Source organism: Diadema setosum, chromosome 22, assembly GCF_964275005.1.
Source record: "Diadema setosum chromosome 22, eeDiaSeto1, whole genome shotgun sequence".
In the NCBI taxonomy this organism is placed as follows: Eukaryota; Metazoa; Echinodermata; class Echinoidea; order Diadematoida; family Diadematidae; genus Diadema; species Diadema setosum.
In genome coordinates, this window is record NC_092706.1 from 19,999,115 (window position 1) to 20,071,203 (window position 72,089).

Here is a 72,089-nt window from a genome sequence, read left to right on the forward strand (position 1 = left end):
CATATTTAACAATACTTAACATTGATTTTCCTGATTCAAATTTTTATATTGCTTGTTTCAATCCCAAACTAATATTTTATAACTATTTCAAAGCACTAATGGTGGATTTTCTGTTTCATCTGCAAATGGTATGAAAAATAATGTCTTTAAACACAGATGATATATCTGTTCGGTCGGTACGATTGATACGGGGTAATTCTAAAGAGAAGGTCAGTACAATCATTATTCTCTCCAGTCGATTTCCTTTATAATCTTATAAGGACAGTAATGATTTATGATCCATTGCAGATCATAGTAAATGATTCTCAAAAATCTTCTCACAGGTAAACGGCGTTTGATGGATTGTTCACTTGCAACAAGAAGGTGTTATTTGAAACAGGCTGTCAGACTGAAATGTAAAGGTAAGATAAAGCGTGAACAGTAACAGGTTTCGCAATATCTACTGGAGATCAAATACACTGTACGTGAATTAAAATTACTCCAACAGTACAACGGGTACTGTTCTCATGTAATGCTTATAACCCACATAAAAAGACTCCACAGAAGACAATAACCAGAAATAGGCCCTATATTGCCATTAGTTTAATTGCAGTCAAGATTTACGGATATTACATATTCACACAGGCAATGTCGCGTAATAATACCATACTATATAGAAACAAACATTTCCACAAGTCTCACGGAACTGAAAATGCAGACAATCAAAAATGCAATTTTCTATTTTTTTTTCCAACTGATGGGGGACTGACAAAGGCACTTTTTAGTATAATTTTTTGTTACTGACACAAAATGTGTAATAATCGATCGAAAGAAAAACGAGGAAGGGCCTATTTTCTGAAGATTTTTTTGTTTCGTTGTCTATAGCATATTTGTGAAACTCTGATGTATGGACATTGCTCATCTTCGTGCGATCCCATAGAAAACAACCAGAGAAAAATGAAAGTGTAAATTTCTACATGATTCCCGAAATCTTTTTCCCCCGATTTCATTCTATAGGTCCACTCAGGTCTTGTGATGATCCTGGTCAAGTGTATCATGGCTACTGGGACTCCAGTATAACGGAATTTGGGTCCAGATTAACTCTCACCTGTACAAAAGGTTACGTAATCTATGGCAGCGCGACATTACAGTGTGTGGGACTACCTGGCTGGTCAACTTACTTCCCGGTTTGGAATGCTTCAGTCCCGTCCTGCTCCAGAATGGGTATGTTGTAGAGAGGCATCTCTCACCCCATGTCATATATGGATAGATGAATAAGGCTCCTGTTACGCTTACAGTGCACGATGGAATGATCGCACTTTCGTATGTCTTTCAGGTACTTTATTCTCATACCCCAGCTAAAGTAAATTTGGGTTTAAATATTCGATAGCGTTAGGAAACATGGGTGATTCGATTGAATCCATGTTCATTTACTTGCCACCTCGGTACATTCGATGGCCACAAATAGCGCCTGTCAGCCGAGTACCAGCGGATTTGTTCATCAGAGCGGACGCACATCGGTAATGGTCGATTTCAACCGAGATTCTTTGGATGTGCACGTACCTTAATACATAAAGATCAGTGATATAACTGTACACAATTCGCTACGGGGATCCTCGAATATATCCCAAACCGGCCCAGCCTTTCCACTCCATGGTATCCCCACCTTTACCTGGAATTTCACTTCATTATCACAACAGTAGACACGTCGAGATTACCCTCATTGGCTAGCCTTAATTTTTTTTTTATTATTTCTCTCTTTATGTCAGAAGTCTCATGAGAACGTAGCGAAATCCAGTGCACTGAATGTTTTATGACAAACAACTAGTTTCGATCTGATCAATAATTACGACTAATGTCTGAGTTTGCTTTTCTTAAAGTCAGGAAAGTCTCTAAAATAAAGATCCTGATATTTCTTTTCTCATGCAATATGAAACTGGAAATATCGTACATCGTAGTACTATGACTAAGGTATCAAAACGATGGCTGAGTGACACCACAGATCTATCAGACTATAAGAAAGTGTCATAATTAGAAAAAAAAAAAACCCACAAGGGTATAAATAATTTTGAAAACATCTGTAGGGTGTGAATGACATCTTTCATCCCCTGACGGTTTGAATTTTGTGAAGAATACTACAAATGTGGCCGTGCACCTCAAAACGAACATAAAGTCGCACACACTGATTTTGCGTGAGGACTGAAAATAGGTGAAATGGGTCAACCTAGCCGAACTTGACTTTTTCATATTTTCTGAAAGAGCGGGTCTTTTTTTACATTATGCTAAAATTTGGTATCATAAAACGGGCAGGAAAGTGTTTTTTTTTTTTTAAGTAGTTTATCTCGAACATTTTTGGTAGAATAATGTGATAAGGTGTGTCTCTAGAATCCCTTTTCATTTCTGAAAAAAATTGTCCACACTCTTCACTTTCAACTCTAATAACTTTTGAAAAGATATTGCTACTGCTTTGAAAGTTGGCATTAATTATGGACAGAATGTGTTAATGAGGCATGCTTAATTTCAGTTTCATCTGATAATCCCTTCATTGTTGTTACTCTGGTGGTTTACTTCCTGTATTTTTGTCCCATTCATCGCACAGCCAGCACGGTTTGGTAAAGATTAAGCGCTTGAATAGACACTGTATTTCAGAGCCTCTTTTCTCAGTTCACACTTTTCCTGAGTTTGTGCTTTCTTTCCAATATTTAGATAGGTTAGGAGAGTCCATTTGATTTGAGTTATACATCATTTTAAAGCTTAAAGTCTTAACTAAAAATTCATGTCTGGCGACTTTTTGTTTGTTTTGAGGTGAAGGGTCACAAATAGAAGGCATGTAGCACTTCCTGTACTGTGAATCACGTGTGTTGCTCGTATGGAAATGAAGTTAGATAATTTTTGTATAGCTTGATTGTGATATTACCTCTCATGATACGTGAAATGTTCTTTCTAAAAGGCTTTGCAAAATCCAGCAGACATTACCTGAGCAGTTATCTTACAGTGTTTGGCTCTTATGTAGCAAAGTAAACGGCTGTGCTTCATGGTTCCTGAGAAATATGTCAAACATCCTGAAGTCAACATTTAATTCACTACTGACGTTATGAGCCTAATGCCTTCCATCTGCTCCAAATCATGCATGAATGTGTTCATATCTTTATAGCACGTGTGGCAAAACGTTTGCAGCGTTGATAACATTGAAAATGGTATGGCAATTTAAGCCTCTGCGCATTGAAGCTGAAGATACAAAATGAGGACAGACGGATGTATAGACTGCACGAAGCAAAGAGTCACCGTTGTAGCAGCACTTGAAACATTAGCTTCCACAAGTGCAGAGAACTGTTAAGCTGTCCTGTAATAACTGTTTAGTCAGTTGTTTCGTGATTTACTCTCGAAGATTAGGCCTACGTGTGACTTTTTCTCTTTCAGGTCTAAATGCTCACCAGACAAAAATTATTGCCCTGGGAACCCTTCTGTGTGTCATTATCGCATCATCAATACTCATTGCTTTGTGCAATCAACTACGCAACAGGTGAGTCAGAAACAACTAAAATAAAAATAATGCACACATAGATCAAACAACAAACACTTTTTCATATTTCGGATAGGAAGGAGGTTCAACCCACCATTAATTAACTAACTAATTCATTCATTCATTCATTCATTCATCCATCCATCCATTTATTTTTTTTCTTTTTTGCTTTCATTTCCAAACAGTAGAAATATCATTAACATCAAAATAAAAGTACATAAGTATTTCGTGTAACTTTTATCGGTTGAAGGTTCCGATATAAATACAGTGATGTGTGTACTGTTAAATATTCGGATGTTATTCCTAGGGCACCTGAGTTCAAATTCTGAGCTCATTGTAAACGGGATGTACATAAAACAGTTTGTTTCTATATATTTGTGTAAGTTTTGTAAAGAGCATTCCAATGAATATTCTCTGCCTCGAATTGCCTCATTCAAATACACGTTACTGTTCATCAGGCAAGGAAGAGAAAAGTACTGAGGAGCTTCACTCCTTTCCAAATAAAAACGACCTTTTACACTGTATGAAAATAATAGAATAAAACTTGTTTTTTCAGTCGATTCTGATATCCATTTTGATTATTTAGTATCAACTTCCCTCATCACCACATCTATGTTCATAGCAGAAGACAAAGGCCTTCACAAGCTTCAAACCAGTCAAATGACGGGCAGCTGCAGCTTACGAGGGAGACTGATCGTGGTGTCTCGCTAAACCCTACCAGTACTCAATCTGGCACAGTGAGTCGCCCTTTACCTGACCGTCCTGGCAACAAACTTTGACCTCTGTCGACTCAGCAGAGGAAGTCATATCACGTGTTATACCATGGCATTGCGGAGGCAGACAAGATGACCTTTCAACATGCTGGAGCACAGACAACTTCTCCTATAACTCATGAATATCTTAGCCTGCATGAAACATCAATAGATCAACATGACTGTTATAGGGAACATGGGTACTCTACCAGGATAATGCAATAGCGTGTACACCGGGGACATAGCATGTCTATGCTGTGAATAGACCGTTGCACATTTTTTTTTTTCTTTGATACAAGAAAACTACACAAGCCATCAAAGAGTGAGGATGTTTGTCATTCAGCTGTCAGAATAACGGTAAATTAAGACTCAGTGTACATCTATATGATTACCAAGAAGCGTAAGAGCAAAGATACAAACAAACAAATACCAAAATAAAGACAGTTCTTGCTTGACGACAGACATACTAATTCGGTAAACTTCGGACTCACACACAAGATGCGAACATTCGCAACGCGCATCTGCAGCAAGGCAGTCTTGCTGATACGTGTACTCTTCAGTGAATATACGCCTGCCAAGTCATGCAATCTTAGCAAATTTGCCTGGAAATTCGAGATACCTGAAGAGAGAGTGAGGACAAACACGTCAATTAAGAATCTGAAGATGGCAGACCACAAAGAGACATCTCTCTGACATCTACTGGTCGGGCTTCTCAGAGTAAGGTTTCATCTGAAAGAAAACGCACTGTACCCTGTCTTTTTCTTGACAGTTCTACAACAGCAATTTCTTGAGATGAGGTTTCTCATTTTCAAGTAGATCTTGATAATTAGACAAATACCTGCAAACACAAATATATGATGTATATACGAAGGTTGATGAAACGAGGAAAGTGTAATAATTATATTATTACATTATGCTAGAGATACTAACAAAACTTGAAGAAACAAACTTGAACAAACATATATATATATATATATATATATATAATGTATTATATTAGAAAGAAAGAAACGTTTATGTTCAGTCATTCAACTTATTTTGTTCCATTTCCAACAAAAGTATAGAGTACAGTATAACACTTACTTTCTTCTAAGGGAAAACACACTATAAGGGATTACAATCATAATAAGCTAACTGCGACCTTATTGTATCAATGCATTTATCGACTAAGTTCCACTTGCCGATATTTAGGATGATTCAATGCAGTTTGAACAATCCACTTATGCTTTTCCTCAGCAAATTCAACACTAGACTTTTGGTAATGGATTATTTCTGAAGTTTTGTGGAGAGTAGATAAAAGGTATTGAGCCTACATGTTGGTAACAATAATCGAAAACTGCACGTTGTAAACTAATTCAAATTATATTTGTATTCTTTGTTATCTGTGATTGCATGCAGAGAAGTTGATGCAAAGACGGCGTGTACTTTCCCTGTCCATAAAGGCGATCTTGATTTTTTTTTCTTAAATTCGCAATATTCTTAATGTTAGGTAAATCATATTTGCAATGGAGTAGTCCTTATCCATGGTACCATATTAATCGTCAGTCGAATGAAATGTATTTTACAGATTACAGATATTTCTGTCTGGCACATTCCGTACCAGTAATGTTTGCTTGTGACTATAATCTAAAATAAATTTCTCTGCACAGAACAGTATCAATTGTACAAAGAATGTGATTGGATCGACATTATATGAACTCAGAAAATCTTGACACAGGCCACACGAAATATATTAGTGTGTAAATTATTGTGTGTGTGTTTTAGTGAATTGTTCCTTAATCGCCTATACAAATTTCTATTGTAGATCTGAGAAAAGGCTGAGGACCGAAAGCCTAAAGGAATGGTAAGATCTATGTTGAAGTGAGGATTCAGCTTTTAACTTTTTACAAGATACCTAGAAACCAGTTAATGAAAAGAACATACAATTCTAAGAGGACTTCAAAGTTTATATTGACAAAAATCGGTTTTGAAATGGCTGAGATATGCAAAAAAATAAAGTAAAACAAGTGATCCTATTAAAACGTGGGTCCCACCTTTTATTATGATTGCTTCGCTTTGGATATCTCAGCCATTTCAAAACCAATCTTCATCAAATAAACTTTAGATTCTTCTCAGAATTATACGCTCATTCATATATCATTAGAGGTTTGTCATTTCAAAAAATCATCATTAAAAACAAGTTGAAAACCTGAAGCCCAATCTCAGCCGAAACTGTACAATCCCTTAAAAGGGACTGGTAACATACAGGGACATCCACTGGTGTCATTCTTTTCGTTGTCACTACTTATACTAATTTAAGACTTTTTCTAGGATTTTCTTATGCGCAGACCTTACAGTAGCCCATGAAAACGACAATTAAAAAATTATAACTTCACACAAACTGTACAATACTGACTTCCAGCTCAAACCTGAAAATCGATGATACATTATGAGAAGACGAGATCTATGCGAATTCACATGATCTGTGTGACTGTGTGTCGTGCACGTGTGTCTGTGTGACACGTCCCAACAGGCAGGACAAGAAGATAATTTGCCCCGAGAGCCGTGGGTTCCATAGTAAATCATTCAGATCACATACACATACATACACACACACACACACACACACACGCATTTCATATAACTGCAATACATTGAGTGAAAACTGTAATGACAAATGTCATAGCAAGACCCATCCTTATGAATTATAAAAATAGACAACATTAGCGTATATTATGTGTAATTGATTTGGTCTTTATCCATAATCCAAATCTAAATCCGTTATCTAAAACCTTTGTAAAATATCAATTGTAGAGAATGGAAATATCCTACGGGGGGAATATAAACACGTCAATTGATACAAAGAAAGTAAAAGGGCTTTGCATAGAAGTTAAGAGGAAGTAATCATTTGAAAAGAAAGATAAACACATAAAAGGGCAATCTGGAAAATCAATACATTGGATACAGTTGAATATAGAATAGAAGAGTTGCCGGGTATGGGCATGGTATAATAATTGGCGTTCAAACGTATCTACGATTTCGTAATTGAAACAAGCAAACAAAGTTTTTTTGAGCAGTTCTCTCCCATTACAGGTTTACACTATGTAATCGGTGTGAGGTGCAATAAATGCATTAAATCACATGATTAACACACTATTGAAAAAAAAAACAAATTTAAAATTGATTTAAAATCATGCTTGAATTATAGTGCCTCTAGCAATATGCTGATCGACGAATGCTGACAAACTAAGACATTAACAATACATAACAACACACACAAATACACACTATCTTCAAATGAAAACTGCAGGTGAGAGGATAATCTATTGGTTCCGAGAAGCTTCACACACTCACACTTCATGTTTACAATGTAAGGTGCAAAAGGCTGTTCATGCTTTATATTGTGTGTTATATCTCTGTGGTTGTAATCGCACATCCTAAGTAGTGAAAATCATTTTTCTGTATCTCTTTTTTCAGGTTATAAACAAATCGACTATAAATCAACAAGCGATGTCATCATTCAAACAATCAATCGATCGACAAATTAATTACCAAAACTGAATATCTTTCGGAGACCTATTGCTATATGTGATGATTCAGGTTTTCAAGTAGTAATTATATCCCCGTTTACATATGCTTTGATACGTCTACCTTGGATCAAGACGTAGTGAGGGCCAGTTTCAAATCAATTTTTTTTTTAACTGTTGTTTAATGTTTACATAAATGATTTTTGTAGACCATCAGATGTTCTTTCTTTTATTCTCTTTGCAGATGACTCAAATCTATTTTTTTCCACACAATAATCTTCTTACCCTTGTTAATACAATAAATTCAGAATTAGAAAATGTTGCCCAGTGGATAAACGCAAATAAGCTATCTCTTAATCTTCAAAAAACAAAATATATGCTCTTTAGTAATTCTACTGTGGCATTACCTGTTGATATTGTTTTAGATGGTATTCCACTCGAAAATGTTTCCCATATAAAATTTCTTGGAATAAAAGTTGACAATAAGCTTTCTTGGAAATTTCATATTGACAGTGTATGTAAAATTATTTCACGTAATGTTGGTATAATTAATAAGCTTAAGTTTTGTTTTCCTTTGTCGTCCCTGCTTGTATTATATTCATCCTTAATATTGCCATATTTAAATTACGGTATTCTCGCGAGGGGAAATACATATAAAACATTTTTAGATAGATTACTTTTATTGCCAAAGAAATCACTCCGTGTTATATGTCATACTGTATTTTTGTCCCATACTGACCCACTATTTTATGAGCATAAAATATTGAAAATTAATGATTTGTATTTGTTTAATCTAGGACAATTTACGTATAATTATAATAAAAATAATCTCCCAAATATATTTGAAACAATGTTTCAAAGAAATCAATTCGTTCATAATACACGGCGATCAAATGATTTCCATTTGCCATTTCTGAGAACTTTGCTGGCTCAAAACACAATCCCATTCATCAACGATGGGCCAAAGTATTGGAATTCACTTCCCAACAATATTACAACAGCTCAATCTCTGAATTCCTTCAAGAATAAATTAAAATAATTTTTATTGAAATTTTATAATATCTAACCGAGTTAGTTTCCCTTTATCATCTCAGTAAAGTCATCATTCTTTTTTACATAAGTCCTCCTTCTAATAAAGTCCCTGTCTGTGTTCTAAATATAACGATGTGTTTATTCTCTTTCTCCTGCATTTTTACCAACATAATTACGTATAAAAAATGTTTTGCATTACATTCAATCCAGCTAGTATTTCATCACTTATTTTACATCATGGAGTCTAGATTGCTTGCGTCCACGATGGCACGTGCTGTAGTTTTTTCCCTTTTCTCCCCTTTTTTCCTCTTTTTTCTCTCTTTTTTTTTTCTTTTCTTTCTCTTTCCCTTCCCAATCATCTTGATGTCAGTTGACATCGGTTCGTTTATTTTGTTTATATTGCTGTTTTGTGTATTTTCTGAGGGTCCAATATCGTACAAGCTCTGCTTCTTAGTGGGACCCTCCACTTCCATCGTCATCCTTAGTTGACTTGTATTATACGCTTTATGTATATATTAACCAAGATGTAATCGCATATACTTCTCAATTTCATATTTATGTACCTTGTCAAATTATGTTCTGCAAGTATTACAAATATCCTGTACATATGCAATGTATATAATTTCTTCATTTATTTGATGGAAGTGAAAATAAAGTTGAATTGAATTGAATTGAATTGAAGATCACCGCAGTTTTCGATAGAGACTATGTACACACGACTTGGAAACGCTTCAATTTATCAATAAATATCAGTGGAAAAAATTGCAAAGAAAATGGGATTTCATCGGGATTCGAAACCCGAGACCTCCGGATTACCAGCCCGGTGCTCTACCGAATGAGCTATAAAAAGCCCTAGCTCACTGTTCGTCCCATACCACCGTAAACTATGAATGCTTATCAATAAATATGTTACATATAAAGTCTGTACTCTTAAAATGAGTGCAGTGACTGTCTGCTTTCTGCGCATGGAATGACAAAGCTATTTGTATATACATGGACATGGCCTAAAGTTAATAATCTTAATGGTAAATGTAATGTAAGATTACCCATAATGTAGCAACTGTCATGAGGGCATTCTATTCATCAGTATTTCGAAGGCTCATCTCTACAGCCAAATTTTTCGCAACTATTTGTTAGGTTTATATTTCTATTTCCATGCTGCTCGTGGGTATAAAATGGAAGACCCCCCACCGGAAAAAAAAATGCAATGAACCGCACAGAATATCAAAAAACTCACCATGTGCAGCCTGTTGTGTAAAAGAAGGTCTGATTCAAAACTTAAAAAAAAAACAAATGAAAATGAACAAAAGAGCAAACAGACAACTCATCAGAATTAACCTGAAATTTACTGTTTTGAGAAAAAAATGCCTATAATTCAGCCCCACTTCGAATTCAACTTAAGTGTGTGTGTGTGTGAGTGTTTGTACTTGTGTGGATTGTATTGCGTGTCACATCGAGAAATTTATGCTATCATTTTGAAAAAAAAATCAAAAGGCATTCAAATTTATGCTGCCTTTTTGCAATTGAGTATATGAATATAAGATCGACCCAAGTCTATGGAAGACCATTTCGAATGAACTCAAAAAAACTTCATATCTTTTTTATTTGTCCAATGATATTCTATTTAACTGTGATGGGAAGGCAACATTGTATATACAAATTAGAACATATATTGTTATGACAATTAACATTTACATTAATTGTGGAGAGGCCATTTTGGGTGATGGACTTGGGTCGTTCTTTGATTCATATACATGATATTCTGCTATAGAGATGAGAGAAGGACGAGAGAGGGCGCTATAATATGAATGTAAGAATGACCCAAGTCCTTCATTCTTACATTCATATAAGATTTAACTCATTTATTTTAGGCACTTCCGGGGGTAATTAGGATTTATCATTTATACACAAGATGAGTCCATGCATAAGCTACAATATCCCATGTCAAACTGAATTTAGCCAAAAATTGGACTTGGGTCGTTCTTATATTCAGGTCCTCAATTTCGACCGATTAGCAATGTGTATAATTTACAATTTTGTCAACCGCAATATTCATATCAAAATTTTATCAATCATTTAATTGTAAAAAAAAAATGAACGTTGAACGTTGCTCACATATTTCATTTTTTTTTCTCTTTTTTTTTTGAGGAATACCTTCCGTGAAGCTAGTTGGCGGACCCTCTCCACTGGAAGGCTTAGTGGTCTTCAAACCAAAAAGATATGTCTGCCTCACTGGATTTACCGACAGAACTGCTGAACTGGTCTGCGGAGAACTTGGCTTCCCAGCGGCAGAAGAATATTCGGCTCAGACTTTGTCCAGCACGGCAAAGAGGAACAGTTATCAACGGCTGTCATGCCCAGAAGGTAACCGTGGTATCATGAATATTAATTCAAGAATTAATGCGCCAGTATTACACAAAAAATATCGAAATTTGATATATGAAGTATCAATTGATACTGAAAAGGGATCAGGCGTTTGGTCAAACGTCCTAAACGAGGCGTCGCTGATTTGAGGCACTGAGAGCCTGTCGTCATACGCCTTGTCCATCGGAAGAAACTTTCCTATAAAACCTGCTCTATGAACATAGAAGCATTGAACACCAAACACATCGATGGATAACTCGCTTGACTTGGCACTAAGTAAAAAGACCGTCAATCTAGATAAAGGACTCAGTGAAAATAATATTACAGGGCCTGTTAGATAAACGAACGATTACGACCTTTCGTGGTTTGTCTAATGTGACTATACTTGGAGTCAGTAGAGAGATGGTCTCACCTCACTGGAGTCAGTCAATGAATCGTGGCACTTCGTTTGTGAGAGAAGATGACCTTAAATCTTTGCTTTTGTTCCGAAGCAAGAACATTCGTACAGTATTACGTGAAACACCTCGACCAGAAGTCTGTTGTTTAGTAAACTTAATTACGGTCAAGTGTAGAGGAGATCAAACATTAACATAATGAATTTTTTCATAATGCCTTGCTTTATGAAACCAAACAGCTTTGTAAAATTTGTGAACATCCGAAGACTTTTCCATTCGAAAAGGACGTACAAGCAGTTCGGATATCAAACTTGTTAAATTCGGAGCAGTTTTAAGTTTTATAGTTTTATTGCTATCATCATAAATTTTCAGGGTTTCAGAACTAGTTTTGTTTTTAAGGTTTGTCGGCATTAGCATGTTTCAATGGGGGAAAGGGCACTGTTTCTGTCTTTTATGGTCAACTACACATATTGGAAATCATGTAAAATGCACACCAAGATTTTTCTCTCTGAAATAATCACTAAAAATGAAAACAAAACTCAGAAACACCAATATTAGGCATACTTTCCATAATTTGAAAGTGAAAAAAAATCCAACAACTACATTGATAAAAACATGAAAAGTGCTTCGCTCGTTGGACATTTGCGTGCGATCAATTGTTCAGAGATAACAATATCGATTATATCGATCGTATCGATTAAATGAGCCCCTTCTTAGAAACTAACATGCCCTAAATAGTTAAAACAGGCGTATCGACTTCTTCAGATAAGATGAATGAATTTGTTAATGGTTGTTCATAATTTTGTCATTCAAGTTCACATTCGATGGTTCGATTTCAACCATTGACTGACACCGTCGGGGACAACAATAATTGTAGAGATAAAGTATGAGATTGACCGGTAACACCTATTTAGCTGCTTGAGTAGAATCTCCATTAGGCCTACACAGGAATAAACGGATCTAATAAGAAGACGAGGCAAACCAATTCTAAATCATCGAGACACAAGCCGTACATGTACAAGGAATCGCCTCGTATAGAATTTGTTGTAAAACAAGGAGAATATGTACAATTAATTGCCATAACAATTACATGTTTCACATGTGATCGGTGGTTGAGTTAGAGACTACTGGACAATCGATAACTGTCATGCGTACAACAGACCAATAATTGGTCCCACTTAAATGTATCTGATCGCATATTTACAAGTAGATTTGTCTCCTTATTGTTGCTTCTTTTTCGATCGTCAAATTTTATGAAACCCTGTGTGTGTATTATTTTAATATTACTGACGGCAACGCACTTTTCCACAGAAAACTGCTGAAGCAAACTGCATTATTACCAAGATACCTGTTTTTTCCTTCTATTTTACAGGTCCACTTGGGTCTTGTGATCCTCCCGGTCACGTGCCTTATGTTCAATGGGACTCAAGTGAAACAAACTTTGGGTCCACATTAAAGGGTGTGTACAGTTCTGGTCGAGGTGAGGATATAGCTTTTAACGTTTTGCGAGATATTAAGAAACCACTCTATGACATGTCAAAGAGCATGCAATTCTAAGGGGTATCAAAAGTTTATTTCATGAAAATCGGTTTTGAAATGGCTGAGATATTCAAAAACAAGGTGAAACAAAGAGATCCTCATAAAGTTGTGGCCTGTCGCCTTTTATTATTATCACTTTTTTGGATATCTCAGCCATTTGGAAACCAGTTTTCATCAAATAAACGTTGAATCCTTCTTAAAATTACATGTTCTTTCATATTTCATAAGAGGTTCCTCATTATTTCACTTAAGAATGTTCAAAACGTGAATCCCCACCTCAACCAGTACTGTGCAGTCCCTTTAACTCTGACATGCAGTGCAGGATATGCCATCAATGGCAGCGAGACGCTACAGTGTGTGGGACTACCTGGTTGGTCAACTTATTTCCCGGTTTGGAATGCTTCGGTCCCGTCCTGCTCCAAAATTAGTATGTTGTAAAAAAAAGGCATCTTACGTCATTTCATGGTGTTCAGTGCGCCATGAGCACTGAAAAGTGGACCTGTGCGCTATACAAGTAGCCACTATTATTATTATTATTATTATTATTATTTATTATTATTATTATTATTATTATTATTATTACAGGCTTTAAAGAACAACAACTTTTGAACAACTTCCGCTCAAGAGAATTATGAATAGAAGAATGACAGTTTTGATTTTGTAAGGCTTATTGTAGATACAAGAAAAACAACTTTCCATGTCCATTGTATTATTTGGAACAGGTGATTGATGAAGCACAAAGATATCTTATTCTGATTACCCTTGTGATACGTGAATGCGCCAAGTCAGTGGCATTAAACGTCCGACGATACCCTGCAAGGAGAATGTAAATTACTTTATGGATTGATGTTTTCCACCATCTACTTAAGTTCCTATATGTATTTTGATATCATATCAGCACGAGGGGCAAAACTTTGAAGAGAGTACAAAGTAAGGATAGATGTATAGGCAGCACTGATCTAAGAAAAGACATAATTATATACGTTTTTACGTTTTATACGTTTTATTTATGCGCTTTTATGTGATGCATTATAATTTTGCCTTCGGGCTACTACTATGCATGTTTGTTCTAATAAACCATTAACAATCAATCAATATCGTTTAAAATCATCAACCTGACGTAAATTATCTCTACATCAGCACAGATGCAATACCAACTTACCTCTCCTCTACGCAACAGACGACACACTCCTCCTCAAGCCTCAAACCAGTCAAATGACCGCTCGATTGAAATGCAGTTGCAGTATCGGAGGGAGACTAATCATGTCTCAGCGAGCCCTGCCGGTGATGACTCTGGCACAGTGAGTCGCCCTTTACCTGACCATCCGTGCAACGGAATTGGAAGTCTGTCATTCCATCAGAGAACCTATGTCATGTTTACCATGACACCGAGGAGGCAGACAGGATGGCTTGTCAACATGAAACAACACTAGATCAAAACGACTACCATGGGGGACATGAATACTCTTCTAGGATATATCGCCATTATTAGCAGTCTATTTACAATGAACGTCTACTATGTCACCGGTGTGGTTCCATGTCATTTGCTTCTGCGACAGTTGCTCCCCTGAATGTCTTAAGACTAACAAAAAACCTATCCCACAAACAAAACCTTAATCCTAATCATTACATCAAACTAAACCAAAAACCCTACCCTAACCCTTAATCTAACTTAAAGAAAATAAGACCGCAGCAAATGTCACGGGAACAAAATATTGTGTAACTTTCCGGTGTAAATTTTTTCATTATATTTCTTTGATACTATAACGTTTTACATCCACTTCCAATGTAGGCATCAGCGAGTGATATTTTCTGTCAACAAACTATCAGAGAAATTATTAAATTATGACTTAATGTATGTTTACCAAGCAGAACAGGAGTAAAGAGCCCATGATATATATGTCTCCTATTAAAGATAAGTTTTTTTTTTTTTTTTTTTTTTTTTTTTTTTTTTTACGAGAGACATAACGCTTTGGTAAACATCGGACTCACACACAAGATGCGAACATTTGCAACGCGCTTCTCCAGCGAGGCAGACTTGCTGATTTGTGTACTCTCCAGCAAATGTAGGCCTACCGAGTCATTCAACTTTAGCAAATTTGCCTAAGTTTGAATTATCAGCACAGAGAGTGAAGAGAAACACATCAATCAAGACTGTGAAGATGACAGACCACAAAGAACAATCTCTTTATCATCTGCCGGTCGGGCTTCTCAGCGTATCGCAGAGATTTGCATCTGAAGCAGAAGTTCCTGGTCCTTCTTGCACCGTAGGTTCTTCAACAGAGACTTCCTCAAACAAGGTTTTTAGGTATCAAGAAGAACCTGATAATGAGACTGAAACATGCAGAGCACCGCTGTATGTGAAGGTAGACGAAATGAGAAAAATGTAATGTATTGATAATTTTATTGTGCTTAAGATATATAGAAAAAAACTTATATAAACACAGCAGATACGTAAGATGAATACAGGAAGAATGAAACGTCATGGTCATTCATTTACTTTATTTTGTTTCATTTCCAACGAAAGTTTAAGTACAGTGTAACACTTAAATATACACACGAAATCATTGCAGCTAATTTCTTTTGAGGAAAACATAGTATAATGGAATGTAATCATAGTAGACTGACTGCATTTTATTTTATGCAATGTCGCACTATTAACTATGTGATAATTTAGCCACGTATTACAATTATGCATACATTTATCGTTTTTTTCGAAACTTGTGCATAATACACTGACCTTTCTGTGATATTTAATAGTCAAAAGAATTCGATTTATGTGATAATTGTTGAAAAAATTTAATCAAACAAAGAAATGTACAAGACAAGATGATTATCTCTGTTACCATGAAAGTAACGTATGTTGTATGCCTTTATCAACGATCAACCATAAGTAGGTCTGCCCATTGGCGATTTATCGGATGACTCACATACTGCTCGATCCAGTTATTTCGCTTCCTCTGCAAACCCAACCCTATCGGCTTTTGGTAATTGATTATTTCTAAGGTTATGTGGAGAGGAAATTGAATGTACTGTGTCAAAGTGACAATAACCGAGAACTACATGTTGTTGTCTTCTTTTTAATGATATACCGTGAAATACGAAATGGAATATAGTGATATTTAAACGTAGATATTTGTGTATTTGTATGCTTGGTTATCTTTGATTGCATGCATAGATGTTTGTGTAATTGCGGGGTGCACTCTCTCTATCCAAAAGGCGATCTCGAAATTGAGGCCGTGTTTTCTTTAAAACGTCGTAATGATGCTTAGTGTTAGGAAAATCACATAATCATTATGAAGTAGTCCTTCTGCATTGTATAACACAAACATGTGTAATTTTCAGTAGAATGAAAGAAAATTGACATATAACGGATTTTTCTGTCCAGCATATTCCCAACTACTAGTACAGTCATGTTTGCTTGTGACTATAATCTAAAATCTATTTATCTGCACAGCGCAGCCCAAAATAAACAAAGAATTGATTTTATGGACATTACTTGAACTCAGAAAATCATGATGAACATTACTTGAACGCAGAAAATCATGGTGACTTTCAGATGTATGTGTTTTTCTCACGCAGAATATATGCTAATGTACCTATTTGTCTTTTGTATTTCTCATTTTGTTCTATTGTCTATTGTAATTCTTTTGTGGATCTAAGGAAAGGCTGCGACCCGAAAACTTAAAGTGACTGATAACAAACGGGGACATCCACTGGTGTCATTCTTCTGTTGTCAGTATACACTACGGCCCGAATTCACGAAGGTGGTACAAATGAAACCATGGTTTAAACCATGGACAACTTGAAAACCGTGGCGCGCCAAGTGTTGCATGGGATATCTCGTTACGAAATCACTCATTTCGTCGATGAAATTATCATTTTGTAACGAAATGACAACATTTTGTAAATAAATGAATATTTCGTCCACGAAATGATAATTTCGTTAACGAAACGGTCGTATTGTCGACGAAATGACCAATTTCGTAACGAAATATTCCGTGCGACACTTTTTGTCCATGGTTTAAAGCATGGTTTCATTTGTACCACCTTCGTGAATTCGGGCCTAAATGTGTGAGACCTTATGACTGATACGTAATTTTTCAATGATATTCTCATCTCTACTTTATAGTAAGCCTATGGGCAGTAAATAACACGAACAAAAATCACCACAAGAACTTACAAACAGTATGCATACTGACTCCTAGTTACAAAGCTCTAAATCGATGATACGACAATTACAGAAGACGAGATGCGCATACACATGCACTCTCTGTGTGACTGTGTGTGGTGCATGTGTGTACATCATGTCTCAACAGGCAGCACAGGGCGTTTATTTGCCTCAAGGGCCGTGGTTACATAGTAAGTCATTCAGATCACGCCACACAATCACACGCGCATTTTTTGTAAGTGTAATACTTCGCTTGACACTGTCATTGTTAATACAGATTTCGATTTATTTCGTAGCAAGATATATCCTTAACATCGAAATATATAGACAACATTTAGAGTATGGTTTATATTTCCTTTGGTCATTTATCCATACCGAAAAAAAAAAAAAAACATTTTAAAAGATCAATTTTTTTTTTTTTTGTCACGGAAATAATTATGTCCTACGACGGAAATAAACACATTTTTTTTTTTTTTTGTTGTTAAATCTTTTGAAATGGATCCCTAAAAAGTGTAGGATTTTGTATTGAAGTTTACAGGCGTTCATTGGAAAAGGAAAAAGTAGCAATTTATTGAAAATTTACATTTTCGTAGTTAACGCTAGCGAAATGAATCTTTAAGCAGGTTCTGTCCCATTACAGGTGAACAATATAATCGTTGTGAGGTGCAATAAGTGTGTAAAACTACATATTATTTAGTATATTGCTAGAAAACAAATTTAACCAAATGTTACACTTAACTAAACAGTACGTATTCAAACATATGCTGTAAGATACAGTGGCTCTTGCAATATGCTTACCAACGGATGTTGACAAACATGGACACAGACTGTCACTCTCTCTCACACACACGCACGTAGACACACGCAGACACACTCACGCACATACGCTTTTTTCAAATGATCACTGAAGTGAGAAGATAATTTATTGGTTCCGAGAAGCTTCATACACTTGCGCTTGTTTACACTTTGAAGTGCAAAAGGCTGTTCATGCTGTAATTTGTGTGTTATGTCTCTGCGGTCGTCATCACACATCCTGAGTAGTGATAATCAATTTTCTGTATCTCTTATTCAATTTACAGACGACCACAAGTGATATTTATCACACAATCAATCTGTCGACAAGTTAATTACCAATACTGAATATTTGTCGGAGACCTGCGAGGATACTATATATGTGATGGTTCAAACTTTCAAGTAGTAATTCTATCCCAGTTTACATTATTATCGTGATTATGCTTTCATAGTCTATCTTTGATCAGGACGTATTGTGAGGGCCAATTTAAAAAGAAAAAAAAATCACTTTAAAGTTCAAAATCAACTTAACTTTATATTCAAGGTTTTGCAAGGCTACACACTGTATAAGCCAAGGAAACTGCAAACACAGGGCCTTGCCTGCAGATTGCAAATCTGATATTTTTCGGCAAAGTTACATATCTATTATTACATTTCCCTTCTGTGTAACTTTTGAATCCAGAAAAAAAGTCTCTTTTCACAATAGATATGTAAACATGAGAAATGTTTATGATAAAGTATGGTGTTTGTGTGTTCAATTGTTATAATACAAATCACCAATTTTCCTTCCCTCTTGATTCCATCTCCACTTTCGAAGACAAATTTTTCAAGACTTGTTTTTTTTTTTTTTTTTTTTTTTTTGCTGGCGCTCCCAATCTTTAGGGGAAGTGATTGACAATAATATGAGAAAAAAAAAAGACACACTTACTGTGATATCTACAATTTATATGTGAATACAGTATTACATCTAGGAAATCTTCAGAATTGCGCCAACTATTAACCACTTAACACCACAGTTTTCAGTGACAAATGACTGCACAGCTCGAAAGCTGAGCAAATTAATGAAAATCATCATTCTGTACTCCTGACATCAAATCTTGGCAGTTTGCCAACGCATATAATTTCAAATAATATCGATATGACACAGTCATTGGTTATTTTTTTATTTCTATTTTTTATCATTTCTTTTTTGCGAAAGGGCATATCTGTCTTTCATGTATGATTCTTTTAAGCATGTGTACAGAGAGCGTACAAGGAGACTCTAAGGTTAGGGGTTTGGGGATGTTCTCAACTAACCCTCCTCTCACCCCACTCCAACCACCAGCATGACCGCTGTCCCTAAAAAAAATCTCAATCTAAATCTAAATCTCAATCTGTCTATGACCAGAGTCACAAGGTGGCGATATTTGTCACACTTATCTTAAGTGCTTGATTGTTGTAGCCGATACGAAAGGAATTAATCGTGATCAAGGGTATTGAGACAACATGCATACCAATCCAATGATTGATTAGCACTCGCCAGTGGTTACTTGAGGTCCAACTGTTTCGCATCCTTTGAAAGTGCCCTGGAGTTTTCGTGAGACATCACACAATGCAATTCTGCTGGACAAATTTTCAGCTTGCGCACGTTATTCGATGAATTATCTACACACGCACACACACACACACACACACACACATATGCTCATAGGGCGTGGCGGGAGTTGATCAGTATTACAACACAAGCTTGATCATTCTTCTTTGACGATGTCAATAGTTGTAGCCTCAGTAGTCGACCGACTTTTGAGTCGTCCTGCACACTTGGTGTAGACAATAATTTGAAATTCATTCTAGTGACCAGTGATATGAGTGGATATTCAACATTGAGTCAACATATAAGACGGAATCTTGAATACTAACGTGCAATCATAGAGTGTGGGCGATCGAGCTGAGAAAGAATGTCTTTCTTAGTGTGGTGCTTTCCTATTCTTATCATCTTTTTCCCAACTTTTTTATTGTCCAAAGGCGATGCAAAGCGTGAGTATCTTTATTGATCTTTACAATGCATCAAATAGACTTATTCTAAGCTCTTTGCCTGCGTGCAGACGTACAGAAGGGGACAATTGACCCAAAATAATATTTGCCTCGTCTGAAGTTTCATGAATATACGGATCGACAATGCTATATAGGTATGATGGTAGAACAATTTTGGAAATTAGATATCGTCAGTTTTAGATTTAATTTTGAAATGGAACGTGTAGAGTTATTTCTTTGTTATTAAGACTTCCAAACAGTGGATGACAAGATAATAAAGAAATAAATCAACACATAATGATGATATAAGCTTGCCTGGAACAGATGTTGTTAAACTGAAGAGCACGACTTCAACAATTCCTCAAAGGATTGGTTTCACACTACTAGCCCGAGCGATTCAGGACTTCAGACAGTTAACTGTAAAATAACTCCTTCTGATCATTTAATCTCCCGTAGATTTTACTCTCAGCTGTTCGGAAAGGCCACTAGAGCTAGAGATATGGTGCGACGAGAACTGTGTCGTCAGTGGAGATACTTGGCATGTAGAAGCACCTCAAGGACGGCGAATTCTCACTGAAATAGAATCTATCAACAACAAAGTAATGGGGTATAATATGCGGGATGAAATAGCTGACACAGAGTCTCTGATTGTGATTTGGAATTATACCCAAAGTTCCTCTGTTATATCACTGACCCATCAGATTCAGCTAAACATATGGTATATATGTCTACCCAGTGAAGTTCAAGATGAGGTTGAAGTGTTACGAAGGTAAGTGTTCCTGACGATTTAACGATGTTGAATAATTCTAAATAAGAATACATTTGTGGAACCCATTACGAAAACTACTTAGTATTCCTTAGGTGAGTACTGATTTTTGATTTTTAATTCAAGGACACGGATGAATGTGTACGCAAAGGCAATGTAAATGAATATTAATGAAAGGTCGTGTTAAGACGAGAAGGTGATTAAAAGGTGATGTTACAGTTCAGTTAAAGGAACGCTGTTTCGTTTTGTGAAAACGCACAGAATATTAGAAAATTCTACATTTACGATGTACGAAAACACTTTCATACTTTGTTTGTTTTTAACTGAACCCAGTGAAATATTTCGAGAGTCACCGCAGTTCTTTTTTAATAATGATATGAATAATGATACTTGAATCTTTCTATCGTCAATGAAGATGGAAAACATGAAAGCAGAGTAGTTATGAGACTTTAATGTAAATTGTGGTATCCATCATACATGAATTCATACCGCAAACACCCACAAAAACTGTAATTGTATTTTAAGCCTATTTAGAAAGTCAAAGACACAGTTTGTGTGTGTGTGTGTGTTGGTATGTTGTTGTTGTGGTTGTGGCGGTACATTTGACAACATAATGTCATAAAAAACGCCAAAAAACGGCAATCATTTCAGATACTGTACTCATTTTTATTTCTTCTCGACCATTCGACCTTAATCCATCTATCAATCTTAAGAATAACTATATTATTCACACCAAATCTTCATTTTACTGTAAATCATTATGACACCCAGCATACAAAAAGTTTTTCATTAATTTTCCTTTTCGAGGAAAACCATCGGTAAAGCTGGTTGACGGACCCTCTCCCCAGGAAGGCTTGGTGAAAATTGATCCAGACAGATATGTCTGCTATGATGGATTTACCCAAAAAGCTGCTGAACTTGTCTGCAATGAGCTTGGTTTCCCAGCGGCAGGAGAACATTGGGCAGAGACTTTGTCCAGTACAATCATAACAAAAAACAGCAGTCTGTTGCTGTCGTGTCCAGAAGGTGACCGCAGATTTGAGCAAGTCTATTAAGTGTTACTGCACTAATATGTTGTAGGCCTACATAATAATTACTTGATAGATTGATTGATTGATTTTATTGAAACTAACATGTAACAGAATAAATAACAATGAAAAAGAAAATAAAGCTTGCTTTAATATCTTAATAACGAGGCATCTTTGGATTGAGACCAGGGAGATATCAATGTTGTGTAGGACATTGTCAAAATTTCTGTAGCGAGGGGATACGCCTTGTCCCTTAAAAGAAACTTATCACAACGTGTAGAAGGAAGCATAATGCGAATACTTATAGATAGCTCACTTCACTTTTCACTTTTAAAGCAAATATCTTTCCTGCACGTAAAGATGCAGCGAATTGGTCTATTTTACAATGGACTTAAGAACTAATAAACAATAATAACCATTCGTGGTTTGCCTCACCAGAATCCGCGGCATACTATTCGTTTGAGAAGACGACTTTCAACTTGTATATACGTTTTGATCCAAGAATGAGGCAACATTTTTGTTTCAAATTTTTAAAAGGATTTTTGTTTGTCCTTATTTAGATTTGTATAAAGTGTTAGATATATGTGCGTGTATGTGTATTGTACATGTTTTGCTGTTATATAATTCAGTGTTTGAATTGCTTTTCCACGGGTATTGTACCTTTTTATGAGGTAACTAAGAAAAATGATTTGAAATGAAAATTGACTGTAAATGTATACGGTTGGATAACATTGAAAAGGGGTAACTGAAAAAAACAAACATATATAATTATTCTTTCTTGTCGGTTTTCTTGAGGAATTGTACAATAACGATGATAATTCATGGCCCTTTTCGTCTCGTAATATTTAAGTGGGTCTCACCATATAACTTCACAGGTAAGCAACGATTAATGGATTGCTCATACGCAACAAGGACGTGTTCGTTGGAAAAGACTGTCAGATTGAAATGCAATGGTAAGATAACTATTGCAGCTTTCTGTCTCATATGTACTTAAAATGAAAAGAAAGAAAAATCATGTGTTGAATTCAAATAGTTGAACCTAATAAAAAAAGAAAACAATGCCACGGGTACCGTCCCACTTTGATAATATTGTTTAGCAATTATCCATCAATATCCTGCAACTTTGTGAATGATGTGTTGATGGCGCTGTATAAATGCTGTTTCATTGTCACCACCATCCAACGTAACAGAAAATGACTCCGCAGATGACATCAACCAGAGATAATAATTATAGTCATTGGAAAACGTAACAGGTGAAGGAGATTAGCTTGGCGTCATAATTCCATACTCTATTAGAAACAAAAACATTCGATTTGTCAGAACTCTCGTTGACTTCAGAATCCGGGCAGTCAAATATCATACACGTTTAGTTCTGAGAAATAATCATATTCCTCTTTTTTTTTTTTCCTCGTCAAGTTATCGTCAAATTGATATGAGCAGTGAAATTCTCAGAGATGACAAAAAAATATATAGATTTTGATATACATGCACATGATAGTCTCGAACTGAACTTGCCAGAATATAAGATACTCAAAGCAAGTCAATGCAAGAGAATCAACTTTAAAATTATGCTAAATCAATGTCACGCTCATTGAATTACAAACAAGATATTCCTTTGCGTGTCAAACATGAGAAAGACAACAATTCATCGGACAAGCGATCTATTTAAAGGATAGATTTTTTGTTTTGTGTTTGTCGACAGTCATATTTAGTGAATCTCAAAAAGCAAGAGAAAAAAACAAACAAGAGAATCAACTTTCAAAATTCTAAATTGATATCACGCTCAGTGGATTACAAACAGGATATTCCTTTTGATGTATCGATCATGTAATATTCTGTCGACCAACAATTTATAGGACGAATGGTCTATGTACAGGATTTTTTTTTTTTTTTTGTCGCTGTCCGACAATTAATTTTAGTGAATCTTAAATATAATTTATGTTTAACTTTGGTATAACTCAAAATTATTTGTAACTTAAAAGAAAACTACTGAAGGAAATTCTGTTTTTTTCCCTTTAATTGCTTTTTTTTTTCAAAGATTCACTGGCGTCATGTGATCACCCGGGTCAGGTGCCTAATGGTCGTTGGGACACCAGTATAACGAACTTTGGTTCTAAATTAACTCTAACCTGCGACAAGGGTTACGTCATCAATGGCAGCTCGACATTACAGTGTGTGAGAGTACCTGGTTGGTCAACCTACTTCCCGGTTTGGAATGCTTCAGTCCCGTCTTGCTCGAGAGTCGAATTTGAGAGAGACGATATGATACAGGAAGGTATCTTATCTGTTCAAAAATTTGATACCTTTATATCGAACCAACAAATAATATGCAAGCTGTCCTTCAAGTTTTGTCAATGGTTTCAAGTTGATTGTCTTATATTAATGCCTGAATGTGATAAATGTATGGTGAATTTCTCTTTCAGGTGATAAAGATCAGACAAAAGCAATTGCATACACCGTGGGAGCTCTTATTTGTGTCATCATGATACTCGCAATACTTTCCATTGCTTTGTGGAAGCAATTACAAAAAAGGTAAGTAAAAACGATCAAATCATAAAGTAAAAGGGAAAAAAACATACGTAAACACAACAACAAACACATTTTTGTAGGTTGGAGAGGAGTTTTTCAAGAGGGTTGTGTTTGTCGTCAGATATTAAATGTCCTGTTTACCTTTGGGAGCAGTGATATAAAAAATTATCAAGATATCACTTTTGATGCATATGTGTAGGTCTGATGTATCGATAAGAAATCCTAGCGCATAAGATTTTCGCAATAAACCCCAACATGTAAAGAGATATCAGTGTTTTTCTTAACAAACCGTAACTGTAGACGGTTTAATCTATAATCTATTGAACTATTGTTCACATTTTGTGTATTCAAAAAACACTTAACATCGAATATACGGATTACAATTGCTACAGTGGTTATTTCTATTCCTTACTCACATTTTAGAATTATTACAAAGCACTAATGCTGCGTTTTTGCTTCATCTGAAAATGGTAAACCATGCCTTTAAAGAATTGCCAATTATTTCTCTTTAAAAATTGCAATACATCAGCCTTAATATTGCGTAAAACGTTTCAATGTAATTCTCGCTATCGCCAATGACATAAAAAGTACCCGGATGTGGCTTTTACGTAAAGATTTAGTGCACTTCCTGGGCTGGGGCACTTCCGGCGTGGGGCATATTTTGCACAGCGCTAGGGTGCGCGTGCGCGTACGTGTACCTTACCTATAGCGCCGCGCCGACCACGGATACTAGTACAGTAGGCGGCTGTACCCCAGCCAGCCAGTGCCATACAGTGGCCAGGCCTGTCATACTTGTACACTGTAGCTATAGCCCCGCATTGCCCTAGGCCGGCCTTGCATTAGCATGCACCACCCACCGCACGCATACAAGTTAAGCTAACACATCATGCGATCATGCGATCGATGTGCACATCACTGATCAGTCATCTGTGCATACGCTGAAAATATGCTGGAAAATATTCACCCACCTGGATATCGTAATGGAATGCCCATCTTTTTTTTTATTATTTGTTCTCTGTCGAAGTGTCGCGAACACAATCGGGAAGGAACCGTGATCTCGAACTTTATATCCTGTTTCCGAAGCAATTTCTTCCAAGCAAGTAGGCCTACTACCACTAGTAAGTCGCGCGCGCACATACTGCGCTGTAGAGTCACCTGCAAACATTACTTGACCCAAGCGGCCACGTCACGTCTCGCATGCCAGTAAAGCCTCTCTTAAGCCGTGGTCACAACTCGCCGTACTTGCAAGTGCGTGCTGTCTACTTGCAAAAACGTAGGCAAAATTTGGGGATCCGTACGTAGGAAGTACCGCCTCAGTACGGATTTTGAAGCACGCAGACACGCCGTAGCACTTTTAGGACACGAGGAACTTTCGCTGCGTTCGGGCTACGGATTCACCCTAAGTGCGGGCAACGTACGTGCCCTCTACAGCGAACGTGCGTACAACGCAGTGACTCCGTGCGTCTTTTAAAATTTTCCCACCGTCACTTGCTCGACGGACGGCGCACGTAGCACGTACGTGTTGAGCACGTAATATGTGCGCAGTCCGTGCTTATTCGACACTTCAACTGTTCAATAGAGCACGCAGACCGTACAGAGCTTGCCGAATAAGCACCTGCTCCGCACTTAAAACGCAAGTTGTGCGCAGTGATTTCTGCAATGTACACGAGTCGAGCCGACGGAAGAGTATCATCATTTCGTCTCTAAGATGTCCTGATGTTGGCAATTATATATTCATACTGTTCTATTTCACCTACCGGGCGGAAATGACCTGTAAGGATTGTGGGATCGAAAAAAAAAAAAATCGCATACATATAACTAGAAAGGGCTTTCAAAACTCTTTCGAAGTCATTACATATAATATATATATATATATATATATATATATATATATATATACGTATATATATATATATATATATATATATATATATATATATACACGTATATATATATATATACACGTATAATACATATATATATATATACGTATATATATATATCATATATATATGTGAACACTTGTATCATATTTTGCGGCACATAAGACACAGTCAAACTGTTTGGAGAAGCAAAGCATATATAGAAATCTTGAGCTCTGAGTGGTCAGTACATGAAGTGACCAGGTTTTTGGATTTTTGAAAAAAATTTATTAGGTGATCCGAGTATCCTCTCGGATCACCTTCTGTTTTTGTACGGATTCTTTCTTCTTCTTCTTCTTCTTTTTCTTCTTTCTCCCCAAAAGTTGTGCATCGATTAGCTCAGAAAGTCCTCGTCCTATCAATTTCAAACTTATACCATATATGTATCGTCTCCCAAAGACGGCAATCGAACTAAAATCAAAGTGATCAGTCGACCGTGACGTCACTATGACGTCATTATATGAAAACACATTCTCAATCATATCTCATTAATGGAATGGAATTTTTCAATGAAATTTACGTCACATATATTTCAAGTCAAGCGCATTCTATTCATATTCTCAAAATTCATCTATACCTTAAAACGTGCGCGTACGCGCGCGTTGAAATATTTGTATGCTCAAATCGAGCTCAAATTTTTTTTGCACACGTTTCAGACCATTTGGAGCATTTTTTGAAAAATTGAAAAAATTTTACGGACGCGTACGCGCGCGCGCATATACGCACGCACAGCTCATATGCAAAAGAAATTTCCCGTTTTTTCACACTTATCGCCTGCCTGAAATGTCAGGGAATATGTCTACCAAGTTTCAAGTCAATCCGACTCAATATGACGTCATAAGGGCCCGTCAAAGTTGAAATTCCGCGCGCGCGTCAATGGCGATATACAGTGCAACAATGCCAAAAAACTGCCAATTTTAAATCCGATTTTACTCGTGAGGATGGACGGTGACCCCCCGTTTTCTTTACATATTCTGAAAGCTGATGAGTTGTACATGTCATTTCATGGGTTGGCGATGCTGGAAAAATGATTAAGATATATCAAATTTCTTAATAAAGTAAAAAGAGCAAATTTTCAAAATGACGTCATCAAATTACAAGTTCACTCGAGCGTATCTCACTTATCCTTTGCCAATTTCCACCCAGATTTCAGTATGTTGCAGCTTACTAAATGCTCTTTCATTAATATAATAACAACATTTTGATTAGATGACGGCATCACCTCGTAATATTGGATTGAAAGTAATCTTGTCAAATTTGACCAGTTTACGTGTTATCTTAATGGGAGTGCAGTTTTTCTGGAAATGAAAATTGACATGACTATCTTTTTCGAGCACTAGCTCACCTATGCTTCGGTGAATTTCTCTAAGATTTTAATATGTTGTAGCTGAGACTTTGGGCTATCTTAAGTGTGCCCTTCATTTTTTCATACGGTATCGGGATCACGTCCAAAAACTTGGTTGAAATCAAAGCCTATCTTCGATGTATTTTCATATTTCTTTCTTTTTCCAACTTTCTTTGCAATAACTTAAGAAAAACATACTCTATCACCACCATATTTTACACATGCTTAGTTCATGTCACGTACATTATTTCATAAAATAACAACTACTTGATCAGACGCCATCTTGGGTATGTAAATTAGGGTCAAAGGTCATAAATGTTTCATCCTGTATCTTGGTGAATACATGTTCTATCTTCCCCATATTTTGCACACGTAAAGACCGTGTTACAAGGATCATTTCACAACATAACCACTTTTTGCTCAGATGCCATCTTGTCTGTGCAGATCGGGGTCAAAGGTCATATGTACTTTTTTCTTTATCTTCGTTATGACGTGTTATCTCTATGGGAGGGAATTTTTCTAGATGTGAAAATTGACACGATTGTCTTTATCGAGCACTAGCTCACTTACCCTTCGGTGAATTTCTCCCAGATTTTAATATGTTGTAGCTGAGACTTTGCGCTATCGTACGTGTTCCCTTTGTTGTTCATATGGTGTCGGGATTACGTCCAAAAACGTGGTTGAAATTAAAGCTGATCTTCGATGTATTTTCATATTTCTTTCTTTTTCCAATTTTCTTTGCAATAACTCAATAAAAATAGCCCCTATCAACCCCATATTTTGCACATGTTTAGTTAATGTTACGTACATTATTTCATAAAATAACAACTACTTGATCAGACACCATCTTGGGTATGTAAATTAGGGTCAAAGGTCATAAATGTTTCATCCTGTATCTTGGTGAATATATGTCTTATCTTTCCCATATTTTGCACACGCAAAGACCATGTTACAAGAATCATTTCACAAAATAACCACTTTTTGCTCAGATGCCATCTTGGGGGTGCAAAGTGGGGTCAAAGGTCAAATATACTTCACTCTGCATCTTTGATAGTGTATACGGAATTCGGTACCCAAGATGGCAGGTCTGACTCCCTTTTCAAAATGAGAATCCAAACATCACACGACCAATGTCCTTAATCTCAGGTGAAAACTCGAATCATTGATTTGAAAAAAATCGGATCACCTAATTTGTCAGTCTTGACAAATTCCGAGTCTAGTTACATTTTAGAGCTGCACAAGCGTGGTTAAAAGGCATTGACCATCATTGTGTATGCAGAACAGTGATAAAGTCAGTACCATTCTCTGATATTGAGAATGTGTATATTGTGAAATTAAGCAAGGAAGAAATTTCTATGACAGTATTACCTCATATAGGGCCTTAATTGCAAACGTGACACCTTCAGACTCAGATAAAACTGCAAAACCTTATGCCTACATTCATTGTTCTAGTAATATGCTGATAAATCTAGCCAAAAAAATGCCTCCATGGCTGAAATGCCACCACCTCTGAAACTGGGTATAAAGATGGTAGACTTCATAACAGCAAATCATATGCATCTCACCTCCAGTGCCAATGTGTTAGGATGTTTCAACCAAAATGATGTTATACAATGTCATTGTATACCAGTCCTGATATTGACAGTAGCCTATTAGCCTACATCAGGTATACAATGCCATTTTATACGTGATGTAACCTATGTCCTATACCTGATATAGCCTATTAACCCTTTCTCTGTCAGTGAGTCAAATATGCACGCATTTCACATATTTCATCTAGTTCATTTATTTCAGTAACATTTTCTTTCAACAAAATATAAAAACCTATAGACATGAAATGAATATGACACACAGAAGATTAAACTACCATTTACACGTATATGGAGAAGTCGTATTGTTTATATGCATCTGAAGAACCTCGAAAGGTGGTCCTATAATAGTATTAGGCCTACCCCTAGCATCTGACGGGAAAAAAAAATCATCGCACCTGCACGCACTTACAACATGCGCACCGTACGTGAGCAGCACGTGTAATTACAGCCTCCGCAAGAGAACGTGGCAATCGCACGCAGATTTTAAGTTGGAAGCACGTACAACTCACTTACCACGTGCACAACGTACGATGCACGTAACCCCTCACGGCCAGGCGTGGCGTGCGGGCCACGTACTTACACCCTGCGCAACCGTGCGAGTGTCGTGCGTTGACGTACTTCCTCCCTGCGCTAGTCACTTCCTACCCACGTTTTTAGAAAAACGTGAATGCCGTGGCCTGCGCCAAGAACGTACGGACGAAAAGCACGCCGGGCGAGTTGTGACCAGGGCTTTACATCCCGTCGTGCGTGTTTAGAGATCGTGCGCACCCGGAGTTCCTGTCAGGCGTGGAGTTGTCGCAGGGTGAAAATTAAATCGGATGGGAAGTACATGTATGTAGTAAGTACTTAATGAGTGGGTGTATCTTGCTCAAAAAGTGAGGCCCGCAAGTGGTCTGTACGCCTTTTTGGAAGTAGGAAGAAGTAAGGAGCACGTATGATCTCTACTTCTGCAGCACACAATGAGTGGGATAATTATACGTGAATTGCAATTGAAGCGTACGTTTTCAGAAATCGTACTTACGAAGTAAGAGAAACGTAAGAGAAACGTAAGAAGCACGGAAGTGTTAAGCAAGACAATCGTGCGTCAAATTGGAAGAACGCACAGATAATCACAATAATATAAAAAGGATGCACTCAGTCTCTTCATCATTCATGTGGACTCACTGCAGAAAATGTCGACGAGGAACTGAAAGCACGCTGTCCGTATCAGCTTTTATATAGGAGCACGATGCACCTAGGCATGTCTCAACATTGTACTTCTGACGCACTTTTTATCGTGCTGATCACGTTTGTCGACTGAGCGTGACGTACTTCACAAGTACGGTAGTAGTACTCACCACGCATTTTGGAAGTAGGTAATACGCACGGAGGACGCAAGGAGGAAGTGCGCTCACCCCCTTTTGCTAACACGTACATTGAAAGCAAGTGGAAAGTAAGAGCCTCTTGCGTGGTAAGTACGCCTTCGTGGGAAAATACCTCCCCCCCCAAATTGTTGCATGTTTTGCCTGCGTAACACGCACGCCTATCGAACTTACTCAGTTCTTTTGTCTTGCGTACTCCGAGCGTGCCCCATGCTATGCTATGCGTCGTGTTTGCGACCACCAAAAAAAAAAAAAAAAAAAAAAAAAAAAAAAAAAGAAGTACTTTCCACTTGCGTGCATCGCACTATTTGGCCCATTTTTGGGACGCAAACCACTCGTAGGAGCACGCACGACCGGATGTAAGAGAGCCTTTAGGGACCTATTTCTGTAGAATTTGTTCATTTATTGTCGTGCGAACAACACATGGCACCTTCGCAGTAACAACCCATAGTCGTATTAACAGCAATTTCTTAAGAATGGAGAAATTGCTGTCGAGAAAACAGTAAGTACACGTAGAATACTGTCGGTTGTGTGTGTAAATAGCATTAGTCACGTATCACGCGCGTACGAACGGAAGTGACTTTGCTACCGGACTATCCCATAATGCACCGTAAATGACTTTTTACGTCATTGACGATAGCGAGAAATGTACAATTTGTTCCCCTATATTTGTGTAAAGAAACAAATAGTTTTTCAACATTCAAGTGAGAGAAATGAAATTAAGAACTGTTATTCTTGTTCAAATTTAAACGAAATTTGATACGTGTGATACCTTGGATGGAAACAGATTATGAGTTAAAACGCTCGTTTGTTTGTTTAATTTTATTTTTATTCATTTCATATTAATTTTTGTTTATTCAATACCAACTTCATTCCCCTAATTGTTTATAGTAGAAGGCAGAGACCTCAAGAAGCTTCAAATCAACCAAATAGTCACTCGAATGACGGGCAGCTGCAGTATCGGAGGGAGACCGATCGTGGTGTCTCATTTAAAAATGCCGGTACTGACACTGACACAGTGAGTGACCCTTTGACTGACCATTCCAAACTTGGAACTCCGTCGACTGATCAGGAGAACCCATACCACATGTACCAGGATATTGCGGAGGTAGACAAAATTCCCTGTCACCATGCTGGAGTAGAGGCAGCTTCTCTCACTCACGAATATCTTAGCCTGCAGGAAACACCACTGAAACAAAACGACTGTAATCGGGAACATGAATACTCTACCACAGTGAGTGACCTTTTAACTGACCATTCCAAACTTGAAACTCCGTCAACTCATCAGGAGAACCCACACGACATGTACCATGGCATTGCGGAGGTAGACAAAATTCCCTGTCACCATGCTGGAATAGAGGCAGCTTCTCTCACTCACGAATATCTTAGCCTGCAGGAAACACCACTGAAACAAAACGAATGTATTCGGGAACATGAATACTCTACTAGGATATGGAAATAGTGCCAGCATTGGCAGTCTTTTTGAGAAACACCACATGTACCATGACATTGCGGAGGTAGACAAAATTCCCTGTCACCATGCTGGAATAGAGGCAGCTTCTCTCACTCACGAATATCTTAGCCTGCAGGAAACACCACTGAAACAAAACGATTGTAATCGGGAACATGAATACTCTACTAGGATATGGAAATAGTGCCAGCATTGGCAGTCTTTTTGAGATGCAAGTCTACCTTGTCAACAGTGTATAATTATATAGGCTAATCGGGGTTTTGTAATTGAGTCATCATAAAAAAATAGTCATCATAGAATGTTGATGTCTGTCATTGAGCATTCGTAATATTTTTAAACCATTTCTTAACCTATCTAAATGCATCTTTACTTGATAGAGCAAAAGGAACTAGTTAAACTAACATATATAAGGATAAAGGCCGTGGAATTGATTGGATGGCGAACGGCGCCGCCAAATCCAAACGGAAAGGCGAAGGGAGTTCTGTCGATTCTCCACATTTTGGCATTTAGTTTGACGGTTTGACTCTGAAGATGGCAGACTTCAAAGAAACAACCGTAATCTGCCATCAGCTTGACGGGCTTCGCAGCTGACGGTTTCCTCCAAAGGTGGACAAAACGAGGAAACTGCAATGTATCAATTAGTTGTGCTTGAAAGACTGAAAAACATTTACAAACATATTCTAGAGATGTATTACACTAAAGAAGTAAACGTTTATGTTGCACTTTCAATACAAGACAAGTTATATATATGTAACTCTGAAACTAATTGAATGCTTTCAATAACTATCAAACTATACCACTCGTCGATTTTAGGAAAATAGTTATCAATGGATTTTATTGAGATGCAGTGACATTTTCCCTCGGCAATCTTAACCCTTGGATTTTGGTAAACTAATTACATATCGTTGTGTTCTGGAGAGGAAAACAAATATACTGTGCCTCGGTAACAATCATCGAGAACATTTCTGATCTAGTTATCAACAATTACAATGCAAACCAAAAGAAATATTAGAGCTTTGGACATGTTAATTCTTTTCCATCAGCTTTATCCGTGATCATCAACGGTACAGTACAATAATAAACTCAACTGAAATTATCACATATACATTTTTGCATTCTTACTGTGATTGTATGTATATACGTTGTAACAATGAAGGAATGCACTCTTCCTCTAAAAAGGCGATCTTGAAATTAATAGTGTGTTTTCTAAAAAGACGCAACGAACCCTGCGTGTAAAGGCAATTAAATTAGCTAGGAAGATGTTTGTCTTCTTGTGTCATACAAAAATGTTAAAAATTATGTCAACTGAAATATAATGAATAATTGTAACTAGCATTGTTCAAACTTTTTTTTTCATAATGTTTGCTTGTAAATTGAATCAAATATATATTTCTCTGCACAGTGCAATGCCGAGTGTACAAAAACAAAACACAAAACAATAGGATTGACATTCTATACATGAACGCAAAAAATCTTGATTATTTAAATTTCATTTTGGACAGCTACACCATACAGCACCATTAGCATTTTTGTAGATTTTACGTGAAAAAAAACTATATTTGTATCTATGAATGTTTATCATATATGTGAGAAATATAAACACGGTATAATGTAAATTGAACAGTACTCTCGTCTTTATACTGATGGTTCTATAAGATATTCTATACAGCCTATTTTGTATAGCTGCCCCTAAGAGTACATCGTTTACTTCATTACCGGGTTTCTATGACGGGGGTGGGGGGGGGGGTGGGGGAGGGTTCAATCAAGATTCTACATTTAAAGGGGATAGCTGGTAACTGATCAGTGAGAATCAGTGGGAAGTCTTGGGGATGATTGATCCAATCCTTGTGGAATTAATTAATTAGTCTCATATTCAAGAAATGTGCAGTTTAATGTTTCCAGGTTAGCATGCCTGTACAGTGACGGGGCGATCGTTAACGGCCAGTTAAGAGTTCATCACCGCCATGTACATGAGTTTGAGATTGCTACTGACACTATATATATATATGCATAAACATTATGAGCATGTGTGTTTCGAATAGATTGTTAATGAGAGTAATTCAGAATATTTGCAGAAATATGTGCTGAGCGACAAGAAATGACAACAAAAGCACAAACACAATATAACAGGTTTCAAACTATCCTTGAAAAATAGGTCAACACAAAAAGGTTAGAAAATTTCTACTCTTAAGACGAAGCATTTTCCTGAAATGCTGAATGAATTAAAAAAAAAATAGTCTGGAGCTGCTTGGCAAATGGTCAACGCGATATGACTTTATTGCGCGCAGAAAGAGGGGATTTACAACTTTATGTAGCGAGAATTGTGCCATGATCACCACATGGCTGCTTTCTATAACATCAGTGTTACAGATGACTGATGATTATTTTTTCTTGTGTATTCTCATACACGCTCCTTATAGAGCACCCCATACGCGGTAAACCATGCACACAAAAAAGAAAAAAGAAAAAATACTTCACACAAGCTGTAAAACCACCCGTGACACCTAGTAACATAACATACACGTGTAGTTCTAAAGCAATTGACGATACTATGAGAAGACGTAACGCAAATGCACATACGTCCCTTTGTGTGTCATGCGCATGTGTACATCATGTCTCAGTAGGCAGGGCAGGAAATTTATTTACCTCGAGAGCCATGGTTACAAGGTAAGCCATTCAGTTCTATTCACATGCACACATACATACATACATACACACATACACACACACACACACACACATACACACACACATTTTTTATTGTAAACTGTAACACATTGCTTTACATCTGCCACTGCTATTACCATAGAAAATATCAAAACAAGATCTATCTTTACTTTAAAATTGTCTACATTACTGTAATAGTAATATTTCATTTGTTCTTCTTTTGCAGTGACATCAAAGACATTCATAATACATCAATTTTAGATCACTTAATTATGGTCCAAGGGGATACTAGCCGAACAATTTCTTGTAAAAGGAGCACAAATGGATACGTATAAAGTGAAAAGATTTGTATATTTTGGAACACAAAAAATAAAAATAGCAATTTTGAAATTCACTACATCAGATATCGTAGAAAAAGCGAATAGCAAAGAATAGTGGCCGAGTATGAGCATAATACAAGAATTAGAATTAATAAGTATCAACGTTTTCGCAATCAAATCATTGGAATACAATCAAATTTCTTTGAGCAGTTATGTTCAGTTAACATTGTCATGGGCAGTAAGTGCATTGCCCCACCTAAGTAGTATATTCATAATACCAGAAATCTCAATCAAATGTTACACTCAACTAAACATTACGCATTGAAAAACACGCTTTGTGGCCATAGCAATACGCTGACAAACACACACACACACACACACACATAAACACACACACATACACACCACACACTATTCTCAAATGATAAATTCAATTGAGAGGATAATTGGTCTCGAAAAGTTCCCCCAATTCTGTTAGTGTTCTGTTTCTTTAATTGGCATCTTACATTTTGTATAGGAAAAAAAAAATATTTTTGGTTTTCCATCACTTATTCAATTTGCCCACAAATCTACAGGAAGTCAACCAGTGAATTCATCAATTTTATAATCAAACAATAATCAAATTATCCAATAAAATTTCTGTCAGAGGCATTAATGTGGTGATTCAAAGCTCTTCATGTAATTAAATGGTCTATTCCAGTTTACTATAATATGTTTCGATAAGTCTACATTGGATGACGTAGTGAGGATGAATGCAAAACACCTAATTATCATTTGACGTTCCTAATCAACAAACCTATATATTCAAATTTAAATTCTTGCAAGGTTGAAATTGCATAAGCCGAGAGCAGAGAGGATCAACTTGGAATTGCAAATCTGCTATTTCTACAAAATGTCACCATTTTAATTTCAAACACAGAAAGTGCTTTGTAATATAAATCAAAAAATGAGAAATGGCTCTGAAATTTAAAAGCATATATGAATTTATACTATATTGGTCAAAGTCAATGTTTGTCTCCTAATTTCTTTGTGGAGCCAATACGTAAGATCTTATCTTGTATATGGATGCTGCTTCTATATATTTATACGCGTGTATATATATATATATATATATATATATATATATATATATATACATGTTTATGAATACTAGATGTTTCAAAAAAACATTTCCCACTTTTGATCATTAATAGGTCAAAAACTATTCATCCGATAAAACTGTCATTGATGAGAAATAGCTGAATAGTGCTCAATTTTGTTGGAGGTAATTTGATATGAAAGCATAAATCAGTTTCATTAAATGTAAGATTGATTTTGAAGTAAGGATTCAGATTTTGGTAAAATTTTAATCCTATGTACAAAATTTGAACTTTGCACAGGAACCAATGATTTGTATGTGAGTGTGTGCTGACAATGGCCCTGAACAATGGACATGCCTGAACCACCAGTTGACTAGGCGTCAGTCTCACGCTCCCAGGCACATATTACTAAATTTGTGATATAGATAAGCATAAATGATCTAAAATTCTTCATTTTAATACAACTGTTTACTTATAATCTGACAAATTTGTCGCTTTTTCGATAAAAAGAGATCATTTTTGGTAAAGAGAACAGCAGCATTTGTTCATTGTGGCGTTTTTTTTTTTCACAGTAGATTTATTTAAGGCTCCATATACACAAGTGTATACTCTAATTGTGCTATGCTGTTTGGTGCTGGCTCTTGTTTTGTGCTGGCCTAGCACCTAGGCGGGTGCCTTCGTAGTTGGTAGTTTGGACGTGGGGTGTCGGAGGAAGACAACGGTGATTTTAGTGTATGTTTGTTACTACATGTCTCGTACATCTCTCGGGTTTGTGTACGATTTATTTTTTTTGAAGGGTAGTCTTGTGTCAATTGTTTTTCTCTTGTTAAATGTCGGTGTATTTCCATTTTGAGGTCTTTTTTATTGGCCAGGTGCTTTTTACCCTCCTCATCTCCATCTTCCAGCTTTCTTCTTCTCGTAACTTCTCTCTATGACATGATCTTTTTCCCTTTCATCTACTTTTCATCATAACTTGCAGGGGAGATGGGAGGGATGGGGAGGGGGACGAGAAGATAAACAGATATCTAGAAACTGAGGAAGTGTGCAACTAGGGTCTGGTAGGGTATTTTTAGACAGCTTACGTGTGTGTGCAGGTGTGTGAGTGAGTGTATGCGGGTATTCATGTGTGTGTGAGCAGGGAGATGACATCTCCCTGGTGCGAGTGTGCACATGTGTATGTGTAATTTCGTGCGGGAGTTTGTGTATGATATATAAATTACAGAGATTTTTATTTAAATCATTCAAGACACTGTCCGTTCAATGCTTTTGTTTGCCTGTTTGTATACCATTATTATAATACGTGCAATATATGTTGTCTGCTCCTTTTCCTTTGTTATGCCAGTGGAAGACGAATTTCTGTATTTTTAACAGACAATAAAGTTCCTTGCATCCTTGTATCCTTGAATCCTTGTAATTGATTTTCTTTGCTTCCTGTTACCATGTTTACGACAGAACAGAAGGTATTCATTGTAATTTCGTTTTTCAGAAGTAGGGAGAGCACCGTCGCGAAACAACAACAGTGTCTGCAGGCGTTTGACTTTACACAGATACTGCCAGAAGCTGAATAAAGACTAGTTGTGTTAGTGGAATTTCTCATGAATTAATAATGAAACGTTCAACCCCTGGCCATTGTTCAGGACCATTGTCAGGGTGTTAACCACACACTCCCATACACACATTGATCCCTGTGAAAAGTGAAAGTTTTCTACAGAGGGTTGAAAATAGAGCAAAATCTGGAACCTAACTGTGAAATTGATCATGGATTTCATGAAACTGATTTATGCTTTCATATTTAAACCACTTCCAACAAAATTGCACCCTATTCAGCTATCTCTTATATCAATGACAGTGTTACCTGATATATAGTTTTAGAATTATTAAGAATGAAAAGTGGGAAATGTTTTTTGAAACACCTCGTATATACATCTATACATCTATATATATATATATATATATATATATATATATATATACATACATATATATACATATGTATAACTTCCATTTTATTCCTTTTCTTCCCATATCCACAAATGCTCATTATATTGAACATTGATATAATTAATTGTAATTAGTTAAGCAAAATCAAGATAACATTGACATAAAGGTAAACATATTAGAAATTGATGGACTGCTGAAAAAAAAAACAGGCCTTGCAATATGCAGTCCATTACTGAACCATACACACAAGCTTACACACACACCCATACACACACATACACAAACATATATATATATATATATATATATATATATATATATATATGTATATATATATATTTATATATATATATATATATATATATATATATATATATATATGTACATATATATTAATGACACACACATATACAAATATCTATGTACTCCCTGTTTGGGTAAATGGTATTTCATTTGGTCTTTTATCCACACTGAGTTATATCTATCTATATATATATTATATATATATATATATATATATATATATATATTCTTTTTTTTTAAAGAACATGACTATTATGTCCTAAGAGTGATATTGACATAACATTTTCTTGTAAGACGAATAGCAATAGACCCATTTGCAGTTTAAAAATCTTACTGAAGAGAACAGTGGCCGTGTATGAACAAAATGTAAGATTGAGAACTAATACACGTCTACGTTCCGTAATCAAAACAATCGATTTGACATCATACATGCTGCACAGGGCAATGTACAGAAAGTCATTTACTCTATTTATTATTCCATTTGCCCACAGATAAACGACAAATGACTGATATCAACTTTCTAATAATCAACCTATCATCAAATTAGCAAATTATTTTCCGTCGGAAGAATTGATGCGGTCATTCAAAATTCAAGAACTGCATGTATCCTAACCCAGTTTACTCATGCTTTCATACGTCTACGTCGTCAAAGAGCGTAAAATCATTTGAAGTTTATAATCAACATAAGTATATTACTCAACTTCAAGTTCTTGCAAGTTTTCACATTGTATAAGCCAACGAAACTGTAAATAGCTAGAGAGGCTCGACTGGGAATTGAAATTATCTTTTTTTTTCTTAAAAGATCTAAATATTGATATTTCGTTTCCCCCTCCTGTCTATAATTCAAAGCTAGAAAATTCTTTCCTGCGATGAATATCATAGCATTAAAAATTATTACTCTTCCGAAGCATGTAGTGTTTTCAGTTGATACAAAATAATCAAGAATTATCCTTCCCTCTTGATTCTATCTCTGCTTCAAAGAAAGATTCTCATGACATTTGCTGATTTGCAAGCGTTCCTGCTGTTAAAATAATGTAGTGGTTTGGCAAAATGAGGAAAATTACTTGAACAGCCATGGGAATAGAGTATCACATCAACAAATCTTCAGAACTGCGCCTACTATTACATACTTCATGTACTTGACATGACATTTTTTCAGTGACACAGTCATGACTGCATACCTCTAAAGCTGATCAAATAAGAATCATACTCCGCTCGAGATATCAAATCACACATAGAGATTTAGACATCATTTATTGTATTAATGCAAGTAATGACGATGAGACAAAATCACAGGTTATTATTATTATGAAAAATGTACAAAAATGCCTGATTTGTTATGTAAGCCTACGGGCAGAGATGGCTTTAAGGGAGGGGTAAGGTCAAGTGAAATAAGCTGTCCACAACAAATCCTTTTTGCCCAACAGCTGCAACCACCATCTTACCTGCTTATGATTGTTTAAAGCTCAATCTAACAATGACTACAGTAAGAAGATGGTGTTATTTATTACACCTGGGGATCACAGGCATGACGGGGAAACATTTCCGATGAAGTACATGCTTGACTAACAGTGCAGCAAGAGATACGAAAGTAATTAAATATGATATCAAGATGATATATTGAGATAATGTGGCATTGCATTCAGAACAATCGAATGATTGATTAGCGTTCTCCAGTGGTTATGCTAGGTCCCCATGTTTCTTTTAGTGCCTTGGAGATTTCGGGAAAGATCACATAATCAATAATGCACACGTTATAGATTATCTAGTACACACAGGGTATGGCAGAGTTTCTAGGTCTTGTCACATATAATCGACATCGGCAGGTGAAGCCTCCGTAGCTGAACTTTTAATCCTGCAGAAAGCCGAGGAGTCCACTTTAAATGTCAGTCATAACGTACTGCCCATTTGGCATACATCATTCTTTGAACTTTATCATGTTAATGTGAACATTTCACTGTTCCGCGATAAGTGTGGATATTCTGCAATATTATTAGTTGACATACATTTGACATGGAGTCTGCAATACTCACGTGTAATGGTCGAATGTAGATTTTTGACAATTATCGCAAACGAGTTAAGAAAGAATGGCTTTTTTAGTATGGTTCTTTCATGCCTTTATCCTCCTTTCTTCAATTTTGTCATTGTCTAAAGGCAATACATTGGGTAAGTATCTTTATTCTTTGCTTTTGGGGTTCTTTGCTTGCGTGTATGACCGTGTACAAAAGAGGACGATCTATTCAAAATACCTAAAGTCTTTTCTGAACACATGCATATAAAATACACACACAGGATTTCATAAAATTTGACGATCGAAAAAGAAACAACAATAAGGAGACAAATCTACTTGTAAATATGCGATCAGATACATTTAAGTGGGACCAATTATTGGTCTGTTGTACTCATGACAGTTATCGATTGTCCAGTAGTCTCTAACTCAACCACCGATCACATGTGAAACATGTAATTGTTATGTAATTGTACATATTCGCCTTGTTTTACAACAAATTCTATACGAGGCGATTCCTTGTACATGTACGGCTTGCGTCTCGATGATGTAGACTTGGTTTGTCTTCTTATTAGATCCGTTTATTCCTATGTAGGCCTAATGGAGATTCTACTCAAGCAGCTAAATGGGCGTTACGGTCAATCTCATACTTTATCTTTACAATTATTGTTGTCCCCGACGGTGTCAGTCAATGTGTGAAATCGAACCATCGAATATGAACTTGAATGACAAAATTATGAACAGCTACTAACAAATTCCTTCATCTTATCTGAAGAAGTCGATTCGCCTGTTTTAACTTTTTAGGGCATGTTAGATTTTAAGAAGGGGCTCATTTAATCGATACGATCGATATAATCGATATTGTTATTTCTGAACAATTGATCGCACGCAAATGTCAAACGAGCGACGCAGTTTACATGTCTTTATCAATGTAGTTGTTGGATTTCTTTTCACTTTCAAATTCTGGAAAGTATGCTTAATACTGGTGCTTCTGAGTTTTGTTTTCATTTTTAGTAATTATTTCAGAAAGAAAAATCTTTGTGTGCATTTTACATGATTTCCAATATTTGTAGTTGACCATATAAGACAGAAACAGTGCCCTTTTCCCCATTGAAACATGCCAATGCAACTGAATGCCGACAAACTTTCAAAAAACAAAACTAGTTCTGAAACCCTGAAAATTTATAATGATAAGAATAAAATTATAAAACTTAACACTGCTCCGAATTTAACAAGTTTAATATCCAAACTGCTTGTACGTCCTTTTCGAATGGAAAAGTCTTCGGATGTTCACAAATTTTACACAGCTGTTTGGTTTCATAAAGCAAGGCATTAAGAAAAGATTCATCATGTTCATTATGTTAATGTTTGATCTCCTTTACACTTGACTGTAATTAAGTTTACCAAACAACAGACTTCTGGTCGAGGTGTTTCACGTCATTTCTCTGGAGACATCTGGGAGATTTATGGCTAAATGGAGAGTACAATAACATAGGGTGACACTTTCGCGAATTAACTTCTAATAATGATTTAACTATGAGAAGAATATACTTAAAGATAATAAAAAGTTTTGGTACCTCAAAAATTTCCTTGTCTTAGTTTGTGTTTCAGGTTAAAGTACCTTTCATATAACTAACACTGTGAGACTTACTCGCCCCAAAGTGCTCTCATGTCTTAGTAATCATGCAATTAACTGCGACCAGCAGCCCCATACGCATAGCGACCAGCAGTCCCATACGCATAGCGTAATCGGCTTCGCATTAGCATCAGGATCATGACAGATTTAGTATCGCGGGATAAATGTTAACTTAAAATCCCAAAAATTCTTCGATTTGAAGACTTACCAATTAAGGTGAAGTATTGAAAACAGGCTTCGGGCAACGTTTGGTTCTGCCTATAGTCCCTTTCTGTTCGAATTGATGACTGAATGTGACTCGGCCGAGAGGACCTTTGGAGAGCTACATACACCATGTACACTGAATACTACAGCCAGTGCATGCAAACACATCACATGCGCACAAATTTCAAATCCCATATCAACGGATAAGATGTTTGTGTGCGCATGCGCTGTCCGTAGTAGTCAGTGTATGCATCGGTCCATGGTGTATGTAGCTCTCCCAAGGTCCTCTCGACCGAGTCACATTCAGTCATCAATTCGAAAAGAAAGGGACTATTGGCAGAACCAAACGTTGTTCGAAGCCTGTTTTCAATACTTCAACTTAATTGGTAAGTCTTCAAATCGAAGAAATTTTGGGATTTTAAATTGACATTTACCCGCGATACTAATTCTGTCATGATCCTGAATGTTACAATGCGGAGCACCATTACGCTATGCGTATGTGGCTATGTTAGCTATGTGTACAATGGGCTGCACGCTGCTGGTCGCAGTCAGTGGTCTCGTACAATATTTATTGACGCTGTATGGCGACGGCTCTGGTACGAAACCACTATTGCATGATTACTAAGACATACGAGCACTTTGGGGCGAGTAATTCTCACAGACAACGTACTTTAACGTGAAACACAAACCAAGACAAGGAAATTCAGGGAAACTTTTGAGGTACCAAAACTTTTTATTATCTTTAACTCACCTCGGCATTTCAGTCTTACAGTCTGTTTCCGTAAACACTTAGTTGTCTCGAGGAAACAGTCCATTAAACCCTGAAACGAAGAATCTGTGCAACAATAGTGTGAGAACCAATGTTACCATAATGAGCACGAAAGTGATAACCATCCAACTATAAGTTATCAAACAACCTGGCCTGAGAAATGAAACAATATTGTACGAACATTCTTGCTTCGAAACAAAAGCAAAGATTTAGGGTCTTCTTCTCTCACAAACGGAGTGCCACCATTCAATGACTGACGCCCGTGAGGTGAGACCACCTCCTTTTTGACTCCAAGTATAGTCACATGAGACAAACCACGAAAGGTCGTAATCGTTCGTTTTAACAGGCCCTGTACTTTATTTCACAGAGTCCTTTATCTAGAGTGAAGGTCTTTTTACTTACTGCTAAGCAAAGTGAGTTATCCATCAATGTGTTTGAAACTCTACGTTCCTGTGTTCATAGAGCAGGTTTTATATCAAAGTATCTTCCGATTGACAAGGCGTTCATGATACCACAGTTACCTTCTGGACATGATAGACGTTGATAACTGTTCCTCTTTGCCGTACTGGACAAAGTCTGAGCCGAATACTCTTCTGCCGCTGGGAAACCAAGCTCTCTGCAGACCAGTTCAGCAGCTTTGTCGGTAAATCCAGTGAGGCAGACATATCTATTTGGTTTAAAGACCACTAAGCCTTCCAGTGGAGAGAGTCCGCCAACTAGCTTCACAGATGGTATTCCTTAAAAAAAAAAAAAAAATGTGAGCAACGTCCAACGTTCATTTTTTACAATTTAATGATTGATACAATTCTTATATGAATATTGAAAAAATGATATTAAAGAAAATGTAAATACATTTTTAATTAGTCGAAATTGCAAAATTACAGTATGATTTTAATTCCTGTCTGATTTTTTTTTCTTCAAAATAATGGCATAAATAAACACAAGTACAAATACAGACATAATTCAGTTGAATTCAAAGTGGGCCGAATTATACGCTTTTTCTCAAAAGAGTAAATGTTAGGTTAATTCTGAAAAAGTAATGTTTCCTTTTGTGTGCATTTTCATTTGAATCAGACCTTCTTTTATAAACAAGGCTGCATATGGTGCATTTTCTCATTTTCTGTGTGGTTCTTTTCATTTGTGTGTGTGTGTGCGTGTGTGTGTGTGTGGTGTTTCTTCTATTTTATACCCGGCTGTACAGATGAGCCTTCAAAATACTGAAAAATAAATGCGCTCATGAGTATCGCTTTGTACATTCTGGATGATCAAACATGTTTACCATTAAGATTATTACCTTTAGGCTCTATGTCAATGTATAAACAAATAGCTTTGTCACTCCATGCGCAGAAAGCAGACAGTCATTGCACTCATTTTTAGAGTACAGAGTTTATATGTAGCATATTTATTGATAAGCATTGAAAATTTAGGGTTTCTGGGACGAACAGTGAACTAGGGCTTTCTGCAGTTCAGTCGGAAGAGAACCGGGCTGGTAATCCGGAGGTCTCGGGCTCGAATCCCGATGGAATTCCATTTTCTTTGCACATTTTCCCCACTGATATTTATTGATCAATAGAAGGGTTTCCAAGTCGGTGTGTAGATAGTCTCTATCGAAAACTGCGATGATCTTCTATATCTTTCAATGCATTAAGTGCATTAAATTAAAATAATGAATACTTTTCAATACACCCACACATCACTCTTTCAGATTAGCTACATGTATATGCATTCGCAAAAAAAAAAAAAAAAAAAAAAAAAAAAAACCGCAGCACTGTTTACCTTTAGCTAAATCTTGACATTATCTCTGACAAAAGGATGTGGGTGAGTCCCATTTTTTGCCTTAGGACTTATGTGGGTTGGCTTGCGTGTACAAACCGTTTACTTTTTTATGAAAAAAATAGGGAAAATGTATTCGTTTGAAGAATTATTCAGCATCATCTTACAACCTGTACACTTACCTTGGTAACACTCCACGCCCATCTTAAAGTTCACTGGATAGATATATATGCCATATCCAAAGCTGAATCTGATGGGTCAAAATAAAATAGGGGAACTCTGGCTATAATTCCAAATGGTAGTCAGAGACAATTCATAAGCTATTTCATCCAAAATATGAAATCCCATCACTTTGTTGTTGATAAATTTCATTTGAGTGAGAATTCGCCGTCCGTGAGGTACCTTTACAACCCAAGTATGTCCAGTGGCAACGCAGCTTTCGTCACACCATATCTCGATCTCGAGAGGCCTCTCCGAACAGCTGAGAGTAACATCTACGAGATAAATTTCACAAGAAGAGTTATTTGCTATCATTATTTGAGAGTTTGATGAAACATTACTTTGAGAGATTATTGAAGTCGTGCAGTTCAGTTCACCAACGTCAGTAATTTCAAAGGAAAGAAAAGTATCACTCTTTGTTGCTTTATTTCCTGTAATGTATTTACTATTTTCAGGTGTAAGAGAGAAATTACAATACATTTGTTACTTACAATTTTTAATACTAACAATCAATACTTAATTTCCCAAGTCATTTGAATATGATACCCAGCACAATCGATGCATATCTAGTTTAAAAACTCATGAAAATTCAGAACAGGCTTTAATGATTTTGAGTAGGTCGGTCCCTTTTGTATCCAGTCATACATGCAAGCATAGAACTTCGATAGCAAAGAACAATGATACTCACACTTTGTATTGCCTTTTGAAAGTGAGAAAATGGAAGAAAAGGCAATAAAAGCAGCAAAGAACCAGACTAAGAAAGCCATTTTTTTTTTCTTAACTCGACGGCGATAACTATTAATTCTCTATACTTGATAATCTCACGTAAGTATTGCAGACCCCGTGTCATTAATGTGGCTTCAGTGAACAGTGAAATAAACTTGTGATGCTGGCGTACACTGGCACGTATGCCAATTGTGTGGTACGTTGTGCCTGAGACGTAGAGTGGACTCATTTGTGTCTCAAGGATATTTCATCTGTGGATGCTTCCTACCTGTAGTTTGTTAATGTCGAATTTTAGATCTGCGACGCGAACGCTAAGACTACGCTAATTATTTCTAACATGGTGTTCTGCACATGCGCGAGACAGCCGTTTCCATTGTTCAACAAAGGAGGCTGCCATGATTTGTGTTGGTATATCCATAATTGTTACCATGTGTAAACTGAAAATTCGTAGAGCAGAGTTGCATAATGTGATCTTCATGAAATCTCCTAGCCACTTATAAGAAACAGGGGGATCTAGCTTGTCCACTTGAGAAAGTTAATCAATCACTCGATCATTGTGAATAAAATGTCAAGTTGTCTTATGAATGCTTGTCAACATAATAGCATATTCAATTACTTTTGTATCTGCTGCTGCACTGTTAGAAGTCAAGCGCTTCATTGTTTTATGTATCTTCGTGATCCACAAGTGTGACAGATATTACCACCTTAAGACTCTCGTCATAGTTTTATTGATTTTTACTACAATCATTGCTAGAACGACAAGCACGCGAATGGTTGCGGTTGGAAAAATTAGTTTTTTTTTTTTTTGTTTTTTTTTTGTGGACGGTACATCCCTGTACCTCTTACCTCTCCCCAAATCATCTAAGCTCTTTTGCATGAAAAAAACCAAAAAAAGACAAAAACAAAAACAAAAACAAAACAAAAAGAAAACGGCGTACAGAAAAGACAGGTATGATTATATTTACGCAGTTATTGTAACCAGTGACTTTGTCTCATAATTATTACTCGCTTGCAGTAAACGCTGCCTGAAAGTTCATGTGTTGGCGGATTGCCAAGATTTGATATCCGATTTTGAAATTTACCCAGGAGGATAAGTTAGATAAGGATATTTAAATTTCAAAAGAAATATCGGAATTGCAATACCAGGCAAGGCCATGTGTTTGCAGTTTCCTTGGCTTATACAATCTGTAGATTTGCAAAAACTTTAACTTGAATATAGAGTTAAGTTGATTTTGTGAAGTTCTAGTGATTTATTTTTTTTTTGTATTTGAAACTGGTCCTTTACGTCCTGCAGACGTATCAAAGCATAATATGTAAACTGGGATATAATTACTACTTGAAAACCTGAATAATCACATATAGTAGCAGGTCTCCGACAGATATTCAATCTTGGTATTTTTTTTTTGTCGATTGAATGATTGTTTAAATGGTGATATTAATTGTTGATTTTTAATCCATTCGTCTATAAACTGAAAAAGAGATACAGAAAATGATTTTCACTATTTAGAATGTGGAATGAAAATCACAGAGATATAACGCACAATATACAGCATGAACAACCTTTTGCACCGTACATTGTAAACATGAAATGTGAGTGTGTGAAGCTTCTCGGAACCAATATATTATCCTCTCACCTGCAGTCTTTATTTGTAGATAGTGTGAATGTGTGTATATTGTTATGATTCTTAATGTCTGTGTTTGTCAGCATTCGTGGATCAGCATATTGCTGGAGCCATTATAATTCAAGGATGATTTTAAAACACGTTTAGTTGAGAGTAAAACTTGGTTATATTTTGCTGTTGTTTTTCAATAGTGTCTTAATCATGTGATTAAATGCACTTATCACACCTAACATTCATTACATTGTAAAACTGTAGTGGGAGAGAATTGCTCAAAAAACTTTGTTCGCTTGTTTAATTACGAAATCGTAGATAGTATACGTTTGAACGCCAATTACTATACCATGCCCATACCCGGCAACTCTTCTATTCTATTTTCAACTGTATTCAATACATTGGTTTTCCAGATTGCCCTTTTATGTGTTTATCTTTTTTTTTTTCCAATGATTACTTCCTCTAAACTTCTATGTAATTCCTTTTATATTCTATGTATCAATTGATGTGTTTGTATTCCCCCGTAAGATATGTTCATGCTCTACAATTGACATTTTACAAAGGTGTTGGATAATGGATTTGGATGTGGATTATGGATAAAGACCAAATAATAATAGTAATAATAATAATAATAATAACAATAATACTACTACTGCTACTACTACTACTACTACTACTACTACTAATAATATATCAATTTATAAAGCGCAAAACCTATAGACATAATTATATTCTTCTGCGCTGCAAAAGCTTCTGATGTGCTTGATAATAACGAGCAGTTAAATGAAAAGATGTGTTTTGAGTCGTGATTTAAAGACTGCTACTGTTGGGGATTCCCGGACTTCTAATGGTAGATCATTCCAGAGTTTGGGAGCTGCACAGGCTCCCAAATGAATTACACACAATATACGCTAATGTTGTCTATTTGTATAATTCATAAGGATAGGTCTAGTTTTGACATTGATATTTTGTCGTTACAGTTTTTCACTCATTGTGAGACAGTTATGTAAAATGCGCGTATGTGTGTGTATGTATGTACAGTGTATGTGATCTGAATGATTTAGTATGGAACCACGGCTCTCGGGGCAAATTAACTTCTTGTCCTGCCTGTTGAGACGTGACACACAAACACACACACACACACACAAACAAAAAACACACACAAACGTGCACGACACACAGTCACACGGTACTGATCATGTGCATTTGCATAGAGCTCGTCTTCTTATAATGTAGCGTCGATTTTGAGATTTGAGCTAGAAGTCAGTATTGTAGGTCCTACAGTTTGAGTGAAGTTTACAGTTTTGGCTGAGATTGGGCTTCAGGTTCCCAACTTGTTTTTAATGATGATTTTTTAAATGACAAACCTCTTATGATATAAATAAAAAAAATGACCGTAAAATTCTAAAAAGAATCCGAAGTTTATTTGATGAAGATTGGTTTTGAAATGGCTGAGATATCCTAAGGAGAACAATCATAATAAAAGATGGGAGCAACGTTTTAATAGAATCAATTATTTTCCTTTCTTTTTTGGATATCTCAGCCATTTCAAAACCGATTTTTGTCAAAATAAACTTGAATTCCTCTTTGAATTGTATGTTCTTTAATATTTCATTAACTGGTTTCTACAGCTGTAGTTATCTTGTAAAAAGTTAAAAGCTGAATCCTTACTTCAACCAAGCTTGTACCATTCCTTTAGGCTTTCAGTCCTCAGTCTTTTCTCAAATCTACAATAGAAATTTGTATAGACGTTTAAAGAACAATTCAAAAGAAACCCATGCAACAATTTACACACTAATATATTTTGAGTGGCCTCTATCAAGATTTTCTGAGTTCAAATCCATTATTTTTAAGAAACTAATCTGTCAAACATAAGTTTTCCTTAGATATTACTTTTATTGTACCAAACAACAGTTAGTCTATTCTCTTTCTCTTTTTTATATCCGTTCCTATGCATTCATAAGGGTATATGCACCAAATCCTTCGTAATATCAACCCAGGGAGCGTTTTATCATTGCACTTACATCATGAAGTCCAGTGTGCTTGTGTCCACGATGGCGTGTGTTGTACCGTAGTCTCATTACCCTTTTTTTCTTCTTTTTCCTTTTTTTCTTTCTTTTTTCCCTTCCTAAGTTAATTTCATGTCAATTGACATTGGTTTCTTTGATTTTTGTTTATGTACGTATTTTCCGAGGGTCCCATACCCTACACGCTTTGCTTTTTAGTGGAACCCTCCATTTCCATTCTACTCTTTGTATTATGTATATGTATATACCTTAGAAAAGAATATCTGTTCTTACTCGTGGCCACATGTACGTTTTCTTTGAAATTGTTACAAATATGTTCTGTAAATATATTGCATGTATTGTATATAATTTTCCCTGTTTATTCAATGGAATTGGAAATAAAGTTGAAAGTTGAATATAATGTCGATCCATTACATTCTTTGTATATACATTTGATACTACTCTGTGCAGAGAAATTCATTTGAGATTATAGTCAACAGCAAACTTTATTGGTAAGGAATGTGCTAAACAGAAATATCTGTAATCCGTAAAATTCATTTCATTCAACTGAAGATTGATATGGTACCATGTAGAAGGACTACTCCATCGCATATATGATTTGCCTAGCATTATGAATATTGCGAATTCAAGAAAAAAAAAAATCACGGCCTCAATTTCTAGATCGTCTTTATGAAAAGGGAAAGTGTATTCCATCTTTGAATCAACTTCTCTGCATGCAATCACAGATAACAAAGAGTAGATATCTAATTTGAACTAGTGTACAACCTGAGGTTTTATTTTATTATTGTTACCTAGGCTAAATACGTTTCATCTACTCTCCACAAAATTTAAGAAATAATCAATTACCAAGAGCCGAGGGTTGAATTTGCTGAGGAAAAGCGTAAGTGGATTGTTCAAATTGCATTTAATCATCCTAAATATCAGCAAGTGGAACTTCGTCGATATATGCATTGATACAATAAGGTCGCAGTTAGCCTATTATAATTGCATTTCCTTGAAGTGTGTTTCCCCTTTAATATGAAAAAGAAAGTGTTATACTCTACTCTATACTTTTGTTGGAAATGCAACAAATGAAGTTGAATGACTGAACATAAACTTTACCTTCTTTCTAATATGATATTTTATATAATCGTATGTTATATAGTATGACATATTATATAATTGTATATTATATGATATGATATATTATATAATCGTATATTATGTTTCTTCAAGTTTTGTCGGTATCTCAAGCACAATGTAATAATACGCTACATTTTCCTTGTCTTATCAACCATTGCATACATCATATATTTGTGTTTGGAGGTATTTGTCCAATTATCAGGATCTACTTGAAAATGAGAAACCTCGTCTCAAGAAATTAATTTTGCAGAACTGTCCAAAAAAAAAAAAAAAAGACAGGGTAGAGTGAGTTCTCTTTGAGAGGAAACCTTACTCTGAGAAGCCCGACCGGTAAATGACAGAGAGATTCTCTTTGTGGTTTGCCATCTTCAGAGTCTTGATCGGCGTGCTTGTCCTCACTCTCTCTTCAGGTATCTTGAATTTCCAGGCAAATTTGCTAAAGTTGCATGACGTGGCGTAACTTACATATTCGCTGAATACTACACATATCAGCAAGACTGCCTTGCTGCAGATGAGCGTTGCGATTGTTCGCATCTTGTGTGTGAGTCCGAAGTTTACCGAATTAGTATGTCCGTCTTCAAACAAGAACTTTCTTTATTTGCGTATCTTTTAGTTTGTATCTTTGCTCTTGCGCTTTTTGTTAGACATACAGATGTACATTGAGTCTTAATTTACGGTTATTCTGACAGTTGAAAGACGTACACCCTCACTCTTTGATGACTACTTTGCAAGAGGATGTGTAGCTTTCTTGTATCAAAGAAAACCCATGTACACTGGTCTATTCACTGTGTAGCTTACTATGTCACCGATGTACATGCTATTGCAATATCTTGGTAGAGTATTCATGATCCCTACAACAGTTGTTTTGATCTAGTGATGTTTCATGCAGGCTAAGATATTCATGAGTTATAGGAGAAGTTGTCTGTGCTCCAGCATGTCGACAGGGCATCTTGTCTGCCTCCGCAATGCCATGGTATAACACGTGATATGACTTCCTCTGCTGAGTCGACAGAGTTCTAAGTTTGTTTCCAGGACAGTCAGGTAAAGGGCGACTCACTGTACCAGATTCAGCAGTGGTAGAGTTCAATGAGACACCATGATCGGTCTCCCTCAGACGCATCAGCTGCCCGTCGTTCGAGTGGTCATTTAACTGGTTTGAGGCATGCGAAGGCCTGCATCTTCTGAACATAGAGATAAGGGAAGTTGATATTGAATAATCAAATGGATATCAGAATCGACAGAACTATATCAAAAAAAAAAAAATATTTCATCATTTTTTCAGCAAAGGTTTCCAGTGTAAAACGCCTTTTTATTTGGAAAGGAGTGAAGTTCCTAAATACATTTCTTTTGCTTGTCTGGTGTACAATGTTATTTATTTCATGAGGCAATTCGAGGCAGAAAATGTTCATTGGAATACGCTTTAAAGACTTACACAAATATATACAAGCAAATCGTTTTCATGTACATTCCGTGTACAATGCGCTAACAATTATCTTCGTACTCACGTGTCCTTCAAAAATACGATTTAAATGTTTAACAATACACATAATTGTATTCATATCAGAATCCTCTCAGCGACCTATGCTACATGTAGTACTAGTATACTATCAGTGTGATGCTGAAAATATATGTTTTGTTTGGATATAAAAGTAAAAAAAAAAGAAATGAATGAATGATTGATTGAACCTCCTATCCGAAATATGAAGAAGTGTTATTGTTGGTGGATCTATGTATGCATGATTTTTATTAAAGTTGTCTCTGACTCACCTTTTTTGTAGTTGATTGAACAAGTTAATGAGTATTGATGATGCAATAATGACACACAGAAGTGTTCCTAGGACTGAAAGAGGTCCTGAAAAACCTGAAAGAAAAAAAAAGCCCCACAATAATAAACAAATTCAATTCGAGATATCACGAATTCACATTCTTGATATCAAGAAATACATTTTGTGATATCACGAATTCCAATTTGTGATATCATTAATTTACATACGATTTCGGCTCATATCTTTCGGAAAAAAATCATTTGATTTCGATCGTTAGTTTTGCGCAGAAAACCACTGTGAATTCAAGCGTTAGTTGAGCGCAGAAATACTCGGGGAATTCGAGCGTTTATAGTTTTGTGCTAAAAAGCAACTGTGATTTTGAGCGTTATAGTTGAGCGCAAAAATACACAGGGAATTCGAGCGTCAGTTCAGTGCAGAAAACCAATGGGAATTCCAGCGTTAGTTGAGCACAGAAATATACAGGGAATTCGAGCATTAGTTTTTCGCTGAAATTCATCTGTGAATTCGAGCGTTAGTTGAGCGCAGAAATACTCGGGGAATTCGAGTGTTAGTCTGGTGCTGAAAAGCAACTGTGAGTTCGAGCGTTAGCTGAGCGCAGAAACACTCGGGGAATTCGGGCGTTTGTCTTGTGCTGGAAAGCAACTGTGAGTTCGAGCGTTAGTTGAGCGCAGAAGTACACAGGGAATTCGAGCGTCAGTTTAGTGCAGAAAACCGATGGGAATTCGAGCGTTAGTTGAGCGCAGAAATATACAGGAATTCGAGCATTAGTTTTTTGCTGAAATTCAACTGTCCACCACTATCCAACTCGCCAGAGTGACGCTTATCACCTTCCACGAACTCGAACAGTTTTCGCTAAAAACACAATTATGTATACAGGTCCTAAAAATTGGAATGATCTCCCAACAGAGGTTAAAAGCTGTCTGTCATTATCATCCTTTAAGCGTAAACTCAGACAGCATGTATTGAATAGCTACAACACACAAGTGCACTAAAATTCCTTTTTATTATGCTGATGGCTGCTCTGTTATACTACTCGGTTGTTGCCATGTGAACAGACTCATGCATATACATTTTAGTTGCATGCTCTCTCAAATTCCTTCCCATCGGTGTTTTTCCTTCCACAGTCTAGTAAGACCTTGGTCGTGTCGCATAGTTTCCCCTCCTTTCTTTCTTTCCTTTCTTTTATGCATCATTGCAGCTGGCTGGTATATCACATATAGGAATTGCAATTGATTGATGTTCTCCATTTTTCAAATCTTTCCCCGTGTCTATGGAAGCCGGAATGTTTAAACCCTAATAGTACTTCAGTATTCACGTCATTATCACTCCCATGTCTAAATTGCTATTAGAGCAACTGCTATAGTGTGCAGCATGTGGTTACTTGTTCTCATTTTATCACACACATAAATGCATGTGAGAAGAATCTTCTGAGCCCCGAGTAATAGTCATTCTCTTTTGTTTATCCTTACTTTTGGTCTTAATTGTACCCGTGCTCCTCATCCTGTTCCCCTTACTAGGCTTTTGTTGGGACCTACACTCAACAAGCTTTGCTTTTTAGTAGGTTCCATTGTATTTCTCTTCGCATCTTTTACTTTGATTGAAAATGACACATCGACCGTTATGTATTACTTTTGTATTCCTATTTCTTCCTTTATATATCCAAGCTGGACATTCTGTATTATATTTTGTTATATACCATGCATTTTCCATCGAGAAATACGAAAATAAATTGAAATTGAAACTGTGAATTCGAGCGTTAGTTGAGCGCAGAAATACTCGAAGAATTCGTGCGTTAGTCTTGTGCTGAAAAGCAACTGTGAGTTCGAGCGTTAGCTGAGCGCAGAAATACTCGGGGAATTGGAGCGTCAGTTCAGTGCAGAAAACCGATGGAATTCGAGCGTTAGTTGAGCGCAGAAATACTCGGGGAATTCGAGCATTAGTTTTGCGCTGAATTTTAACCGTGAATTCGAGCGTTAGTTGAGCGCAGAAATACAACGGGAATTCGAGCATTAGTTTTGCGCTGAAATTCAACAGTGAATTCGAGCGTTAGTTGAGCGGAGAAACACTCGGGGAATTCGAGCGTTAGTCTTGTGCTGAAAAGCAACTGTGAGTTCGAGCGTTAGCTGAGCGCAAAAATACACAGGGAATTCGAGCGTCAGTTCAGTGCAGAAAACCAATGGGAATTCGAGCGTTAGTTGAGCGCAGAAATATAGGCCTACAGGGAATTCGAGCATTAGTTCAACTGTGAATTCGAGCGTTAGTTGAGCGCAGAAATACACATGGAATTCGAGCATTAGTTTTGCGCTGAAATTCAACTGTGAATTCGAGCGTTAGTTGAGCGCAGAAATACACTGTGAATTCAAGTGTTAGTTTAGCGCAGAAGTTCCGATGGAATTTCAGGTGTTATCTTTACATAGTATATAACGACAGTTATTCTGAAACGAAAAAAAAAAAAAAAAAAAAAACTAAATGAAGAGGTTTGGCAACCCGTCTTTCATTGAAAGTGATTGGAATTAGTTCGAGAGGAATCAATAAAAATAGATCGTTTAGAATTGTGCTGAAAAGCAACTGTGAGTTCGAGGGTTAGTTGAGCGCAAAAATACACGGGAATTCGAGCGTCAGTTCAGTGCAGAAAACCAATGGGAATTCGAGCGTTAGTTGAGCGCAGAAATATAGGCCTACAGGGAATTCGAGCATTAGTTTTTTTCACTGAAATTCAACTGTGAATTCGAGCGTTAGTTGAGCGCAGAAATTCAACTGTGAATTCGAGCGTTAGTTGAGCGCAGAAAAACACTGTGAATTCGAGTGTTAGTTTAGCGCAGAAGTTCCGATGGAATTTCAGGTGTTATCTTTACATAGTATATGACGATAGTTAACGAAAAAAAAAAACAAACAAAATAAATGAAGAGGTTTGGCAACCCGTCTTTCATTGAAAGTGATTGGAATTAGTTCGAGAGGAATCGATAAAAATAGATCGTTTAGCAACATATCTAAAATTCCATTATAATGTTGTCAATTGCTTCAAAGTCACACCCTCACACATACACAAATATATATATGAATAAATAAATAAATAAATAAATAAATAAATAATATATATATATATATATATATATATATATATATATATAATTATAGATATAGACATATAGATACATATTTTTCCACTTCTTGCCACTAATTTGGCAGAGACTGGTTGACTTCAAAATACAACTTTTGTTTGCGTTTCTCTTAACTCTATGAAAGATACTCTCTCCCGGCCTACCCGTGTTACTCCTCCAAGTTAATAACAGAAATTTCTCATTGCGCAGATTGTAAAGTCCTTTGTTCCACTAACTTCTTCTCACGACAATTTCTATCTGTTTAATTTTTTTGCCCTGCATACTGCTGCACCAAATTCCTCAGAAGATCTGGATATCTTTACTCTACTTCCTCTGGTCTGAAGACTTTTGGGCTTGTGCATTCCAGTTTCTCCCCGGTGATGGTTCTTGAATATACTTGCTATAACAGGCACACTTTAAATTATTTTTTATAAAAATCATAAACATATTGGGGCAGGCAAATTGTATACCCAACGCTATTGGTCTTAATGGATACACCCCGGCCATTGTTCTGGGGAAGTGATTTTTAAGGAGTGAGAAAATGTGTTTAGGAGAAACATGTTACGTTATGTGACCACAAGCCGACACCAGTGGTGGACATTTGGCAGGTTTACGGCTCCCTCTCCGCACCCACAGTCTCTCGCTGCTGACATACACAGACCAGAGGGGTGATTGCCCTCGATCGGGCCTTCGCGTAACAAACGCATGGTATGTTTTTTTTTTTTTTTTTTTTTTTTTTTTTTACAAAAAACATACACATACAGCCACACAATATCACAGATTTGGTGGAAGAGTCATATTGTATGGGGGACTACACATGAAAAATGTATCATAATTAACAGTAACGTAGTAATAGACGACAATTTGAGGACCGGAACAATGAATTAAATGTAGGCCCTAAGTGAACATAGTATCATTGAATTCATGATATGTTGCAAAACAATTGATTTGTATCAATAGTTCATCGAATATAATATACCTTGATGATCATTTAGGGAATGATGGATGTGTAAATCTCTCATATATCCCTATATTTATTTGTATTTTGAATAATATTCTATAAAGGTATAATAGTAGGGCCTAGTATACATTACAAAATTAATGTTCCAATTCCCTGTGTATTTCTTCGCTAAACAAACGCTCCAATTCACAGTTGACTTCCAGCGCAAAATTAATGCTCGAATTCATAGCGATTTTTTTTTTTTTGCACTGAATTTACGTTCGAATTCAATGTGTATTTCAACGCTCAACTAACGCTCGAATTCACATTTGAATTTCAGCGTAAAACTAACGTTCGAATTCCCTGTGAATTACTGATATCACATTTTCGAATTTGTGATATCAATAATTCAATTTGTGATATCACAAAATGGAATTGTTGATGTCAGAATTTCGCATTTTTATCAGGAGTTTTTTTTTATATCACCAATTCAAATTAGTGATATCTCAGATTTTTTTTTCGTGATGTCACAAATTCGAATTTCTGATATCAAAAATTCAGTTTGTGATATCACGAATTACCATTGGTTTTTCTCATGAAACCTATTTTTGATATCAAGAATTCTAATTTCTGATAACACAAATTCATTCAGTGATATCACAAATTGAATTTTTGATATCACCAATTCGACTTTGTGATATAACAAATTGAATTTGTGATATCAAGAATGGATTTTGTGACATCACAAATTCCAATTCTTGCTATCACAAATTGCGTTCATGTGCTACCCTTACGGGAATTTTTGATATCACAAATTTCATTCTTGATATCACAAATTGAATTTTTAGTATCAGAAATTTGATTTTTTTGATATCACAAAATGGAATTCGTGATATCAGAAATTAACTTTAATTGTAAAAAAAGCTTGCCATACGGACCATCCACGTTTCCCAACGCAACCAAACCTTTAATTTACTTCAATATAGGTTGAAAAATTGGATACATCAAACACGTACCAAAGTGGGATCATTTCATTGTGCACTTTGCTCGTGCGTCATTCATATATCCTTTATCCTTCTCTAAAGCATAAACAAGTTGTTATAAAAGAGACCTGCACACCGTGATATGCCGTAGGATGCCTTTCTACAACGTACCGTCTCTCACACACGACGGGACTGAAGCATTCCAAACCGGGAAATAAGTTGACCAACCATGTAGTCCCACACACTGTCGTGTCGGGCTGCCACGAATGACGTAACCTTTTACACAATTGAGTGTTAATCTGGTCCCAAAGTCCGTTTTATTGGAGTCCCAGTAACCATGATACACTTGACCAGGATCATCACAAGACCCTTGTGGACCTATGAAATGAAATAGGGGACAAGAATTTCGGGAATCATGAGGAAAATAATTACACTTTCAGTTTTTCCACTTTTCTATGGAATCGCACGAACATGTTAGCAATGTCAAGATGTTAGGGTTTCACAAATATGCAATGGACAGAAAAAAAAAAAAAACTCTGCTGAAAATAGGCCATTTCTCCGAAGCATTTTCTTTCGACCGATTACTGCACAGGTGGTATCATTGACAAGAACTTATATGTGACTGTGCACCTCAAAACGAACAAAAAGTCGCACACAGTGATTTTGCGTGAGGACTGAAAATAAGTGAAATGGGTCAACCTAGCCGAACTTGACTTTTTTATATTTTCTGAAAGAGCAGGTCTTCTTTTACATTATGCTAAAATTTGGTATCATAAAACGGTCAGGAAAGTGTGTTTTTTATCAGTTTATCTCGAACATTTTTGGTAGAATAGTGTGATTAGGTGTGTCTTTAGAATCTCTTTTTCATTTCTGAAAAACCTTGTCCACACTCTTCACTTTCAACTCTAATAACTATTGAAAGGATAGTGCTACTGCTTTGAAAGTTGGCATAGATTATGGACAGAATGTGTTAATGAGGCAGGCTTAATTTCAATTTAATCTGGTAATCCCTTCATTGTTGTTACTCTGGTGGTTTACTTCCTGTTTTTTGTCCCATTCATCGCACAGCCAGCACGGTTTGGTAAAGATTAAGCGCTTGAATAGACACTGTACTTCAGAGCCTCTTTTCTCAGTTCACACTATTCCTGAGTTTGTGCTTTCTTTCCAATATTTAGATAGGTTAGGAGAGTCCAGTTGATTTGAGTTATACATCATTTTAAAGCTTAAAGTCTGCTCTTTCAGAATATGGTCTTAACTAAAAATTCATGTCTGGCGACTTTTTATTTGTTTTGAGGTGCAGGGTCACATATTATAAAGTGACTTTTTAAGTCACCCATCAGTTGAATGAAAAGAGCTAAAAATTCCTATGTTATTGCGATTCTCATACATGAGCATTATGTATGCCAAAGTCTTTTCCCCAATGCGATTTCTAACCTACTAAAGTTAGAGAATCAAAATGAAACGACACATCAAACCAATTTATTATTTGTACCTAAATAAGCGTTATAACTTGATTCAGCTAACTTCCACAATGTTGATTCTGCTGGACATCATTTCTTTTTTTCTGAGTAAGTTTGATCATAATGTGTTCAATCAGAGACTCTTTCGTCAGTTGCAACTGATAAGTGTTGTTATTTCTCAGTGCAAACGCCACAAAATGTTCATGGCGAAAAACTGCTCAACAAAATGAATTGTCTGAGAATTTATAAGAAAACGATCATAAAAGAATTTGATATTTGACTGCCCACATTCTCAATTCCGTGAGACTTCTGAAAATGTTTGCTTCTACACAGTTCGGCATTACGACGCGGCATTGCCTGTGTGAATATTTCATATTCTTAAATCTTGACTGCAGTTAAACTAATTTTCCAATGGCTACATATATTCCAGGTTAATGTCTTCTGTGGCGTCTCTTTAAGTTGGTTAATAGCATTACATAAGAGCAGTGCCCGTGGCACTGTTGGTGTATTTTTACTTCACGTATTTGAACTCAAGTAAATATTGCGAAACATGATGTTGTTCACGCTTTATCTTACCTCTGCATTTTAGTCTGACAGTCTGTTCAAAAGAACACCTTCTCGATGCAAGTGTACAATCCATTAAACGTCGTTTACCTGTAAAATGAATTTTGATAATCATTTACTATAATCTGAAATGTATTATAAATCATTAATTGTTTTCTTAAGACTATCAAAGAAATCGACTGGATAGAATGATTACTGTACTAACCTTCTCTTTAGAATTACCCCGTATCAATAGTACCCGACCGAACAGATTTATCATCAGTGTTTATAGGCATTGTTTTTATACCATTTGCGAAACAAAAACCCCCCATTAGTGTTTCAAAATAGTTCTAAAATGTGAGTATGGGATTGAAACCACCAATGTTAAATTTTGATTCAAGAGAATCAGGGGTAATTATTCTTTAACATACAAAATATGAACAGTAGTTATGATATAAATGTTTCTAGACTAAACCGTCTGTAGTAATGATCTATTGAGATAAACAGGGATATCTCCTTTTATCTCAGGCTTTATAGCAAAATCTTTATGTAGTAGGATGTTTTGTGACACATCTAACCTATATGCATGAATCAAAGGGGATATCTATAACATTTGTAAAGCACTGCAGAAACTTTTACCACATGTTTCCCTCTGTTCGTGGATGAAAATACATGAATTTAAAGTCATGACATTGACATCTCCCTGGCCTCAATTTAGGGATATCTCGTTTTTAAAGGCACAACTGGCCATTTCCAGATGAAACACAAACCCAGGTTTAGTGATTCAAAGTAGTTGTAAATGTGAGTTAGGTATAGAAACAACTAATGTATAATCAATGTTAAGCATTGTTGAATTAGAAAACATGAACAATAGTTTTTTTTTTTTTCACTGTTTCAAGAATAAACCGTATACAGTTCTGGTTTATTAAAAAGGAAATATTGGTATCTCCTTATATTCTAGGCTTTATTACCAAAATTGTTTATATATGGTAGGATGCTTTGGAATACAATCGATCTGAAAACTGAAAATTTTGAAATCACTGTTTACAATGTTAAGCAGATATTAAGCAAGCCTATTCGATGCCAAATGATTCCTTCTAATATTCAGTATCAATATTGTAAATCAGCATATGGACTTGCACAATCCTGCAGTCACCTTCTGGACATGACATCCATTGATTCTTGTTTTCTCCTGTTGCTGTACTGGGCAAAGTTTGAGCCGTAAAGTCTTCTGCAGCTGGGAAGCCAAGCTCTCCGCACACCAGCTCAGCAGCTTTGGTTGTAAAGTTATCGAAGCACACGTATGTTTCTGGTTCAAGTATTACTAGGCCTTCTAGGGGAGATCGTCCGTCAATCAGCTTCACAGTTGGTATTCCTCGAAAAGAAAAATTAATTAACAACGATGGACAGGTATGCTTTTGTTAAGATTGAAAAATAGATTGTTGAATTATAGTAGAGATGGAGGAATGATGGCCTTTGGTTTTTCAAATGACATCATAATATTCCTCGATGTGAAATGCACAACAACACCCATCAGCAAATCCACGCACGCACCAAACCACCGACACCTTAATAGGCCTAAAATACAAGCGGGTTTTTTTTTCTCTTTGTTTGTTTGTTTGTTTGTTTTTTTTGGGGGGGGGGGCGGTATTCATTTCTGATGGATGGCACATAAACGTGATGCAGGTACACTGTTGCCCTGTTTTCATCTTTGATGAGTAGAAAGGTTAACAATTTCAGTTGAATCTAACACGATGGAGTGCTTTCGAACACCCTAATTAGATTTTTTTAAAACCTTTCTATGCATTTGCACAAACGCAACAGCATTTTCCTTTAGCTAAGTCGCAATATTCAATTCAATTCAATTCAAACTTTATTTTCACTTTTTTTTTTCCAACAGAATGTACAAGAAACAATATGAGTTTGACATGGAAGTAACAAAATATACATAACCAGACAGGATTAACAACATGTTCATGTCTACATGATCAGTACAAAAAAGATACATACACTGTATATACACTCACTCAAAAGACTATGCTTGTATTATGTGGGTACCTCTGAGGGAAAGGGGGAAATAAGGGGGTGAAAAGCTTACAACTACAAAAACTGCGGGAAACTAGGAAAGTCGGGAATAGAGAAAAAGAAAGAAAGCAAAAGTGTGAAAAGAAGGAACAAAAAACAGGGAAAAGAGGGAGAGAGAGAATCTATATCACCCCAACTAAAAAAGAGAGTGGGTCATGTTTCGGTCTTTCATGTCCTTCACTTAGGATTTATTTATATTTCCTTTATTTATGATTGTTTCATGAAAAAAAAAAATTACCATCCATCTAATAAAAAAAATCACGAGTGATAGCGAAATGTATTCATATGAAGAATCATTATTCATCATTGTCCATAAACATCATGAACACTTACCTTCGTAACACTCCATCCTCATCTTGAAGTTCACTGGGAAGATATGTATAAACCATATTTGTAGCTGAATCTTATGGGTCAGTGATATAACAGGGGAACTCTGGTTATGATTCAAAATCACAGTCAGAGACGATTTGTTAGCTATGTCATCCACTACATAAAATTCCACCACCTTGTTGTTGATGGATTTTATTTCAGTCAGAATTCGGCGTCCTCGAGGTGCCTCCACAACCCAAGTATCACGGTTGAAGACGCAGTCGGCGTCACACCATATCTCGAACTCTAATGGTCTCCCCAAACAGGTGAGATTAAAATCTGTGGCATGAAAGATAATGATCAATAAGAGTTATTTTGCAGTAAATTGTTTCAACTCCTGTCGGAAGAGTCGGATTAAACATCCTTTGAGGAGTTCTGGAAGTCGATCTGTTCAGTTCAGCAACTTTCGTTCTGAAGGAAAGAATAGTATCTTTAATGGTGTAGTCCTTCACTGTTTTAAAGTATTAATGATAAAGAAAATGCCTCCATATGATTCATTTTTTAGTGAATTCTAAAAAAAAAAACAACAACTGCCAATTAATACACAAAATCCCAATTATTCAAATATGAGATCTATACCAAGTACTGTCGATGTATTCATAAAAATTCAGATGACGCTCACATGATTTTGGGTAGACAATCCCCTTCGGTACACAAGCATGCACATGAAGAGATTTTAAAAGACTCTATAATGCACTATTGAACATAATACAGATACTCACATTTTGTATTGCCTTTAGACCACGAGAAAATGGGAGAAACGAGGATGAAAGCTGCGAACAACCAGACTGAGAAGGACATTCTTTCTCAACCCGATCGCGATACTTATCATTATCGATACTGTACAATTTATAATTACACATGGGTATTGAAAACACCGTCTCAAATGTGAACGGATCCAGAGTTTCCACACCTACCCACACTGTAGCAGTTAAATGAATTTAAAATGTATATGTAAGTAAACTGTGCAGCACGTTGTGATTGAGATTTACAGTGGACTCCTTCGTGTTCTCCAGGACGACTGAAAGGTCAACTTGGGAGATGTCGTCGGAGAGTAATGTTGGAGTGTATGAGGCAAGATTGATCAACTCCCGCAACACCCTGTGTGTGTGTGTGTGTGTGTGTGTGTATGTGTGTGTGTCTGTCTGTCTGTGTGTGAATATAAATAACCCATAACGTGTGCAAACAGAATTACACTATGTTATCTCTCATGGAATCTCCAAGGTACCTATAAGAATAGCGGGGACCTAATAACCACTGGAGAATTATAATCAATCATTCCATTGGCATGAGTAAAACGTCAAATTGTCTCAATACCTTTTATCATGATATTTATTAAGCTTAATTGCTTTCATATCTCCTACCACTGTTAATCAGACATGCACTTCATCGGTTAAAGTATCCCAGTGATCCCCAAGGTGTGATAAATATCATTGTTAGCTTGAGTTTTAAACAATTACCGAAAGGACGGTAGACACGCGGTTGGCAGCGATGAGGCGAAGAGGGTTGGTTGGGCATGGCTGATTCCCCTACTCCTTACCCCCAGGGTCTCCTTATAAGCTATCTGTGCGCACATGATTAATCAGATATGGTAGACAGTTATGCTCTTTCAGAATATACAACCAACGACTATGTCCCATTGGTATGAGCTAAAATAAAAAAAAATATGATTACATCGCTATACGTGTTGGCAGAGCACCGAGATTTTATATCAGAAGCACAGAATGATTCCATGTATTCGCTGAGCTTTCGAGGTATGCAGTCATTCGTCACTGAATGCTGTCGTCTCAAGTGGCTAGTAGTTGGCGCAGTTCATGATATAATTTTGTATTCACATACATATTAAAGTACATAATTGCGGGTTTTTTTTTTCTCTGATATTGCCAAAGCACTTCATTAAAACATTGTGAACGCCAGCAATCATAAAATATCTTGAGAAACTTGGCTTTGAAATGGAGAGGTAAACAAGAGGGAAGGAAATTGGTGATTTGTATCAACTGAACACGCAAACGGGACATACTTTATCAAAGACATTCTTCATGTTTAGATATCTATGACAATGAGTTTTCTGGCTCTTGAAATATAGACAGGAATGAAAATGAAATGATTTTATGTATTTTGTAATCTCCAGTAAAGCATCTGTGTTTACATTTCCTTTGGCTTATACAAGGTACAGCCTTGAACATATGTCAATATAAAGCTTTGTTGATTATGCTCTTTATGTGATTTTTGATGCTTGACATTGTCCCTCATTACTTCATTATCCAACGTAGATGTTTCAAAGCATACAGAATATTCTGGGACAGAATATTAATATATACTCTAATATTATTGCTTATTTGTTGATGGATTGATTTCTATATCATAGATATCACCAGTTAGTATTTTTTTTTGATTTGTCTGTAAATTGAATAAATGAAACAGAAACATTTCACTACTCAGGATGTGTAATGACAACCAAAGAGACATAACACACCATATTGAGCATAAACAGCCTTTTGGACCTTTAAGTGTAAACATATTTGATGTAAGTGTGTGAAGCTTCTCGGAACCAATAAACTATCCTTTCAAGTGCAGCTATCATTTGAAACAAGTGTGTGTGTGTGTGTGTGTGTGTGTGGGTGTGGGTGTATGCCTGTTTCTGTTTTTGTGGGTGTGTGTTTGTTTTAAAGGGATGGTACAGTTCCAGTTGAGATGCGGTTTCAGATTTCCAAAGTTGTTTTCTTTTAATGATACCTTGAGATAATTACCACATAATGAAAATCCTCTTATGAAGTAATAAATGAGCATATAATTCTAAGAGGAATTCAAACAAAGTTTAGTCGAAAATTGGTTTTAAAATGACTGAGATATCTAAAAACAAACAAACTACCCTAATAAAAGGTGGGATTCATCTTTTATTGGGTTGCTTTGTGTTAGATATGTCAGCCATTTCCAAACAATTTTCATCTAAGCTTTGAATTCCTCTTCAAATTGTATGTGGTTTCTGATTATGTCGCAAAAAGTTTAAAGCTGAATTCCACCTCAACCAACACTGTACCATAATTTTAATGCACTTATTGCACCTCACATTGTAATGGGAGAGAACTGCTCAAAAGAAAATGTTCGCTTGTTTTAATTACGAAAACGTGTGTACGAATAAACACTAATTATTACATCATGCTAATACTCCTCAACTCTTCTCTTCTATTCATTTTCAACTACATCCAATGCACTGAAGGTCAAAATTGCTATTCTATGTTTTTTTTCCAGTACTTACTTCCTCTTAAACTTCTGTCCAAAACCCTTACACTTTTTATAGATCCATTTCAAAAGATCTTACAAAAAATTATGTATTACTATCCCCATAAAGGACTTATTTACATCCTCTAAAATTGATGTTCTAAAAAGTTTTTTTTTTTTTGGGGGGGGGGTATGGATAAATGACCAAATGAAATACAAACAATACGGTCATGTTGTCTATTTTCGATGTAAGGATGGGTGTTGCCATGAAAAACTTCCTGTCCTGCCTCTTGAAACATGATAATCATACACACATGCACGACACACCGTAACACAGAACGTTGCTTTTGCTTTCGCATCTCGGCTTCTCATATCATCGATTTGGAACTTTGGAACTATACGAGGCAGTAGTGTTTGTAAAATTCGTGTTATTATTTTTAGTGCGGTTTGCCGCCGATGGGGTACTGCAAGGTATGCGCATGAGAATATCGTAAAAAAATTACTTTTAAGTCATGAAGTTTTAACTTAGTATGTAGTGACAACAGAAGAATGACACCAATGGACGTCCCTGTATATTATCAGTCCTTTTAAATTTTCGGGTCTCAGTCTCTCCTCCAGATCTACAATAGACATCATAGTACACGATAAAAAATTGAAAATGCAGTAGACAATGATATGGTATATGAGCATAAATTCTGGATGAGAACAACGCATACACAACAAATTATACACTCACACATTTTTGGCGGCCCGATCCAAAATCATGCATATTTTTTTCCTGCTTTCATACACATTCTGTGCTGCGCTGTGCAGAGAAACAGACTTTAGAATGTAGTCATGAGCAAAGATTAACTTCATTCTACTGAAGATTAAAAATGTTCGTATGACACAATGAGAGCGACTATTTCACAGCGAATATGATTTGCCTAATATTAGACATCATTGCGAATGCTTATAAAACACGGCCTCAATTTCAATATCGCCTTTTTTTTGGGGGGGGGGGGACAAGGAGAGATCACCTTGTCTTTGCATCAACTTTAGTAGATGCAATCACAAATACAAGCATATAAAAACGACTGCGTTTAAATATCACTTCCTGTTCGTATTTCACGGTACTCTTAATAATCGGAAGACAGCAACATGCATTTCTGGAATATTCTTACCTAGGCACAATACATTTCATTTCTTAAAAAATAATATGTTACTAAAGCCGAGGGTTGAATTTACTTAAAGGAAAGCTTACTGAAACTTGATTTGCGCAAAATGCATGCATCATCCTTTAAAAAAAAAAAAAAAAATCGGCTATAGGTACTTAGTCGATAATAAATTTTATCGTACTTTAGTGCGATATAAATGGTTTACGTTGTCGGTGACAGCGGTTGTGCGCGGCGACCTCCTTTGATTTAACCGCTGAGCGGCAGCTAGTTATATCAAGAGCTTGCCGGCATTTTTCTTAGAGGTTGCCGCGCGTTCCTCATGTGTTAATAGCGCGGTGTGAAAGAGCGCGCATATTTACTTGTAGCCTATACTTAGCAATGCAGATTAGCGAAGAATAGGCAAATTCCCACGGTTGACGTTCACATGCACATTTTGCCTGCCGATTTGATGGTGGATGGTTGTGTTCGCTATTAGCTCTCGCAATTTTATTAAATCGTTAGGCATTAACACTTTAATTACGTTGAATTTCCGACTATACGTGTTTACTGTGATACTGAGCGTCGACTATGCCGAAGGCAAGGCAAAAGACGAAGGGGGCTACGCCTCGTAGGTCTCGAAGAGGGGTGGCACCCACTCCCGGATTGTCAAGTGATGCAGCACCTGGACCGTCTCGGCCGTCGGTTCTGCCCATTCCCGGAACGTCCAGCGATGCATCAGCTGGCGCGCCTGGGCCGTCGGTTCTGCCCATCCCCTAACTGTCTACCAGTGCAGCAACGGAGGAACCTGGGCCGTCGGTCGTGACTACCCCCGGCATCTTGGGTGAGTGTAGGCCTACTTCTCAACCTTGGCCAGTAGTCTGCGTGGCCCCAGATAGTGATATTGATAGGGGCATTGTCGAATTGAGTGCCGGCCCTGGCATGGCTCAGCAAAGGCCGGGTAACGCTCCGCAATTGTGCGCTATGCCTCGGGAGGCGCTTGGGTCAACTATAAGCCGCGCGTTGCAGGTGAAAATCTGGAACAGCGAATATGTGGAAATGGGAGCATTGCTCAAGAATACCACAGTTTCGGAGAGCAATGCTCCCATGGTTTTGGCCTTATCGGGGTCTACTTTCCAGTTGCAACCTCAGCGAAATGTACCGCGCATAACATCGATTGAACAGTGGACGAGTGCCTTTTTGGTTTATGCATCAGTGTTTGTTGAGAAACACTTGGCTCGCGCGTCGGAAATGTTCAAGTACATGGACATTGTCCGTACCGCGGCTCGGTTTGGCGGCTACGGCTGGCGTGCATATGATGTTCAGTTTCGCCTGAGGCAGGAGAGGGAGCCTACGCGTTCTTGGGCCGTCGTTGATATGGAGCTATGGCTCATGACGGCTGCGGCGCATTACGTGCCCTCCCCTTCCTCCTACAGCGGCCGAGCCTTAGGCAGGGGCAATTTTCGCCGCTTTGAGCAGTCAAAGCAGCTGCAAAGAGGTGGTGCGATGCGCAGTCAAGTCGCAGGGCACGCAGGGCGCGCTCCGGCAGGGGCCGCGCCGGGTTTGCGCTACTGCTACGCGTTCAATGGAGGCAGATGTATCCGTCGGCCTTGCCTGTACGCCCACCGATGCCAGCGTTGTGACCAGACCTCTCACGGCGCTTCCCAATGCACACTCAAAGACCGTCAGCCTGAGGAGTCGCGCACCAACTCCAATTAAACTGGGCCACATGATCCCCTTTCTCAAGAGTTATGATAAGGAAGAGGCACAGTTCTTATGCGATGGTTTTGAGAAGGGTTTTCGCCTAGGGTACATGGGTCCCAGAGTCACTGTTAAATCACGGAATTTGCAATCCGCTAAGGATAGGAAAGATGTTTTGGTAGACAAAATAATGCAAGAGGTAGATATGGGGAGAATTGCTGGCCCATTTGAATCTCCGCCGTTTGAGAATTTTCGGTGCTCACCCGTGGGTTTAGTTCCCAAGAAGACTCCTGGCGAGTTTCGTTTGATCCAACACCTTTCCGCCCCCAGGAATAATTCGGTAAATGGGCAAATAGACCCTCAAGATTGTTCGGTCACATACGCCACGTTTGATGATGCAATTTCGTTAGTGCAGGGAGCGGGTAGGGGCTCATGCATGGGGAAGGCGGACGTTAAGTCAGCTTTCCGCCTGTTGCCCGTTCATCCAGACGATTTTGACCTGCTAGGCATGTGTGTTGATGGCAAATTTTATTATGATAGATGCATGCCAATGGGCTGTTCCGTTTCATGTGCAGTATTCGAAAGATTCAGTTCGTTCCTTGAATATTGTTGCCGCAGAGTAGCTGTTTCCTCCGATACCTTACACTATTTAGATGACTTCTTCTTTGTAGGGAAGGCTGAGGACGAGTGTATGCATCTGCTTTGTAGTTTCAAGGGCGTATTTGAGCGTTTCGGGGTGCCAATTGCAGCGGAAAAGACTGAGGGCCCTGTTACCAAGATCACTTTCTTGGGATTAGAGATAGATTCGGTCGAGGGGCAGATTCGTGTCCCTCAAGACAAACTCTCATCCCTGCAGGCGTTAATACGTTCGGTTTTGCCTAAGGAAAAGGTAACACTAAGGAAACTGCAGTCAATCATTGGTAGTCTAAACTTTGTTTGCCGTGCGGTCGCACCTGGTCGTGCCTTTTTAAGGCGGCTGATTGATATGACTATCGGAGTCAAACAGCACCATCACAAGATTCGCATTACACGAGGAGCAAGGGCAGATCTGCTGGCATGGCTCCACTTCCTGTCTGAGTTTAATGGCAGAGTGTTGTTTGTGGAACCCCATATCTGGAACACACCCGATTTGCAGTTCTATACTGATGCTTCTGGTAGTATCGGTTTCGGAGTCTATTTCAGTGGTAAGTGGACGCAGGGTAGGTGGCCAGCAGGGGTTGGTACACCTAAGTATTGCATTGCCCTCCTCGAGTTCTTTCCCATAGTGGTGGGTTTACAATTGTGGGGTGCTGATTTGGCCAACAAGAGAGTGTTGCTGTGGTCGGATAACCAGACTGTCGTTACCATCGTTAATGCACAGACCTCCAAGTGTCCAATGATCATGTACCTAGTTCGTCAGTTAGTGATGATATGCTTGCAACATAACATTAGGTTTCGTTCTTGCTATGTTCCCGGGGCGCGCAATAATATTGCTGATGCTCTTTCTCTTTTTCAGAATGCCCGCTTTCGTCAACTTGCTCCGGACGCAGACCGGATGGCAGCTCCACTTCCACACCATCTGTGGACGATCTTCACCGAGAGTGGTCTGACTTGTTAATCGCTTCTCATGCCCGTAATACTCATGCGGTGTATCAGCAAGCTTGGAAATCCTTTCGTAAGTTTCTGTCCATTTATTTCCCGGGTCAGAATGCACCCTACTCATATGAACAGGTTGCGCTGTATATTTCTTTCTTATCGCTGCAGGGATATGCGGCTTCTACTATCATTACTTATGTAGCCGGTGTATCATCTCGTTTGAGGACAGAAGGGATGTTTGATGCTACTAAGCATTTTGTCATAAGTCGCTTGTTGGTTGGTTGTCGCCGTAGGCATTCTCGGGCTGATACGCGTTGTCCGATTACTATGTCCATTCTCACAAAGCTGTTGTCGGTTCTCTCTATAGTTTGTAACTCTTATGATGCCATTCTATTTAAGGCTTGTTTCTTGGTGGCCTTTTTCGGGTTCTTGCGGATCGGCGAGTTTACAGCTTATTCCCATGCAGCGTCCAGCATCAGTCTGGAAGCGCGAGACGTGACGGTGGATGGTATGGCTCCCAGGCGGCACATTCGGCTGCACATTCGCGCTTCAAAAACTGACCAACAGGGTCGGGGTTGTTACATTCTGATTCCTGAAGCTGTCAGCAGTCTATTATGTCCCGTTCATGCTGTTCTCGCGTATCTTGCTGTCAGGCCGAAGCTCGGCAGCGCCTTTTTCTGTCGTTTTGACGGAAATAGTGTGACCAGGCGGGAGTTCACTGCTAATTTGAGGAAGTGTTTGTCCTTTTTGGATCTTCCAGCATCACGTTTCGCCTCTCACTCGTTCCGGATAGGGGCTGCTACATCTGCAGCAATGGCTGGTTGCACTGCTGAGGAAATTAAGAAAATGGGTCGTTGGTCGTCTGATGTGCATAAGCGATATGTACGTACGAATATGTTACCTATGGTGTGAATTGTCATTGTATTCATATATGCCCATTTACATTGTCAACAGTTTGCTGTATTGTTCGACACATTTCATTGATTACTGTGTATAAGCTTGATGAGCAGTAATTGTCTTCAATAATATATGTAATTATATACTATAAGGAATCCCGAACGTAATTTCTTATTGTATATCCCAATTTCGGTGATCCATCAATGGGGGCAGGTCTCATTGAGTCATACTGATTATCGGGGGCTTTTAATTGCCTTTCATGCAATAGTAAAGTATTATCAAGTACATCGTATTCATATACTTGTTAATGGGCTTTATTGGACTATTTAACATGAATAAGAGGTCCCTACGAGTAATTTTTAGCTGTGAACAATAGGCTGCCGGAAGATCTCTTCGTTTTCAGTTGCAGGTTGCCAGCCACGCAGGATCCTGCTGGTGGGGGATTCCTTGATTCACTGGGTAGCCGTCCATGCAAGGTCTTCCGGGGAGCTAGACTTGGGGCTATCAGCGTCCGTCACCTGGAGAGGCCGCAGGGGGCTCCGCTTGGGTCAGCTCGTCGATCACGTCCGGCAAGTCCGCTCCCCTCTCCCAGAGTTGTGCCTGTCCCACATTCTAGTGCACGTGGGGACAATGATGTGGGTCGAGGCAGGAAGCGTGAATTGATGTTGCTCCTGAATTCGACGCTTAGTGGGCTGCATGATCTCCTTCCCAATGCACGACTCATCTGGTCCAACATTTTACCTCGCAGGGAATATTACCCGTATAGCGATGACGACCAGCCAAGGATTGACCGTACACGCCTCGCATTGAACAAGTGTGCCAGGTCCATATGCCGCAGAATGGGAGGCTACTTCGTGGAGCACCCGGAAATCAGGCATGAGCACGCAGCGCTCTTTCGCAGGGACGGAATTCACTTATCTCCAGACGGTAATGAACTATTCCTGCGCAGTCTTTCTTCGGGTTTGGCAAATATTGTCTAGATTTTGTATGGGGGTGATAGTATGGCTATTATAGTTTGTGTGTTAATATTGACAGTGTTTATTTCATGGTATCCCATAGTTCTAGACACGCGTGCAGGTGCATTTGGATCTCATCTGTCAGGTCCCATGATCCCCCCGCAAAGTATGTGTTTTGATAAAGAATGGTACATACACGGGTGAGAGCCTTGTTATTAGAGTTTCCCAGAGACATGAAGTTTGACTCCACCTTGTTATTGTGTTAGCCCTTTCTTAATAGTAAGTGTTATTGTGTTAGCTCCTAGCTCTTAATAGTAAGAACTGTTATTGTGTTAGCTCACTCTTAATAGTGTTGTAGTTGTATTTATTGCTCATCAGCATGATTGATTGGTTAAGCTTCATTATTGCCAGGTCATGTATGTGATTGTTATTCAGGAACATGTTATGCAACATAGGTGGTCAAGCTCCGCTATGGCCAGGTAACTGATTGTGATTGTTATTCAGTTCACATATATCTTACATAGCTACTGAAGCTCCATTATTGCCATTGCAAGTGATTGACGATTTTTTATTTTTTCCAATTTACATTTGATATTATGTAATATGATTAAGCTTCATTCTTCATTTGCCAAGTAATCAATGATAATGATAATGATGCAATTCACATGTGATCCTAAATGCTTTGTTAGGCTTCATTATTGCCAAGTAATTAACGCTGATTGGCATTATTCAATTCACAGATGATGTAAGGTACTTAGTTTTTTAAACTCCATCGCTGCCAAGTATTTGATTGTCAGTCAATTCGCATAAACTCATAGCTACGGGGTACTACAAAGATGGTTAAGCTTCA

General features: G+C 37.2%; 1 protein-coding gene and 2 pseudogenes across 1 annotated transcript in view; 2 read left to right on the top strand and 1 right to left on the bottom strand.

The window, feature by feature from the left end:
* LOC140245192 (uncharacterized) overlaps positions 1-1,214 on the top strand; it is a 5,068-nt gene extending 3,854 nt beyond the window's left edge. Inside the window, exons 4-5 of the mRNA XM_072324786.1 lie at positions 324-401; positions 997-1,214. Coding sequence (XP_072180887.1) covers positions 324-401; positions 997-1,214 — 296 coding nt within the window. The remainder of the gene's footprint in view (positions 1-323; positions 402-996) is intronic.
* A 9,798-nt stretch (positions 1,215-11,012) lies between these two features.
* Positions 11,013-32,071, top strand: LOC140245193 (uncharacterized; annotated as a pseudogene).
* Positions 32,072-57,458: 25,387 nt separating this feature from the next.
* Positions 57,459-66,883, bottom strand: LOC140245194 (uncharacterized; annotated as a pseudogene).
* Positions 66,884-72,089: the final 5,206 nt, after the last annotated feature.